The 67,272-nt window shown below is 48.5% G+C and overlaps 8 protein-coding genes across 19 annotated transcripts; 4 read left to right on the forward strand and 4 right to left on the reverse strand.

Annotated features, from left to right (window-relative positions):
• Positions 1-3,813: 3,813 nt before the first annotated feature.
• On the forward strand, positions 3,814-9,811 carry acta2 (actin alpha 2, smooth muscle). 3 transcript variants are annotated; one of them, XM_085417233.1, is made up of 9 exons: positions 3,814-3,933; positions 5,986-6,165; positions 6,412-6,540; positions 6,643-6,753; positions 7,693-7,777; positions 8,110-8,271; positions 8,355-8,546; positions 8,829-9,010; positions 9,085-9,811. In XM_085417233.1, the coding sequence occupies exons 2-9, from the start codon at positions 6,037-6,039 to the stop codon at positions 9,226-9,228; spliced, it is 1,134 nt and encodes a 377-aa protein (XP_085273359.1). In that variant the 5' UTR covers positions 3,814-3,933; positions 5,986-6,036; the 3' UTR covers positions 9,229-9,811. The 3 variants fall into 3 exon arrangements, with proteins under 3 accessions (XP_085273359.1, XP_085273360.1, XP_085273361.1); XM_085417234.1 differs by having other exon boundaries at positions 3,824-3,977; XM_085417235.1 differs by lacking the exon at positions 3,814-3,933 and adding an exon at positions 3,952-3,973.
• Positions 9,812-12,432: 2,621 nt separating this feature from the next.
• Positions 12,433-22,124, reverse strand: stambpl1 (STAM binding protein-like 1). Of its 7 annotated transcripts, none has more exons than XM_085417240.1 (12): positions 21,693-22,124; positions 20,179-20,324; positions 19,076-19,293; positions 18,920-18,998; positions 17,093-17,188; positions 16,643-16,861; positions 16,027-16,177; positions 15,779-15,903; positions 15,556-15,693; positions 14,017-14,129; positions 13,829-13,928; positions 12,433-13,727 (listed from the first exon to the last, which is right to left on the reverse strand). In XM_085417240.1, exons 2-12 carry the CDS (start codon positions 20,206-20,208, stop codon positions 13,668-13,670), a joined length of 1,329 nt encoding a protein of 442 aa, XP_085273366.1. In that variant the 5' UTR covers positions 20,209-20,324; positions 21,693-22,124; the 3' UTR covers positions 12,433-13,667. The 7 variants fall into 7 exon arrangements, with proteins under 7 accessions (XP_085273366.1, XP_085273370.1, XP_085273369.1 ...); XM_085417244.1 differs by lacking the exon at positions 21,693-22,124 and adding an exon at positions 20,497-21,264 and having other exon boundaries at positions 13,829-13,923; XM_085417243.1 differs by lacking the exon at positions 21,693-22,124 and adding an exon at positions 20,883-21,258.
• Positions 22,125-22,711: 587 nt separating this feature from the next.
• On the forward strand, positions 22,712-24,754 carry ankrd22 (ankyrin repeat domain 22). The gene is made up of 6 exons (XM_085417253.1): positions 22,712-22,813; positions 23,376-23,567; positions 23,640-23,747; positions 23,834-23,911; positions 23,993-24,091; positions 24,166-24,754. Exons 1-6 carry the CDS (start codon positions 22,793-22,795, stop codon positions 24,241-24,243), a joined length of 576 nt encoding a protein of 191 aa, XP_085273379.1. The 5' UTR covers positions 22,712-22,792; the 3' UTR covers positions 24,244-24,754.
• A 112-nt stretch (positions 24,755-24,866) lies between these two features.
• Positions 24,867-31,351, reverse strand: lipf (lipase F, gastric type). The gene is made up of 11 exons (XM_085417248.1): positions 31,219-31,351; positions 30,570-30,698; positions 28,055-28,166; positions 27,589-27,787; positions 27,399-27,508; positions 27,177-27,313; positions 26,917-27,063; positions 26,713-26,784; positions 25,912-25,980; positions 25,705-25,815; positions 24,867-25,577 (listed from the first exon to the last, which is right to left on the reverse strand). Exons 1-11 carry the CDS (start codon positions 31,309-31,311, stop codon positions 25,458-25,460), a joined length of 1,299 nt encoding a protein of 432 aa, XP_085273374.1. The 5' UTR covers positions 31,312-31,351; the 3' UTR covers positions 24,867-25,457.
• A 371-nt stretch (positions 31,352-31,722) lies between these two features.
• On the forward strand, positions 31,723-35,538 carry rnls (renalase, FAD-dependent amine oxidase). 2 transcript variants are annotated; one of them, XM_085417251.1, is made up of 7 exons: positions 31,723-31,953; positions 33,187-33,309; positions 33,395-33,537; positions 33,647-33,805; positions 34,767-34,940; positions 35,019-35,194; positions 35,276-35,538. In XM_085417251.1, the coding sequence occupies exons 1-7, from the start codon at positions 31,886-31,888 to the stop codon at positions 35,429-35,431; spliced, it is 999 nt and encodes a 332-aa protein (XP_085273377.1). In that variant the 5' UTR covers positions 31,723-31,885; the 3' UTR covers positions 35,432-35,538. The 2 variants fall into 2 exon arrangements, with proteins under 2 accessions (XP_085273377.1, XP_085273375.1); XM_085417249.1 differs by having other exon boundaries at positions 31,727-31,953; positions 33,204-33,309.
• Positions 35,539-39,166: 3,628 nt separating this feature from the next.
• Positions 39,167-48,068, reverse strand: ptenb (phosphatase and tensin homolog B). 2 transcript variants are annotated; one of them, XM_085417247.1, is made up of 9 exons: positions 47,369-48,065; positions 46,118-46,202; positions 45,110-45,154; positions 44,623-44,666; positions 44,290-44,528; positions 43,745-43,886; positions 43,500-43,666; positions 42,914-43,156; positions 39,167-42,636 (listed from the first exon to the last, which is right to left on the reverse strand). In XM_085417247.1, exons 1-9 carry the CDS (start codon positions 47,451-47,453, stop codon positions 42,451-42,453), a joined length of 1,236 nt encoding a protein of 411 aa, XP_085273373.1. In that variant the 5' UTR covers positions 47,454-48,065; the 3' UTR covers positions 39,167-42,450. The 2 variants fall into 2 exon arrangements, with proteins under 2 accessions (XP_085273373.1, XP_085273372.1); XM_085417246.1 differs by having other exon boundaries at positions 43,500-43,886; positions 47,369-48,068.
• Positions 48,069-49,868: 1,800 nt separating this feature from the next.
• Positions 49,869-55,806, forward strand: atad1b (ATPase family AAA domain containing 1b). Its single transcript, XM_085417252.1, has 10 exons — positions 49,869-49,994; positions 51,204-51,395; positions 51,477-51,575; positions 51,713-51,833; positions 51,958-52,158; positions 54,089-54,195; positions 54,322-54,411; positions 54,488-54,538; positions 54,953-55,083; positions 55,172-55,806. The coding sequence occupies exons 2-10, from the start codon at positions 51,222-51,224 to the stop codon at positions 55,290-55,292; spliced, it is 1,095 nt and encodes a 364-aa protein (XP_085273378.1). The 5' UTR covers positions 49,869-49,994; positions 51,204-51,221; the 3' UTR covers positions 55,293-55,806.
• A 1,127-nt stretch (positions 55,807-56,933) lies between these two features.
• On the reverse strand, positions 56,934-60,705 carry minpp1b (multiple inositol-polyphosphate phosphatase 1b). 2 transcript variants are annotated; one of them, XR_014913104.1, is made up of 8 exons: positions 59,978-60,705; positions 59,580-59,771; positions 59,302-59,502; positions 59,040-59,137; positions 58,604-58,734; positions 58,248-58,381; positions 57,321-57,883; positions 56,934-57,279 (listed from the first exon to the last, which is right to left on the reverse strand). XR_014913104.1 is itself a non-coding variant. In XM_085417245.1 (7 exons), exons 1-7 carry the CDS (start codon positions 60,519-60,521, stop codon positions 57,630-57,632), a joined length of 1,554 nt encoding a protein of 517 aa, XP_085273371.1. In that variant the 5' UTR covers positions 60,522-60,705; the 3' UTR covers positions 56,934-57,629. The 2 variants fall into 2 exon arrangements, 1 of the variants encoding a protein (XP_085273371.1); XM_085417245.1 differs by having other exon boundaries at positions 56,934-57,883.
• Between the last annotated feature and the right edge of the window lie 6,567 nt (positions 60,706-67,272).

Consider the following 67,272-nt stretch of genomic DNA (forward strand, 5'->3'; position numbering starts at 1 on the left):
CCTGTGTGAATCCTGAGCAGTTCATCATTCTTGGTAACGAGCCTCTTCTCCATGGAGACGGTTGCTGAGGCTGATGGGTATCGTAGTGTTTGGAGACGAGGCGCCGGGCAGAGGGAGGAATGTGTCCGGGTCTCTGCTTCTCCTTAAAAGGAAACTTTACTACGACCAAATCAAAACTTCCTACAACAGAGGCTCCGCCCTCCTTACAACTCCTCAGGAACAGAAAGGCCAGGGGAAAAAATGAGGAGAAATTCAACCTAAAACCACAGACACCAGGGGAAGTGTCTGTCTGTGGCTCCAAATAAGGAAGGAGGTCAGTAAATAAAGGAGACTTGGCCCCAGCCCTCCTCCTCCTCCTCCTCGTGTAAAGGGAGGAAGCACAGTGGGTGTGGCGGTGGCATCCCGCTGCTGTCCTTGTTTAGCTGTGCAGCGTTCATCCAACACATCCTTCACTGCTTCATGCATCACCACAGCATTTCCTCCTCTTTAGCTCCACCGAGCAGAGGTCAGAGGTCAGAGGTCACCTGCTAAATACCCCAGAAAGAGACTTAAAGCATGCACAGAGAGAGAGAGACAACTGCAAACAGAGGATCAAATACACAGACTGTATATAAACAAGGGCTGGCTTTTATTCTGTAGCGCAGCCTTCTGGGACGTGTTGGTACGAGAGCCTCACAGCAGGAGCTCAGTGTGTGGGTCTGTCAGCTGCTGCTGAGCTGGACGAGCAGCTGACAGCTCCTCAGCATGACTGCAGAGACAGTTTAAAGGCGGACAGTGACGTGAGGAGCTGATGACGTCTGAGTCAGAGCTGATATTGAACAGAAATCAGAGGGACGTTTACTTCTTATATTTCCACACGTTGATTATCATCTGCATGCACAGTTTCACACTCTCACACTGCAGTGGGGGAAATTTATGGTTCAGCATCCAGCCAAAGGAGCTTTAATGCTGGGAATGCTGGACTCAGGGTCCCACGTTGAAGACAAGTGGAGTGCGTGCTGCATTCAGGACGCGCTGTAGCGTAAACAGATGATGTCACCTCCTTGGCGTGCTGCTGAGGCGTGTACAGTCTGTGTATGAATGAACACGATACACAGCCATATGAGGAGCTGCGAGCGCCAGTGAAAGGGGGGGGGTTACATGGACAGTATGGCGGTGAGGAGAAAGTACCTGGAGATGAAGAGTGACGCGCATCAGAGAAAGGTTCAGCTCTTCAAAAAGGAGGCGCTCAGTATCCAGGGCCAACCGTGTCACTGTTTACAGTTTTAGAGTGACCTTTGGCCCCCAGCACTCGGCTCTGTTTTGAAGTCTGATGTACCTTTCCAGGTGTCGCCTCTGAGGCCCTCCCTGAGCCGTCGTGCATCAGTCACACCCTCAGAGTCGTTTGTGTTTGCGCTCAGCTCACCGAGAATGTAAATCTGTTGGCAGCAGCACAGCTGAGAATGGAAACAGGCCAGGGGAGGGGTCAAAGTTCATCTGAGAGTCAGCTGGAGTCCGAGCATGCCGAGAGATCCTGAATCCTTCAGACAGGAACCCCGAGGACCACGACCACAGTGCACAGAAACACACATCACTCTATAAAAGTAGAAACTAATAGAAATACACTTCAGACTGCTGTGTGTGTGTGTGTGTGTGTGTGTGTGTGTGTGTGTGTGTGTGTGTGTGTGTGTGTGTGTGTGTGTGTGTGTGTGTGTGTGTGTGTGTGTCAGCAGCTGAAAGGAGGTCATTCCCTCGGTCTCTTTAAAGACCAGCTGCTGACAGTAAACACAGCTGCACTTCAGCACCTGCTGAACCAGGACCAGGACCAGGACTGGGTCTCAACGGGGTCACATGTAGTTTGAGCTGAAGTCTGTTGCAGCGCTAACAGAAACGCGTGCCCACCGTGTCGAGTTTCCTTGGAGACGGAGGGTGAGGACAAGCAGGGTGTCGGGGAGGGCTGAGGTGTGAGACACTGTCAGCAAACAGCGTCTGACCTTTACAGCACGACCCTGGTCCATCCACTCAGAGGCCCAGGAACACCCTGGAGACATGTGGCTGAATAGCTGGAACAGCTGGAACAAACACGCAGTCACCAGTCCGCCACATCAAACATCAAGTACCATCAATATGTCTGCGTCGCTCAGCTCAATATTAAAAGGAGAGAAGAAACACTGAGGACAAGGCGGGTTGCACAGCGGCTTGCAGGTGCCGAGGCCCACCTGAACGCAGGACTCGCAGTAACAGAGCTCACTGTGAGTACGGCGTGCTGCCAATCAACTCCGGCGCATCACAATCCAGGTGACCGCTGCGCTCGGCCATCGCTCAAACACAGGTCTTGCCTCTTCTCTGCAGGTGTGCATGGACCTGCGTGGTCTAGCATCCACCCTTCAGTCGGACAGGCCACGCCCCTAATAATGCAAACTGAAGTCATGAAAAAGAAAATGCTTCAGCCTTATCTGGCAGAAATTATTTATTATTTAACCCTTTAAGACCTACCAGAGAACCAAGTCCGCCAGAGCTTATATTATATTTTTACATGCTGTGGAGCCATTTTTTGGAGCATTTCAAGTTGCTATACATCAATACAACCATTACAGCCCAGATTTTAATAATATGTCTGCATTAAGTGCATAGAAATTACATAAATTGCAAAAAAGTGCAATAAAGTACAAAAAAATTGAAAATCGTTTTTGTTTTTTAACATATATTTCTAGTTAGAGAAATTTAAGAGGCTTATCCCTCAAAACTGTAAATACAAAAAAGTTGCACAAAATAGTTTCCCACCACAGGAAATTTATTTTAAGTGTCTTCATAGTTTTATTTTTGAAATTCTATTCTATTTGAAATCCAATTTCTATACACTGCAGGAAAAACGAAAATAAATATTATAGTGCAAATTTGCAAAAAAGCAGCATATGCATCAAAATTAACTATTTCCAGCAGTGCAATATGAGTCCTCAGTATCCCAGAAACGACACAGGAAGTCATAAAGTCAAAGATAACTTTTAAAAACACCAGTATAGGCTCATGAGGCCCTGATGGTAAAAACTACATTTCCGCGAAAATGATGTCACTTCCGGTTTCGGACAGGTCATGGCGGATATGCGATAGTTCATGCTGATGGACGTAGGAAGTGTTACGAACAGCTGATCGGATCGGCAAAGCTGTTTCTGGAATATTATGTTTTTGTTGCTGCAAGTGCTTTTTATGCAGTTTTTGCAAAGCTTTATGTGGAAGGAAACCGTGACCGAGGACAAGCTGATGGCATCAGATGTAAATACAACTCCTCCGGTTTCATATGCAAAAAAAATTATTGCGCTAGCTTACGTGGTTGCAGAGCTACCGGGATTTAAAAATAGTTACGCAAAACGGAGCATGCCCGCTCTGACCGGCTTTAAAGGGTTAATTATTATTTTAATTTTGGTTTATATCCCAGCTGTTAACGTGGAGGGGGCAGGGCTTATGAGGCATACCGCCAGCAGCCTGCAGGGGGCGATGCACGTTTCATTCATTCATCATTGTAACTGCCAGAGGAGTTGCTCTTCAACCCCAATCACAGTGAAAGTAGGACTTTCACTGAGTAATCTGATTACTCTGGCTGTGTAATCTGATTACTCTGGCTGTGTAACCTGATTACTCTGGCCGTGTGATCTCCAGGAGCCCTCGGCGCTCCTCTCTCTCTGAGGAATGCAGTGAATGATGGGAGAAAGTCCGGGGGCACCACCAGCCGTGTGATTGGCTGCTTCCCTCGAGGCCTGCCCTATAAGGACTGAAGCAGGGGAGAGTGGGGGAGGAGCGGGGGGAGAGAGGAGACGGGAGGGGGCTCAGAGCCTTGTTTGGGATGGAGGGATGGATGGAGGAGGTGGAGGCTTGATAAACTCAGTCGCAGCTCTGCAGACTCTCACTTCTGTCCTGCCCCCGCCCCCACATCCCAGCAGGCCCTGCACCACCACGGTAAGACCTCCACCACCTCTTCTTCCTCACCTGGCTGCCTGTGCGTAAGTGTGATGAAGCTGCCGTTCCTCCTCTCTGCTCCTCTGCTCTGACACTTTAAAAATGTTGCAGCTCCTTCTCTGTCTTTACTTCGCCTCGTCTACCTCTTTTATTTTCTCTACAGTTCCATGATTTCACCTCCTCCATCACCTCCCAGTTTCTTCTCACAGCTCACCTCCTCCAGCACCTCCTCGCTCTCCTCCTTTCTGCTCTTTCTCATGTAAAACTGTGTAAAAGCTATGGAACCTTTTTCACCTCCTCTCCGTTCATTAAGCCTCTCCTCCACCTCCTCTGTGTCCTTCTCTGCTGTGCTCCTCATGGTTGTAGTGAACAGTGAGAAAGTGGCACCTTTCACCTCCTCTCTCCTCCTCCTGTTGCTCCTCGCGTGTTTTTCCATGTTTCAGGTCGTTGAAACTTTGGTGTTTCTCGTGTGTTTAAAATTGGACTTTTTCTGACTGAAGTTTGGTTCAAACTGAAACTTTAATTGAACATTGATCAGATTAAATCCTCATTGAGCTCTGCAAAGCTCTCCGATCAGCTTTAAATGAATAAGAGAAACCTGTGGACCATTCCAGCCAGCAGGGGGCAGTGACTCCCCCCACAGAGTGAAATTGGTGAAAACTAAAAATACATGAAACATTTCTCATGCTTCTGAAGCATCTGATGTCCCAGAGAAATTTGAAGAACATAAAGAAAAAAAATCAAATGTAGGCTGAAAAATATATATTTAAAAACTGAAATATTGATTAAATACAAAAAGAAAATCAAATATTAACTTGTACTTGAACACAGGTATGGGGAGTGTGTCTGTGTTTTCCATATCATTTCTGAATTTAGTTTTTTGGCACAAACAGGCCTCCGTAGCCTCGTGTGAGGACGAGTGATGTCTTTACTTTTGCCTCTCAGCCGTGTGTGTTTAAAGTTTGAACACACACGGCCTCGTGTGTCTACAGCACACCTGCGGCAGCACAGAGACGTGAAAACAGTTTTTATGATTTTAGCTAAAGATCAAAGCAGATTTTTTTTCCTTAAAACTTTTTCTACAAATTGAAGAAAGGGAAAGACGTGAAACACACACATGTAGTTGTAGCTGTAAAAACCTGTCAGGGCGGTGCAGCAGCGCCCCCTGCTGCTCACAGCCAGTTTGAAATCTGCAGAAAAAATGTTTCATGGTTTAAAAGGTAAATTTGAAAGGTTTGTGTTTCATGCAGCTGTGCTCGCCTCTGCATTAAACATCTGGATGACAGTTAGATGAAATCAGCTGATGCTGCAGGTTTAGTTTGGAGTTTATGCCACAGATGTCGAGCGAAGCTGGCAGGCAGGACTGAGGGCAAACTGAGCCCATGAGCTCTGCTGGAGGGAAAATCAGAAATATTCGATTCCCAGATTCATGACTAAATATGGACAGATGTGAGGTGAGGAGGCGAGGAGACGATGAGGGACACATGGGGAGGGGAGGGAGGCAGAGAGAGCACAGGGAGGGAGAGAGGGCGAGCGAGCATACCAAACACAGGCAGGACTCTGCTTCATGTCCTAATTAGGAAGTTTTCCCAGAGTGCCTCATGTTTGGGGGGGTGCTGCAGCTGGATGATGTGAGGTCCTCGGGCAGGTTTCCCTCTGTGCGGACGATCCATTTTAACCTCACTGCTTCAACAGGAGCGTCTTCTTACCTGCTGAAGGTCATGTCAGCTCACTGCGCCATCTTGTGGTGGAGTGCGGTACTGCAGGGACCTTCAGCCCGGCTCGGTGTGACCTTCAATGCGATGTGTCGAAGTTGCCTTTCCCTGCTCACTTCCTGCTGAAGCTTTAAACTGTCTCCAAAAGCACAAATGAACAAAAATGTCGAGTGGTTGGATCTCCGTCAGAGCCGTGAGCCCTCACAGGCCGCCGCGGCGCTGAGGGCTCAAACAGAATAATGTTGGGATGTGACACATGTGGATGGTTTGAGTGGCGAGCGCTCACACACGCCTGTCGATGATAAGTAATTGAACCTGCGTCTTCTTCTGCCTGCAGTGTGACTCGGTGTCGTAGTGTCGTTGCTCGTCTACAGCGCCCCCTGCAGTCATGTGTGATGACGAGGAGAGCACCGCTCTGGTCTGCGATAACGGATCCGGTCTCTGCAAAGCCGGATTTGCCGGAGACGACGCTCCCAGAGCCGTCTTTCCCTCCATCGTGGGCCGGCCTCGGCACCAGGTACAAACACACACACACACACAGGGACATATGCATACAAATGCACAGAAACAAACACACACACACAGAAACAGACACACACACATGCATATACAGATACACAGGGACACACACATACACACGCACATCCAGTTACAAATGTCGGGATTATGACAGTAATATATTATTGAAGAATCAGGGGACAGCGAGGTTAGTGGGCACAGGTGAGTACCAGACAGTAAACTGAGCGTGCTCTGTGTGGTGCAGGGAGTGATGGTGGGCATGGGGCAGAAGGACAGCTACGTGGGTGACGAGGCTCAGAGTAAGAGAGGAATCCTGACCCTGAAGTACCCCATCGAACACGGCATCATCACTAACTGGGACGACATGGAGAAGGTGTGTCTCACACACGCACACACACACACACACATGGACGCGCGCAAACACACACACACACACACACCTGTGTGACTGCTGCTCTGCTCTCTGATTGGTCAGATCTGGCACCACTCGTTCTACAACGAGCTGCGAGTGGCTCCAGAGGAACATCCCACCCTGCTGACTGAGGCGCCACTCAACCCCAAAGCTAACAGGGAGAAGATGACACAGGTACTACATGTACCACAGTAATGCAGTACTATAGTATAGTGCTCTACATGTACTGATAATATATATATATATATATATATATATATATATATATATATATATATATATATATATATATATATATATATATATAATGTATTGCAGTATGAAAGTACACTACAGTACAACAAACAACAAGATGAAGCAGGTATCCCACAGACTGTAGATAAAAAATGGACATTATGACATCACCCATTAATTTTTTCAAAGTCAGATTTTAAATCTTAAGTTTATGGGTACTGCCGTAGTGGGTTTTTGCTTCAGGAAGTGAACATATTTGGTCAGCGGGTGGAATGCTGAAAGTTATAAGCTAATGCTAGTTTTCTTGGCTATCAGTCTGTATCCACACACTGTACAGGTTTATCACGCAGACGCAGATACCTGCTAATCAGTAACATACACTCAGCAAACTGGATCTAAGCCTCCTGGGATTATCTGTTAGCACAGTGACCTTACAGCAGCCATGTTACTGGTCACATTACATCATTTAAAATGCTCCAAAAAGCTCCACCAGCACAACACTGGGTCCAGAGGCCCAGTTCATGGACTCCAATTAGCTGAGGCAAAGCCTAGCAGGCAGCTAGCAGCTACAGCCACCTGTGTCACTATCCACCTGTCAGCCAAAGTAACCACGCCCCTAATAATGCAAACTTAATATGATTTAAAAACAGATGTTAAGAAGGGCAAATTATCTACAGAGACCAAACAGTTTGTGCATCAGGCTTTAAAAATGTTTATTTTTGGTGTAAAGTTTCAACGTGGAAGTCTGTGGGGGGCTGACGCACTGCTGCCTCTGCTGGATGCTAAAGGAACTGCAGGTTTTGGATTCTTCTGTCTGTTCCTGGAGGAACACAGATTGATGGTTAACACTAAATATTTCCACGATTTTTTTGTTTTCAGATCATGTTCGAGACCTTCAACGTTCCTGCCATGTATGTGGCCATCCAGGCCGTCCTATCACTGTACGCCTCAGGACGTACCACAGGTTGGACCACACCTCCTACTTTCTCCTTAATCACAATCTCATCTTAGTTTTGGTGCTTTACTCCTGGTCAAAAATGACTCCAAGGTTCCTCACAGTGTTACTGGAGGCCAACTTAATGCCATCCAGAGTAAGAATCTGGTTAGAGACCATATTTCTATGATTTTCAGGGCCAAGTACAATAACCTCAGTTTGATCTGAATCTGCATAGCAGCGAGAATGGCTGCACTGTTTCTAATTATATTTGTTGTCACGGTGACGGATTGAAAACTGTGGGTTTAAAGGTTAAAGTTAAAGGTTATTAATCAAAGTTGTCCTGTTTCTCTACCCTCAAGGTATCGTCCTGGACTCAGGTGATGGCGTCACCCACAATGTGCCGATCTATGAGGGCTACGCCCTACCTCATGCCATCATGAGGTTGGACCTGGCGGGCCGCGACCTCACCGACTACCTCATGAAGATCCTGACCGAGCGAGGCTACAGCTTTGTCACCACCGGTAGGTCACGCCCACTTCCAGGTAATGTCAGAGTCACCTGTGATGATGTTTCTGACCCGGTCTGTCTGTCTGTGTGCCTGCAGCGGAGAGAGAGATCGTGCGGGACATCAAGGAAAAGCTGTGCTACGTGGCTCTGGACTTTGAGAATGAGATGGGGACAGCCGCCACCTCGTCCTCGCTGGAGAAGAGCTACGAGCTTCCTGACGGGCAGGTCATCACCATTGGCAATGAGAGGTTCCGCTGCCCTGAGACGCTATTCCAGCCCTCCTTCATCGGTCGGTGCCTCCTGCCTGTCTGTCCCTGTACCTGGTTAGAGTAGAACTCTGCTACTTAATAAAACACTTTTTTTGTTTTATTAATCTGTTGAGTTTGCACTCCTGAATACTTGATCTGATGTGTCCGAACATCTTCAGACCCAAAAAACAAAGACAATCAGCAGATTCTCCAATGCTGATGATCGAGAAAAGCTCAGATTCGACTGTTCGCTCCGTCTTTTGTAACACTGATGGCTGATTGAACCTCTCTAACCCAGCATCTGGTCCTCGGTCCTCCTGCAGGTATGGAGTCGGCCGGTATCCACGAGACCACCTACAACAGCATCATGAAGTGTGACATCGACATCCGTAAAGACCTGTACGCCAACAACGTGCTGTCTGGGGGAACCACCATGTACCCGGGAATCGCAGACCGCATGCAGAAGGAGATCACCGCTCTGGCCCCCAGCACCATGAAGATCAAGGTGAGGCTTGACGACCTCACTGAGGCTCACTCACATTCAGCAGAAAATTTGTTAACTTTTGACCCCTCTCTCAGATCATCGCTCCCCCGGAGAGGAAGTACTCGGTGTGGATCGGCGGTTCCATCCTGGCCTCGCTCTCCACCTTCCAGCAGATGTGGATCAGCAAGCAGGAGTACGACGAGGCCGGACCCTCCATTGTCCACCGCAAGTGCTTCTAAAGGCTGCGCCCGGGCCTTCAAGCCCCGCCCCCTTCGCCTTTAGCACAACGTTATTTTAGCCTGCACTGAGCACCCGCTAACAGACCCCAGATCAGACACAGAAATCAGGCCCGCAGGGACGACAGGAAGTCAGAGCGCTCAACAGCGTTAACTTCAGAGGACAGAAAGTGATGTCATGTTTGTTTTTGAAGAACTTCCAGAAAGTCAAACATCCTCCCTCTCTGCTCACCTTCAAACTGTGAATGTGCCGCTTGCCCTCTGCAACCCCACCACCCCACATTCCACCTGTGGCCCCGCCCCCTCTGAGCTCCATGTTGGTGCTGTTTCCTGTCAGAAAGTGCGTTTTTATTTTTGATGAATAAAGCTTGAATGTTGCCCGCTGGTGTCGTCTTCTATCGATCACATTCACGCGGCGCTCTGATGATGTCACACGGTGTATGATGATGTCACTGCTGTTGACCTGTGGGTAGGTGTGACCTCGTGGTGCTATCTGTATTAGTAACATTTGACAAGGTGGTGATGTGAACGTGGAAGTGGCGGTTGAATGAACCCAGGAAGACAATAAAGCGCTCTCATACCTGAACGGCGTCGCTCTTTTATTTCACCTGAGCTGAACTTTGTTGTCATAGCAACCAAAGCTGATTAAGAGTGAAGCAGATAAACAGTAAAACTGAAAATAAGTGAACTTTACTGAACTCAGCAGTGGGAACAAGTCCTGGGGGATGTACTGCCACCTGGTGGTCCGTGCTGGAACTGCAGCTGCTGACAGTAAAGACTTAAACATTTCAATACAGCTTTATTAAATAATAAAGATAAATCAAGTGGACCAGTGTGGCAAAGCCGTAATGATCCGTTTGGCAAAATAAAATCAGTTGGGCATTTTTATCGGCCTTCAGACAATAATTGTGATTTCTACAGTTCCGGACGCGACAGGCATGAACAAAAAAGCTTTATTAGTGTAAACATTAACGACCAGCAGACTGCATAACCCCTTCCTGCAGACCCACCCGAGACAGGTGTTCATCCTAGAGTGCAACCAGGGTGGGCGGAGCCTGAGACCCACTGAAGAGACGAGACCTCATTCAGCTCCGACATTATAATCTTCGGTAAGCAAGACTCTATTAGTCTCAAAAGAAACAATTTGGGCCCATTATCAGCTCATGTACATCCCCGTGTAAAAAATCTTGGTTTCATTTTTGATTCCACTCTCAAGCTGGACAAGCAAATAAATCCAGTCGTTCGTGGCAGTTTTTTCCAACTCAGGAGCGTTTCTAAACTAAAAAATATCCTGTCATCTAAAGACCTGGAAACTGTTATCCATGCTTTCATATCGTCACGTCTTGACTATTGTAACTCTCTCTATTTAGGCATCTGTCACTCGAGCCTGTCACGCCTGCAACTTGTTCAAAATGCAGCCGCAAGGCTCCTGACGGGCACTAGAAAGAGAGAGAATGTTACCCCGGTACTCGCATCTCTACATTGGCTACCACTTAAACATAGAATCGATTTTAAGGTTTTACTATTTCTTTTTAAAGCTCTCCATGGTTTGGCTCCAGGTTACATTTCAGATCTTAGCCTGCACCGACCCACTCGATCTCTGCGCTCCTCCAGTCAGATGGTTTTATCCGTTCCACGCTCCCAGCTCAAATCTAGAGGTGACAGGGCTTTCTCCATTGCCACCCCGAGACTCTGGAATAGTCTTCCCCCTTCATAAAATCCTCTTCATCCTTGGAAGTCTTTAAATCGAATCTCAAGACCTACTTATTTTCCAAGGCTTTCGGATCTCTTTGATATCTTTTTTATTCTGTCTATTTGGTCTCTCATTTTATTGGATGATGTTGCATGTGTATATACGTTATGTTCACATATGTGTGCTTGTGTGTGAATGTGTACAGTTTTGTATATGTATGTGCATATTTGCATGTACATTATATGCTATATACTCTTACGTGTCTTACAATTCCTTTTTAAAATGTTTTCTTTCTACTTTAATTCTTTTATTATATCATCTCTGATATAATGTGTGTGAATGTGTGCGTGAATGGGTGGATGACTGGATATGTAAAGCGCTTTGGGGTCCTTAGGGACTAGAAAAGCGCTATATAAATACAGGCCATTTACCATTTACCATTTATCCCTCAGTTCAGCACTTTGGCCGACACTTGATGTCTTTTAAATGTGCTGTATAAATAAAGATGACTTGACTCCTAACAAGACCAGGTTTCCTCCAGAAGGTTTGCCAGTTATCTATGAAGCCCACATCGTTTCTGGGACGCCACTCAGACAGCCAGCAGTTTAAGGAGAACATGCGGCTAAACATGTCACTGCTGGTCTGATTGGGGAGGGGACCAGAGAAAACTACAGAGTCCCACATTGTTTTAGCTCTGGCCCCTGGAAGACAGTTGACCATGGTTGCCGGTGTCTCTAGCTTCACATGTCGGGGCGGCTGTGGCTCAGATGGTAGAGCAGATCGGAAGGTCGGTGGTTCGATCCTTGGCTTCCCCAGTCTGCATGCCAAGTAGCCTTGCCCTCCAGGTTCATTGGAGTGTGAATGCGTGCGAATACAGGTTAGGTTGCACTCGTGTATATGAGTGGGTGTGAATGAGGCATGTTGTATAGAGCGCTTTGAGTACTCCGGGAGAGTAGAAAAGCGCTATATAAGAATCAGTCCATTAACCATGTCTGAGAACAGAATCACCAAATGATGATGATCCTAACACAGACGCTCTCGTACAAACTCATCTCCCTCTGCAGGACTTCCACAGGTCCTGCAGAGGGAGATGAGTTTGTACGAGAGCGTCTGTACTCGCTGCTGCAGCGCTAAGAACAGTGTTTTTAAACAAGTGCAACCGACGCTGCTCACAAACGGGCTTGTGTCTTTGAGTATTAGTGTCAGGTTGCTGCCATCACACCCCTCAGTCACACACCAAATGCTCGAATACTTCGTAGCAGGAGGGCTCCAACCATCGCCACCGTTTAGTTTCTGTCCCACAGAGCCGCAGTTAGAGTGCAGAAATCCTCCAAACAAAGTGAAGCGTCAGCCTGAAGATGGTACTGCGTCTTTCTTTTTCCTCTCAAAGCAAGTTTGTGTGAGAAGTTAAAGATCTGAGCAGTCTGGGTTTGAGTGGGTGGAGCGATCAGAGTGGGTGGGTGGAGCGATCAGTTTCAGACACTTTTAATCAAAAAACAGACACATACAGGTGCTAGAGCAGCAGAGTGTTTTATTACCAAAAAGTTAAAAACAGCAGTCAGGTCACAGTTTGTCAAAACGTCATCAGCAAAAAACAGTCACACAACAGCTCAACAAGAAAACATCTGCTGGCGCACACACTGAGAAGTCCTCCAGCTGCGGGGCGCTTTGAACGCACCACGAGAGAAACATCAGAAAATAATTTCATCTGCAAGAAGTTTAAAAGGGCCCGCTGTGAGCGCCACGCCAGCCAGCGTTACACGACACACACCGGTGAGCCTGCAGCGCCCCCTGCTGTCTGCCACCCCTTACATGGCACCCCACTCGAGGTCAAAGGTCAGAGTAGCTTATGGCGTGAACGGTCTCGCCTAAAATGACAGAGTGTTAAGAGTCTCCTCACAGTTTCACATCTGCAGCAGCGAAGAGCTCAAAGAATGACTTTCACCTCTGACCAAACCTCACAAGACTGAACCGCCACAGCCAATCAGAGTGTCAGGGAAGCTGCCTAACAGGAAGTAAGGTCACAGCCAAGCTTGGTGGATATCAGGTGACTACCGAGGGCGCCTTAGCGCTGCGATCAGCGGCCCAGCAGGACGGGTGCGGCCTGACAGGCAGGACTCGGGGCAAACACTGCACAGGTGACAGCGCAGCTTCAGGTTTTATTCTGAAATCCACATCAGGATTTCCTGTCTTTAAGCTCAGAGGTGGACGCGCGAGGCATTCAGGGTCAGAGATGGCAGCAGGATTTCAGCACTGAAACTAAGCTGTGGCGGTTAAAGGTCATTTTTAGTCTGAGTGAAGCGTGGAGAGACTTCGTCCTTGAGAGCGCCAACGCTTCAACGTTCACGTTTTCCAGGCGAGGCACTCGCTCACGTCTGCTCCCAGTCCATCTTTCATTTAAAAACATCAAACTGTGTCTCAAACGGCTCGCTGGCAGTCGCCTCGACGGGAGCTTGGCCCACGCTGGAACTTGGCACAATCTGGGTCTCTGCAGACGCCATTTTCACAGCGCTGCTGTGACGGCAGCATCAGCTGAGGTTAGGTCTCAGTAAGCTTTTTATTAACTGCCCAATCAGAGCAGCTCACTGGCCTGAGATCACCCCCCCATCTGCAGTGGCTCAGCAGCAAAAAAACAAACAACAACAAAAACACCAAAAATTAAAAGTGTTAAAAGTTTCCTGTAAATTTGACATCACAACGTGCGTTCACAGTTTCCTCTTCAGAATAAAAGCCTGCCAGTGCTTCCTGTCTAAACCCTTAAGTCCAGCAGGTTAAGCCGCAAGTCCCTGAACACGACGTGTCTGCACACCTGAGGGGACAAAAGAGGACGGGTTACAGGTGATTCAGAGTCGGGGCTGAACACAGGACGCGGTATCCTGACAATGAGGTCGACCTCGGCAAGGGTCTCACCGTGAAGAGCGGCGGCTCCTTGGAGTGAGGATGGAAACCTTTCAGCTTGCAGGCAGAAACTTCGGACATCCCCAGGTTGGTCAGCCTGAACACACCTGTGCTGGGGGGGAGACAGGCGGAGCGACATTAGCGGGCTGAAAGGCCTCGTGGGAAATCGGCATACATGCGTGCTCCAGTGACAGACTTACTCGTTGTGTTTTGGCGCGCAGACGATGGCGACGGCTTCCGGCAGCATCAGTTGATATGAGCAGTGAGTGTGGAGGTCGACGCTGGACAGGAAGGCCGTCTGAGTGGGATGAGTCTGAACACAGAGGTCAGAGGTCACAAACACTGAACTACAACCCTGACTGAAGTAGGGCTGCCACAAACGATTATTTTGATAGTCGACTAGTCACCGATTATTTATGCGATTAGTCGACTAATCAGATCATCATCCACTGGACGTAAAACTACAGCTTATTGCACCAGCAGCATCTGCTCTTATATAACTATCATTAGCTTACAGCTTTAAGCTTTTAAGGTGCTAACTAACAATAAAGACAAGATGATAGTTTATTAAATTTTAATGAAATTTGCAGATTGTTTCGGTGAAGTTTAATAAACTCCTTGCTATCTAAAATATAACAGGACACCGGAGTATATTCTGAGCATCTCTCACTTCTGATAATCAGCTGTCTGCTTGACGTTTATTCAGCTGTGTAAAAACTTTAATCTCAGCCAAACAGATTTACTCAGGAACAAATAAAATACTAAAAAAAAAAGCCAAACAACAACATTTTTAAGTTATCTAAGTGACTCATATATCATGTTTAACCTGAGTAGCGAAAGACAGCGGTGGGTTTGAAAACAATTTGCCGGGAGTCCGGTGTTCTCACGGCGCTAGTGACCTTGCCCCCGGCTAGCTAACGAGCTAGTGGGTAACAGACGTCTCCGAAAACGTCGGAGCGCTTTTGAAAATATGTGGTGTCTTGATAAACTGAGCAGATATTTGAGGTTTGCACAGCTACATTCTCCATGAAAATATGTTAAACGTTTATTTTGTGACCCAGAAAGAATAATAAGAGTAATATTCAAACTAACTAGCTGCCGCCATTGTTGGAAACTGAGCTGGGCCGCGCTATGAATTCTGGGACACAGCTGCTTCTTCTTCTTCGGGGTTTAATGGCAGCTGGCATCCTTGTACATGCAGTGCTGCCATCTTCTGTTTCAGTCCGTTATTACACTCTTAAATCCTGCTACTTATTCCTGCGTCTTTTGGATCTTACAAAGCTTCAAACGACGCGTCGACTATTAAATCAGTCGTCGACGATTTTGATAGTCGACGTAATCGTGACAGCCCTAGACTGAAGTGACGCGTGGAGGGTGAGAGAGTGCAGAGTGAGACCTCTCCCTCGCTCTGCTCATCTGTTGCTCGACCGCAGGCACCGTTTCCATGGTGATATATGATCATGTAAATGAAGGAGAAACGCTGGTTTTCTCAGGAACGTGTGCTCGCTTACAGCACTTGTGGGGACTTGATACCAAACCACTCACCAAAAGAGGCCCCGAGTGAGGCATTTGTGAGGACATTAACCAGACGGGTAACCTTACAGTTTATTTTAGTGTCGCACTGTTTCTGTTCTCACAAACTGCTGTTGCTACGAAGAAGGTTAACTGCATCTCTACAAGAGCCAATCATGGAGCTCCAGGACCTCCTCCAAGCCCCTCCCCCCAGCTTGCATGCTTACGTGGATCCAGCCCAGCGTCAGCAGGTGATGCTCATCCTGGAAGCTGAACAGCTCCTCCACGTTCTCCATGTCGCAGAAATCCGGGCCGGCGGTCTGTTTGGGGACTACGACGTGAGTCAGCGTGAACTCGTTGTGCGTCTGAGAATGAGAGAGAGGCGGGGCTTGGCTGGTGGTATATGACTGAAAATGGGTGAGGGCGGGACAGGACGTGCGTTTCGCTCACCAGCTGTCCGCAGAGGACGCCGCAGGTCTCGATTCCTCTGGCCGTGTTTGACCGGGCCAGCGAGAGGAAACTCTGAGTCAGCCCTTTGGGAATCAGGACTCGCCTCAGGCCCTCCACCCTCTCACCTGTACACAAACACACCTGGTTTAAGAGGGCGTAACGTCTGTGTGGAGGTCTGATTGAACCTTTTGCACCGCATACGACAGGTACGCAGTAAACGCAGGTAAACGGAGTGACTGTGTACTGACTCTGTACTCCAGCCAGCGTGGCGGCGGGTTGGCTCACAGGGGCAGGCAGTCTGTTTCTGTTAGGGTCTGCCCCCAGGGATCGTATGCTGTTTTTGATTGGCTGCTGGGACAGACGGGAGCCGTCTGTCACCTCAGGCACTTTGGTCTGAACCTGCAACACAAACATGAAAGACACAGTCAAACTACACAGTACTCACAGTACTCGGTAGTCTGAGCCAGTATTACAGTACACCAGTACTTCACAAGCTAATCTGTTAGTAGGCAGGCTAACGTTAGCTCAGAGTCAGGTTAGAGTTTAATCCTGAGTGTAAAGCTGGTCGACCTTAGCTTCCCTGCTAACACCAGCTAGCTGGTTAGCTTTAGCTAGTTCTAACGTCAAAATGAGACACGAGTGTTAGTTTGTGTTGAGCCGGTCATTTACTGGACTCTCTTTGTAAGCTAATGCTGGCTAACGTTAGCTAGTGTTGCTCCCTGTGGACGAGGCAGGTCCGTACATGAAGGTTGTCCTGCTGCCAAAGGCACTGCAGTATGAAACAAAACATCGACGCAGCTTCCGCGTCGAGAAGATTAAGCCAGCGAGAAATTCCTTAAGCCTGTACTATGAAGAATACGCTACCTTTTGCTCCGCCTCCACTCCTCTCTTATTGGCCAGCTCCTGGCGTCTCAGCTGGTCCTCGAAGTAGCGAAACTGTTCCGATTCAATCTGCATGCGTCGCAGAGCGGCGACGCGCTGCCTCTCCTCCTCCAGCAGCAGGAACCTTCTCCTGTCCTCGTCCAATAGGGACAGCTGCTGCAGCTGCTGGCCACACCCGTGCACCACGACCGCCGCCTGGCTCTGAGGAAACAAAGATGAGCTCGTACAGGTGGCTGCGGCGAGTTCACCTAAAATAAACGACTACTAGTCTGAACATCACTGTAGGAGGTCACCTCTGACAGGCGTGTCACACCCTAACCTTCACCTGAAAGACAGGTGGGATGGACTCACCGCGCAGAGGCCGTTCCCCTGGATCGTTCCCATACCGAGCGCTCCTCTGATCAATTATCAATACTGTGAAAACTCACTCACCTGGGCTCTGAGGTATTCGCTGTGTTCCCTGCTGTATTTCTCCTCCAGGCGCTTCTTCAGCTCGTCTTTACGGGGAAACGCCACCTCCTGAAGTTTCTGCATAGACAGAACAGGTCACAGCAAAGACACCAGGACCAGAACCAGGTGTGGTTCTGCAGCAGGAACACCTGAGGAACCGCAGCTGGAGCACCAAAAACAGCATAAATGTACGAGTGTGACTTTACAGAGGTCACTCTGGGTCCACCTGGACTCAGGAGGATTCATGATGTAGGGCTGGCGTGATGAGGGGGAGGGGCCAGATGGAGGCAGTCCTTCACAGCCACAACAACAAGACAAAGATTTGAAGTCTGGTTTAAGGACTGGACACGTTTCCAGCGACGTCCAGCGACCACTTATAAAAACGTCTTCCACCAGCCGAGCCAACTTTACACCGATGAACGAGTTTAACTACGTCAGCCACCATTGTGTCGCCTACTTAGAAACATCACATTTAAGAATAAACCAAGGAAACGCTGACACACGCGCTCAAAACAAAAACAGGAAGGAACAAATACGACGAGACGGGCGGAAATGGTCGCCCTCGCCCGCCATCTCACAGACCGATACCCAGAAATTCAACTTTTAAAGTTCAGAGAAATCCAGCTGTTATGTTTCTGCTCTTTAAGCTCCAGCTGTGGCAACTGCACGAGTTCCAGATGTTTCCTGATGTTTCTGCTGCACGATCAGTTTTCTAGAATCTTCCAGGGATGAAAACTTTCGTGTTTCTACCATGATAAAAACGGTCGTGACTTTTCTGACGCAGCCGTGAAAGCGTGAGCTCAGCATCAGGACAGATGTTTCTACACGACGGCGGCGAGCCTGCTCGCAGCGACTAACACGGCACTTTTAAGCCAGCTGATTAATGAACAAGTATCTGTCTCAGCTCCAACCCACCAGACACTCTCACCTGAACACTAACACCCCGCCCACCAGCTTCAGCCAACAGGATCTCAGTCGAAACATCCCCGAGCACAAATCGAGCAGGAGATCTGGAAACTTGTTCATGTGTTAAACATGTGGAGTGACATCTCCATCATCCTGCTAACAAACCACAGACTCGATGTATGAGCCAGATCTGTGTCAGCAGTGCACAGCGTTTAATCCTGGTTCAACTCTGAGCCTGACTTTTTAAAACTCCACCACATCCCAAGATTAAAAAAATAAACAGTGCATGGTTAGTCTGGCCTGAAGCCTCAGCTGAAGCCTCTTCATGGGCAGAATCGATGCACCAAAGGTTGTTAAGTACCAACAAGAAACAGGCCCACAGATCTGGAGATTTGCTAGCGTGGAAAACAACTCAGACAAGAGCGACAGACTGAAGGCTGCTCTGAGAAAGACGAGCATCATAGCGCTAACAGAAGCTAACTGCCACTGTGTTGTCCACAAACTGCTAACAACAAGCAGCCTGGAGAATATCTACCGACATCTGAGGACAAACCACCACATCTCAAATGATGAGTTACAACCATCGAGCCAGATTTTAAACCAGCATGGCAGCAGGAGCTAGCTGGATGTAGCTGGAGCTACCTGGAGCCATCAGAGGCCAAAGGAAGCTAACAGCTGCTAGCTGGAGCGACCTAAAACACTTACAGGAGGAGGTGAGGGGAAAGCTGCAGCACAGCGAGCAACAACCTGAGCAACAGGAAGCTGGGAGTGATAACACACAGGCTGATTGGGTGATTGTCTGCAGCTGGTGGGGAAACAAACAAAGACAGGAAGTAGAAGTGGCTCAAGAGCAGGCAGGTGAGCGTCTTCAAAATAAAACAGGAAGTTCATAACGATTGTTACCTTCATGATGAAGTGTTTCTCGGGGATGGCAGTGCACTGCTGGTAGTCTCTGTGAGCGGGCAGCTTCTCTACAAATAGACTGAAAGACAGCGGCCGTCACATCACATGCTGTGCGAAACACCAAGCAGCCCTGCCCCCAACGCCACTGAGCCTCACGTGATAAACTTGGTGTAGAGGACGTAGGCGTTCTCCAGGCTGCCCTCCTCCAGGTAAACCGCCGCCATGCGCTCCATCTCCACGCCCGAGCGGAAGTAGCGTCTGGGCGCGATGTCCTCGTTGATCTCCACGCAGCATCCCATCTTCCCCAGCGCTCGGACGCGTTCCGCCGCCGTCAGCGACACGTCTGTGTAGTCGGGCTCTGCTGCCAGCTTCTTCTGTGGAAGAAAGTGTTTGTCAGAGAAGAGCAAAGATGGCAGCAGCCTCTAAAAACATCAACATGAGCACCAATGATTTCAGTTTGGAACGGTCATCGATGCTCAGAACGACCCTTCAGAGACCCGTGTCCCTCAGAGACCCGGGTTTGAGGAGGCTTTCTCTACGGCTTGACCACTAAGTAAAATAAAATATCTCAGTGAAAGATTTTAAAAGTGTGTTCTGTTTAATAGCAGGTGACGAGCTTAAGGACACGAAACTCATTAAAGGAGCCGACATTAAAAACTCTGAATGGCGTCACAGCTGAGCTGATGTGTTTTTCAGGCAGGAAACTGAGATTTCCCGTCCCCGCTGGGAGCCTGAATGCAGCGTTTGTTGCTCAGCTCATTAAGATGACGGCGCCAGTCGGAGCGCCGAGAATAAGAAGACCTCTGTGCACCGAGCCGACACAGAAACAACCCCACTCTGTCTCACCTTTGATCTGATGTTTTATATAAAACTTTGTTCTTACTGATCAGGAAGCATTTTGTCTTTTACTTCTAATTTTATTCTAATCTGATTCTGATTTTATATGTAATTTTATTTTATTACAACTCTTTTTTTTCTTTCACTTTTTTAATCACACTCGTTTCATTTTATTTCATTTTTAGTTAAATAATTAAATGACAAAAATAAAGTAAGAGACGTGATTTTCAGCATCCAGGTAAAATGATGCAGTCGTTGTAGACCTCAGCGCGTGCTGGCAGTCGTGTCACTGTTGTGTTGTAAAGCTGTTATGATGCGTGTTTTTCTGTCCCCACATTGTGAGTAACAAGAACACGTGTGGGTCCCCACAGCATCAGTAAAACACACACACACACACACACACACACACACTCAGTACTTACCAATGTGTTTAAGCTGAAGCCTTGTTCCATTGTGTGTGTGTGTGTGTGTGTGTGTGTGTGTGTGTGTGTGTGTGTGTCTCAGCGTGTGCGTGTCACTGGTCGGCCCACGGCCGGCTCGTCCATCTGCCACCTCCCATGATGCTTCACTGCGGGGGAGACAGAAAAACAAGATGAGCAGCTTTGAAACGCCACATATGGGGGGAATGTTCCTTTAAAGCTGTTTTATTTCCCATCAGCCCCTCATCACCATCATCATCATCATCATGCCTGCCTGTCCTTCAGCTTGGTCCACAGTTACCGTGGCAACCAGCGACTAACCATGAGGTGACTCAGCCGCTCTTAAACCGATGAAGACAAGGCGAGCTCCCACTCCTCACAAGCTTCTGTGTCCAAACAAACAGCTCTGATCACGCCACTGTCACCGTGGCAACAGTTGCACCTGGCTGGAAGTGCTTCAAAAGAACAAACTCGCCCCGATTTTCATTTATAACCATTCACAGGTGAGACTCCAGCCCCACCAACTGTCCATCCTACCATTACGCTCAGCAGAAGCTCAAAGTCCTCCATATTGGTCTGACGGCAGTCCTGGATCAGTTCTGGAGGCTCACCTGCAGCAGGTGAACACCTGGAGGAGAGGAGGCCCTGATCCAGGGGATCCTCATGGGCAGGTATAGAGAGCCTGTCGCAGGTTACGAGGGACTCACCTCCACCTGGGCCAGTTAAACTCGTCTCTGTGTCTGAGGATCAAACTGAACTGCTCCTGACTCCGCTCACATCAGCTGATACACATCAGACCTGTCGGCGTCGTTTCCGTCAGCCAATCAGAACTCAGTGCTTGTAACGCAGGTGTGACGAGTTGAACCAGCTCGGCCTCATTCAGATCGTTCAGGTGCTGACGAGCCAGCGGCGACACATCGACACCTGCAGACGACCTGAGGTAACCTGACAGCAACGACGATGATGATGATGCCATGCAGGTGTTTAAAGGTGAACACCTGCATGGAGTCCCCTGAAACATGTGATTTAAGGTGGACATGTCTGTGAGCGCCTTAAATCTAGATGTAAACCTAAACACAGGTTTGCTTTCAGGCTGCTGTGATGTCACAGCTGGACACACCTCAATTAGCAGATCAATTAATTGATTTATTTTTCAAAATAAAAGCTTGTTTTAAAAAAGCTCAGTGACTGAAATTAAAAATTAAACTTTTATTTCTTTGTTTTGGGTTCATTGAGTCTCTATTTTCAAAATAAAAGTTGACAGTCTTTATCTGCTACGTCACAGACTTTCAAACTAAAGTTTGAAGGCTTCAACATGTCATTACAAGATTTATCGATAAACCAAAGGCTGATCAGCAGGTTCACTAATTAGTGATTGGTTTAAAAATGAGCTGCTGGGGAACCAATAGACAGCCCTGTTTTAACTTTAGCATGAAAACATCTGGAAACAGCTGCTTTCACCTGATGATGACGTCTACAGGTCCTGATCAGCTCGATAAAGAAAATGATTGATTTACCGGCTCGGTGTCGGCGTTCAGCCCGCAGTCCGGCTGCATCCCGCGATCACACATGGAGCCCGGCGGCGGAGGATGAACCGGATCCAGGGCGGTGCGGACCGGTCCAGCTGCGGGACAGATGTGAGAAACGGATGAAAGCTCCGGAGGATGCCGCCGCTCCACACCAACTACCCGCGGAGATGGTAGCCGCAGAGATCGTCTCTGAGATCGAGATGACTCACTCGCACTTTACGGTGTCACCGCGGCGGGTGTGACCTCTGTGCACATGCGCAGAAAGCCCCCACAGAGAGCAGGAGAACAGCGAGAGGTCTCACTCAGACAGAGACCCGGCAAACATAATCAAATGATGTCATCAATAATAATGACGCGAACAGATTGGTTGTGACAGACATCCATCACAGAACATCCGGGGCCTCAGCAACAGAAACCATCCGAAACACCTTCAGCACAGCAGGTGAGACTCTTTCAGAATAAAGGACACCGTTTCAAATGTTTCTGAGCAGAGCTGCTTTAAAGCTCGACATGTTGCCTTTATCACAGCGGGTCTCACCGGAAGTGGAGCGGTGCAGAGCGAGGGTCCGAGAGCACCTGTGATCAGGTGTGTGCGGATGTTTATCGCCCTCTTCTGGACTCTGATAATCACTGCTGATGTTTTCAAGTTTGATTTCATATGAAAACATTCAAACCGCTTGGTGATGCTCTGAGTTTACCTGCCTGTCTGTTCTTCCGGCTCCTCCTCCTGCTCCTTCGGCTCCTCCTCCTGCTCCTCCTCCTTTGTGCCTCGGGCTCTTTCTGATGTCTCAACATCAGCAGGTAAAGTACACAAAGTTCTCTTTGCAGCCTACAAAATAAAAGCACCGGGTCTGACAATGAAGCAAAAGTTCTTCTGTTGGGAAGAAAAGACCACATGAGATCACGTGCGCGCCCTCCGAGTGTCACGTGGAAACGGGAAGCCGTCCAGACTCAGCTACGTTTTCTGGTGTGTTTAGTAATAAACTGAATGAAGTGAAACAGCAAGAGACTCTTATTCTGAAAATGGATCCGGATGTGTTATTGCTGACGTGTCGGACCATGACGTGCTCAGGTGTGTTCGTGCCGTCATGGGGATGGTTTACTCGGAGGTAAGAGCGCGCTTTGTTTCCCTCTTTTCTCTGCTAAACAAACACGTTTAATCCTGGTTTTAACTCTTTACTCCGAAAGGCTCATGCGCGCTCTTCCGGTTCGGGCTGATTTCTCGTGCACACACACTTGAGTTTCAGGTAAAGCTTCACTTGAAACAAACAGACAGGTAGAAGTTTAATGACCTGGCGTCACTCCGACAACAAATATGAAGACAGACACGAAAATGACTGCAGTACTGCAAGGATATCACAGCAACACAAGTACTGCAACACACTGCGAGAAAATGACTGCAAATATTCAGAAAACTACCAAAAACAGGAAAATGAGAAGAAATCAAGATAGCAAATGTTACACAATCGTTTTATTGAAATAATAATAACAATAATAATAATGAGAAACTGGTGGGATCTAATTTTTTACATGTTGAGAATCAGCCAATCAGAAGAAAGCGGTCTTAAAAGGGGAGGAGCTTGAGTGAGTGAGATAGGAGCGGAAAACTGGACGGACCGGGCTGTTCCTGATCAGCTGATAAGGAGCTTAACTCATGTAATTCCTCCTCAGCCGGCCTGCCAGGCAGCGTACGAGGGCGACGTCCGTAAGTTGTACTTCCTCCTGAAAAATGACCCCGCCCACCTGAATGTTCAGGAGGTGCACACCGGGGACACACCCCTCATTGCTGCCTGCCGCCACGGTCACCTGAATGCGGTCACATACCTGCTGGACAACAAGGCCAACAGCCAGCTGACCAATAAGGTGCCTTTCCCTGATGATGTCATCATGTTGGTTAGCGAGCTGTGTTACTGATCTGTGTGTGTCACACATCAGAAACAGAGGACGTGTCTCCACTACGCCTCCAAGAGGACGTTCTCACTGCTGGATTATCTGATGATCACCATCCTGATGCCCATCCTGCTGCTCGGATACTTCATCATGGTACGGCCAATCAGCAGTCTCTCTCAGTGTGACATCATACAGGTAAAGCACAGTCTGATCTGCTCACCGGTGTTTCTGTGTTGCAGCTGCAGAAACAGAGGAAGAACGTGGCTCTGATGGAGGCCGTGCTGAGCACTGACGTCAGCGTCGACGCTGTCGACTACGTGCGTGAACAGGAGCTTAACGCGGTTTAATTTGAAAATCTCAGGCCACTTCCTGACAGTAAAAAGGTGTTTTGTGTGCAGAAGGGGAACACGGCTCTTCATTACGTCTGTGAGAGAAAAAGTCATCGCCTGGTTCCTCTGCTGCTGCAACGAAACGCCAAACCCAACATCAAGAATAACGTGCGTACAGACGCGCAGCACGCCGTGACAAGACGCTTTCCGTGACCCGATAACACGTGTGTCTGCTTTTACAGAACGGAGAAACCCCGCTGGACATTGCCACCAGACTCAAGTTCCAAAAGATCATCAACATGCTGAGGAAGACGGAATGAAGTTTTCATTCATGCGGACAGCAGGGGGCGCCAACACCCGATTCCTCCGCCTTCTATGCTGACGATGCTAGCATCTCAGAGAGACCTCCTAGCATGCAGCGTTTTCTTTGCTAACCACTCACCTGTCGGGCTACAAGCTAGTTTCCACTTCCAGGTTTTGTACCGAGCTAGGCTAACAGTCATTTTTCTTGTTTTGTAAGACATAAAATTAACTGAATGTTGCAATTTATCAACTAAAAAGAAAAAACAAACTTTAGAAATTCTCGCGCCATCTTTACGTTACATTTTGCTAATAGCTTTGCCTCATTTTTTAATCTTTGTGCTAAGCTAGGCAACAGTATTTGAGAGCTCGCCGTTTATCTGTAGTTCTTATACTGTCAGCAGAGGTGTGCTTTGGGACTGTTACACGAACAGGTATAATAATAAAAGTGTCAACATGAAATGAAGCGGGTGATGAAACATTTCAAAGTAACATTTTTATTTCTGAATAAACTTGTAAACTACATTGAAACTCTCCAGCTGTTTGTTTTACTTTACCTTTCAGATTTCCATGGTAAAGGTCACGACTACTAAAACTTTCAAATTAAGAGCTGTCAGACAAAAAAGGAGGAATGAAAACAAGCTGTGGTCGTAAAATGGTTTTATTTAGGAAACACCATCATAATGAGTAAAAATGGTTACACAGCAAGTTAAAAAACGCACACAGGTGACTGAAACTGCAGATTCACTTCTTATTCTCACATCCACATTTTCACAGTTTGTCCTCAGGACGAGTGTCTCCATGCTAAAAACAGGAAGTAGCAAAAAGAAGCTGCACTGACCAACACACAGCTCTGGTCCTACACATTCAACCCGACGTGCTGCTTCTGAGCAGAGCACCCCGGGGCTGGCCGTGCGACCTGTTCACACGCTGAATGTTAGATTGTGACACAAATAGTTACCTGAAGCGTGACAACGCTGCTCTCTCATTGGTTCCCGGCAGAAGTGAGTCAAACTGCAGGAGAACGCGGTCCATGAAAACGCTTCAGAGTGACTGTTCATTTAAACATGCAGCAGCGTGCTTCGATCGCCTTTAAAGCTGCAGGTGATATGACAGGTCCAGGCAGGGAGGGCGGGACAGAAACATCCTGCTGCAGGAAGAAGTGTCAAAACTCAGTCTCCATAAAACCATAAACCACGCTGCAGCAGGCGGCGTCCGCTGCTCTCGCCCTCTATCAGTACTCCTGCAGCAGCTTCAGCACAGCAGGAAACATCTGCTCCGGAGCATCCAGCCCCCAGATGAAATCCAGATGTTCCCAGTGCTCAATGTGCTGATGGTACACCAGGTTAGGGACCTGCAGACACACAGCTGTTAACCGGGCTGGCCCCTCCACCTGTTTCATTAATGATCAGATTCGAGGACACGCCCCCGCCGTACTCCATCATCGCCTAATGTGAATAAATCTCGTAGGTAATGCTCACCTGAGTGAGGAGGACTGCCACATCTTTTGGGTCCGCCAGCGTATCCTGTCCCCCTGAAAACAGAGCGGTGGGAACCTTCATGTCCTGGACACGGTACTCGGGGGGAGTGGACTGCAGAGGGGACACAAGGAGGACACGGAGACCGTAAGCGAGGGACCAGGTGACATTTCAGAGTCTGTAGGAGTCCCTGCTGTGCTGTGGACTCACCTGGTTGTAGTGTTTCATGTTTCCTGCTGCTCCGAAGTCAAACGCCACCAGTCTTCCTGTGTGGACGGCCTGAATACAGGAAACTTTATTAACACCTGCCCCATGTACAGGCACACCAGAGCAGAATGAAAGCTACAAAAATTAGTACCAATAATCCATCCATTCGCTTCCACTTATCCTTTTCAGGGTCGCTGGAGCCTATCCCAGCTGTCATAGGGCGAGAGGCGGGGTCCACCCTGGACAGGTCGCCAGTCTGTCGCAGGGCCAACACACAATCGCTCTCACATTCACTCCTATGGGCAATTTGGATTCATCAGTTAACCTATCCCCACTAACTGCGTGTCTTTGGACTGTGGGAGGAAGCCAGAGTACACGGGGAGAACACGCAAACACGGGGAGAACACGCAAACTCCACACAGAAAGACCCCGGCCTGAAGGTGGAATTGAACTCAGGACGTTCTTGCTGTGCGGCAACAGTGTTAACCACTGTGCTGCAGAAGTACCAATAATAGTGTACTAAATATAAAACAGGGTCATGTGACCCAGGTTCAGCCAATCAATATTAAAAGCAATGAATAATAATCCGTGTGAGCATTTCTCAAAGAACAAAATGAAATATTCAAATGAGCTCTCGTTTACTGAACCAAAAACATTAAACACAAACCAAGAGGTGGCATGTGGACACACACTGTGGACACACACTGTGGACACACACTGTGGACACACACTGTGGGCTGTATTTGCAGAGCAACATCAAGGTCCCCACATGTACTCACAGGCAGGTATGAGTGTGTGTGTTACCTGGGACCAGTGGATCATGTTCTGGACTGAGGTCCCAGCCGGGCAGTGAGTGGTGTAGACCGGAGTCCGAGTCTGAAACACAGCCATGTGGCCTTCATCACAAACAGCTCTGACTCTAATTATCTTCAGAAAACTTCAGATGTTTCTGATTAACGTCCAGGTGTGCCCGTTCGGTCACCACCTGCTTCCCAGCGAGACACAAACCATGTTGAGGTTTTTCTCATCGAAGCCGCAGAGGACGAAGAAGATGTTCCCGCACAGTTCGCTGAGAAGATGCTTCGCACACACGTGTTCGGCCAACCATTTAATCATCGCGCTCTGGGGCAGGAAGTCCCGCCTCCCAAACAGGTCCTGTGGAGCCAACAAGAAACAACAAGACAAAGCTTATTGACTCTGTAAATGTGACGGCGATCAGACAAACGACGAGAACACGACTAGCTGGTGGTCACGTGACTGGTTCGTACCCAGATGACAGCGTCGGGCAGGAAGGACAGTTTGGCCATGGGGCTGCCCGTGAAGGCGACAGTGGCCACAGGAGCCAATCCGAAGAACAGCCTGATCTTGCTGGCGAGCTTTGGCAGCGTGGAGAACGCCATGAATGCTGGAAACGAAGAGAAGATTAATTCCATGTACGGAAGCCTGTTGGGGACAGAAATCAGGACCTCCGCAGTTCAAAGTAAAAGCACCTATGGTGGTTCCCTGAGAGTGTCCAATGTAGAAGATCTGCTCCTGGCCAGTCACCTTCAGGATGTGGTCGACCACAGCTGGAAGATCCTTCAGAGCCAGCTCATCGTGGCTGCACAGACAAACACCAGAGCTCTGTCATGTTAATGCTCGCTGACACCTGCGCAGGTGAAAGGACAGCGGGGCGGGTACCTGAACCTCCAGAACTCGTCCTCGTACGGGCTCAGCGTGCGGTGTTTCCTGGACCACGTGTTTCCGCGGCTGTTTCCTATCCACACGTCGTAGCCCGCGTCCGCCAGCACGTAGCCCAGGCTGGAGGTCGGTGGGTTGGTGATCCAGTTACTGCCTGCAGCCAGGAGACCGTGCTGGAGGAAGACCGCCGGCCTCACACCTGCAGGACACCACAAACCGTCAAATCAAACCTGCCAGGAACAGACGCCAGGTTTCTACAGAGCCACATCTGGATTCAGACCCAGCGTGACGTTAAAGGGAGAAGAGGAAGGTCAAGTGAATGTAGGCGAAAGATCACGTGAATCACTTCAGGACAAAGTTCATCAGGACTGCTGTAAAAAGGAAGTGAAGCTCGATGACATGGCAAAACTTCCTGTTTGCACCGTAACCAAATGTGCTCACAGAGAAGGAAGAGCCTCCGCCTGACCTTTGGAGGGTTTCAGTCCCCGCGGGATCCTGTTCACGCCCAGGATGTACCCGTCCTCCGTCAGCACCTGGTGCTCCTCTGCTGGGTAACCCCACCTCCGGATGATCTCTGTCTGAACACACACACACACACGCACACGTTAATGTGGACGTTTCAAACAGTGAGGTCAGTGTGTAAAACTACAGAGCAGAGACAAGAAAAATCGAAATAAACACGACATATCACATGACCTGACGCTGTGCCTGCAAGACCATGATGTGGGAATCAAAGACCCGCAACTGGGACCTGGGTCCAAGTGCGGTCTCTGAAAAACTTCTCCTCCCTGTGTGGGGAGGCGGGGCTTAGTAACGTGAGCCGAGATGTTCACTGGATATCAGCCGTCTCCTTGGATACCAGCCGTCGCCTGTCTCTCAGATCACTGGCGCTCGCCTCGTTTCTCAGGTTATTTGACCGTTAACACACTGGAAGTTCTACACAACGCCCACTGTTTTAAAAAGGCCCAAAACATCATAAAAGACACCTCACATCCTGGCCACTCCCTGTTCGAACTGTTGCCCTCAGGCAGACGGTACAGGGCAATCAGAGCAAGGACTAATAGACTCAAACACAGCTGTTATCCAACTGCAATAACACATCTGAATACTACAAAAAAATGTCCATCACGCCACTCTTGTGTTAAACTATGCACGGTCTGAAGCATGTGTGTGGGAATGTATGTGAATGTTTTACTGTTATATCTTATTAGTATTTTAAGTATTCTATCTATTTTATTTATTGAATTTTATTGTTTTATTTATATTTTGATATTGCTAGGGATGATGCAATGATCGGGGACCATTCTTAATTTCGTTGTTCTCATGACAATGACAATAAAGTTTCTGATTCTGATTCTGACAAGTGCACCGCAGGACGCTGCTTCTTTTAAACGATGTGATGACGCTGCAGTGTATCCGCTGAATGTGAAATTAAAGTCAGAAACAGCTGAGAGCCCTGTGAAATTTCAAAATAAAAGACCCTGTGCAATCTCAATGCCCGTGACCGGCAAAGTTTACTTTGTCTAAAATGCAAGAGCTGCAGTCATGTGACTGACCAATCAATGCACAGTCGCAGTGATTATCAGTGATTGGTTGGTTACGTTCCACTTACTGCAGACCAGCGTGGCGGTTTGCAGGTGCAAAGTTACAGGTTACCTGATGAAGGCGTGTTTCTGTTGCAGCACAGAGACCAGCTCATTCACCTTTAACCAATCAAAGGTCAGGGAGTTTTCGTCAGGTCCTCCACGCTGCTCTCAGCTCCATCAGCTGCATCTCTCTGATTCTTTCCAGAGTTACAGGTGTGTCTGACAGCTCAGGTGAAGGCAGGCTTCAGTACAAACAGCTCACCTGTATGACAACGTGATGACGCCAGGTCCCGAGTGTCCAAGCTACACAGAAATGCTGCGAGCGTTTATCAAAGTCAGCATTACAAACTGACTCTGACATGAATCTGAGACGGCGCTCACACCGACTCATTTCTGTCAGGACATCACGAGGAGATTTTCATATCCATATCGCTATGGTAACCTAGGGTCACGGGTCAACAGTTACAGCTGATGTCTTCCTACAGCCTGATGAGTCAGACGGTCAGAGTTCAGCGACTGCAGTGAACAAACAGTCTGAGCTCATCGTTCAGAGTCCATCAACTGAGGCCACTGTGCGAAGAGTCAGGGCTCTTATTGTGAAAGGACAGAGAGATGACAGTGACATCCTGGAAACACCCGCAGACCCTTTCCTCACTTCCTGCCATGAAGCTCCCGTTCCTGTTGTTGGCGTTCATATTAAACATGGTTTGTAACGACAAGGTCAGAGTGAGGTCAGAGTGCACGCTGCTCTAACAATTACACTGTTTCAATGAAGTTTCTGAGACAAACAGCAGCGAGCAGGAGCAGAGAACCCGAACACATCGCAGCATGGCGACTGAAATGCTTCCGCCCAGCACGGACGTCACAGACAGGAAGTAAAGTTTTAACATGGGAGTCTATGAGACTGACTACTGGAGCCTCGGTGCACGCTGGAGGAACTGCAGGTTTAGAGCTTCCTGTGTCAGAGGTTCACTCAAAAGACATGTCCAAATTTATAGGCGGCATCCTCCTGAGGACCCGGCCTTCGCGGTCTACGTGGGCCGGGTCCTCAGAAGGTCGGGTAGGCCGGAAGTGAGCAGCTGTGAAATAGGACGGTCTAGCCTTCTGCTTAGCGTCACCGCTGTCTCGGTGGAGTTTAATAAACTCGGCCGTCTGCTCCTTGCTATCTAAAATATAACAGGACACTGGCGTAAATCTTCGACCGTCTCACCTTCTGTTTAAATAGTTTTCTGTTTGATGTTTATTCAGCTGTGTCAAAACTGTGACTTTATTCTCAGCCAAACCGATTTACACAGCGCGTCGCTGTGACGTAATCAGCCTACAGACGCGGCCTCAGGAGGATGCAGCCCATGAATTTGGACACGACCAAATGTTCCAAAGGTGATGGAAACTCACAATGTTCATGTCCACTTCAGGGTCCAGCTCCTGCTGCAGGTCATCGGAGCGCCACGCTCTGCTGACGGCTGGCCCGCTGTGGACGAGAGCAGAGAGAAACAACACACACACCAACACACACAGCATGGTCTGACACACACACACACACACACACACACACACACACACACACAGTGTCAGGATGGTGCGTTCGTGGGTCACTGAAAAGAAAGAATTTTTCCTTCTTCTTTGGTTCAAATAAAACTGAGTCCTGTTTGATTTGAAAAGGAAGAAGAAGAAGACTCTGCTGTGAGGATCACGTGGTCAGATTCAGTCTGATGACTGTGTGCTGATCTGTGATAATCAATAATCACAGAAGCATGTGATCAGAGAGTCTGAGCTGCTGCCTGCATAAACGGCATTTTCTGACTGGACCGCTGGCTCAGAATGACGTCATACGACTGCTTCTTATACAGCGCTTTTCTACTAGGTCGTTACGCAGGTGCAGAATGGAGCAGCTGCAGCCAAAATCATGACGTAATGTTAGCGATCAGTTTGGCATTTACAGCAGTTTAAACACCGGAACTCACTTTCTGGTCCCCATAAACCTCTCGGTCCTGACGGTTGTTCTAATAATCAGGTAACGACGCTAAGAAGCGGTTACACTCACCTGTCCTCGCGCCGATCTCTCTCTGAGGCGTCCGATCATCAGCGGACTGCGCCTTCTTCTGCTTTTCCCTTTTATCTGCCCCCGTGACGTCATGAGAGAGGCTCTCTGTGATTTGCTGGCCAGAAACAGGACTCAGGTGTTAACCGTTTGGGCTCCGACGATCAGACCGGAAATAGTAACCTGTGTTGTTTGAAGCTGGGCTGTTTAAAATTCCATATATTAATTCATTTATATTTTACTCTACATTTTAAATCACAATAATGATAATGTTGTTTTCAGTCATATTAAAATACATTTTTCTTCAGCGTTAAAGAGTTTTAATATGTGGTAACTATGTATTACATGTATTATTTTAATTAAACCATGAACAGTGTTATGGACTGTAAGGATTTTATTTCATGTGAACCTTTAATACACCGTTTGTCGTATTTTATGTCACGTAGATGCAGAAACGCTTTAAACGTTTTCTGTGATTATTTTGAAATTCTATCCGGATGTGCAGCAGTTGTTTCCGTTTGACCCCGGGAAAGTTTTTGTTCGTCCTTCTGTGTGTCGGTTTCGTAACTCGTTCGGACCCGGTCTCTGCAGGTTTAGCCTGGCTCGGTTCCCGCGCTAACATGTCCCGGGTTCTGATCGTGGGTGCGGGCCTGACGGGCAGCTTGTGCGCATGTCTGCTGAGGAGAGAGCTGCAGAGCACGGTTCGGATTGTGGTGTGGGACAAAGCGAGGGGCGCAGGTGAGACAGACAGAAGTCCGTTCATAAAACTGCACAGTTTCCGTTTCCGGTGCCGTGATGGGAACACGGACACGCCGCAGAACACTAGTGACGCGTTTGTGTACCAGAGGAGCCTCCTCTGTAACTCGGCTCGGCTGTGATCACCTGCTGAGGGCGAATGACGTCAGTGTATATAGCAGAATCAGAAAGGTTTTATTGCCAAATGTTGAGCAGGTTTACAACATTAGGAAATTGCTGCGGTACTTAGTGCAAACATACCGTCATATAACGCTTAAATAGACATAAAAATAAGAATTAAAAGTGCTAAGTAGATAAATATATACATGAGTGCAGGTGGTGATCAGTGCAAACATGTGAACACAGCGTAGGGTCATGTGTTAGTGGTGGGAACAGTCATATGGTTATGTTCATGAGTCCAACAGCAGAGGGGAAGAAACTGTTCTTATGGCGAGAGGTTCTGGTGAACAGGTAGCTGTCATTCCCACAGACACCCTCACCTGTAACAGAGACAGGAGCTTCCACCAGCATCTGTTTACACTCACCTGACATTTCATTAGGTACACTGGTGCCAGGTCAGACCCCCTGTGATTCTTCCTGTACATCATCTTCATCATCCTGAGGCTCAGTTTGAACAGATGATGAAATTCCAGCTGCCAGATTAAAAAGAGGGCTGTCCCCCATAATCAGGTTTTGTGTAATTTGATTGTGTTGAACATCATAAACCCACCTGCGACTGACTTTGGTTTGGAGACGTTTCCTGATGCTCAGCTTCAGTCGTGAACTGTCTGCCATCATATTCGCCTACAGACGGGATTCATGTCACGGGGTATCCCTGAATAATAAACACACTGGCTGATGACCCCGCTTTACTTTAAAAAACACTAAATTCCAACTGCTTTACAAACCGTAAACACTTTCTCAGAGCTCCAGAGTCACAGGTGAGTAAAGCTGTCTGCAGCCACTATAGAACACAGGTGTGACGGGATAATGTTCAGAATGGATCAGCCTATGAATTCATTTCCTTTTCTTTCTCCTTCTGTTTTGCGTATTTTTGTTCTTTATATATTCATCTTTAATATTGCAGATAGTTACACCTACACTTTTTTATGTTCAATAAAAGCTTTGTCTGCGTGCACTGAGCTGCTACCACGTGATTGGCTGATTAGTCATTTGTGTTAACGAGCAGTTAATAAAGTGGTTGGTTGGTTTGAGAGAGTAAAATGTGTGGAACAGTGGGAGTCTGTGTGCAGGCGGCAGGATGTCCACCAGCCACGCTCCCGACGCCTCGTCTCAATCGGCTGATCTGGGAGCGCAGTACATCTCAGCCACGCCCGCCTACGCTCGCACCCACCACAGGTAACGCACACCTGTTGCCTTAAAGGGCCAGTACGCCTCTGTAGCTGGGGCTTCAGGCAGGCTGACCGTGCGTGTGCGTGTGCAGGTTTTACTCGGAGCTCCTCTCTGTGGGCCTCCTGCAGCCCCTCGACTGTCCCATCGAAGGTCTGAAGGACCACGAGGGCACCGAGAACTACGTGACGCCACTGGGCACGAGCAGCATCGTCAAGCACTTCCTGTCACAGTCAGGTAAACGTCCACCTGTTGGTCAACTGTCCAATCAGATTCACCTGAAACGCACAGGCTGACTCTGATTCAGTTGGAATTAAACTTTATTGAGTCTTCGTCTGTGTGTCAGGAGCCGATTTGTTCCTTGAGCATCACGTGACCGGCCTGTATCGCCGTGGTGCATCGTGGGAGGTCGAGAGGAAGGCAGGAGCCAGTGAGACGTTTGACGCCGTCGTCCTGACGATGCCGGTCCCTCAGATCCTGCAGCTGCAGGGAGACCTGGGACAATGTAAGACGGCCAGAACACACAAGGAAACACACACACTCGGTGTATGTTTTATGAGGTAAAAAAATGACGTCTTGTGAAACACGGGTCTCAGACTTCATCGACACTGACACGAATGTGAGATCTGAGGTGTGGCGTCTCAGTCAGTAACACCATTCCGCCACACGGGGGCAGCAACAGCTGCAGGGAGAAGATCCAGCTGTTAGACACGACCCATGTTCATCGCTGTGATCAATAACTCTGAGGTTCTGATCACAAAGGTCGACCTGGGCAGACGGGACGATCCTTCCAGTCCAGCCGCTGACCTCAGAGCAGCGCAAACACTGGACTCTTATTTTGAAGAGGTGCTGACTGCTTCCTGCTCCCACAGTTTACACACACACACATACACGATCAGCACACTCTGATGTTAAGTAATTTTCCAGAGCTCTGATTGGCTGATAGATTCTTCACAACACTACACCGCTGTGTGTGGGTGTGTGTGTGTGTGGTCCTTGGTAGTGACTACTGTCCTCACAAAGACAGAAATACAAGCATGTGTGTGCGCGCACTTGCTGCAGAACAGCAGCAGCTCCACATGTGGCTTTCTAGATGGTGATGTCACCTTCAGCTTCTCTGATTGGCTGAGAGCAGACAGCGCCCATTTCCTCTGCGCTGACACACACATACATCTAATAATAACCTGTGTGTGTGTGTGTGTGTGTGTGTGTGTGTGTGTGTGTGTGTGTGTGAGTGAGAGAGAGAGGCAGGCGCCTGTTTCTGTCTCTGAGCTCTAAGCCAAGAATGAAACAGCAGCAGACTTTTCATGTTTGTCTGGAGTGACGCACACACACACGCACACACACACACACACACACACGCACGCACGCACGCACACACACACACACACACACAGGTGAGTTCTTCTGTGGTGATTCGGGGGTGGGGCTTCCTGCTGATTGGCCCATGTCTCCTTGTCTGTCAGTGCTGTCTGTCCAGCAGAGGCAGCAGCTGGAGGGCGTTGTCTACTCGTCCCGCTTCGCCCTCGCACTCTTCTTCTCCCCCGACGCCGTCGTGAAAGTTCCCTGGGGCGCGAAGTACGTCACGAACAGCAGCTGCATCCGCTACGTCGCTGTGGACTCCAAGAAGCGCGGCGCAGGTGTGTCCGTCGTCTGTCTGCTCCCCTGTATGTTCCTCTCACCTGTATCTCGCTCACTGCTTTTGTCCACCTGCTCAGACGCTCTGGGCCGCGGCCCCTCCCTCGTCGTACATACCGGCGTCCCGTTTGGCCTGGAACACCTGGAGCGAGACAAGGAGGATGTCCAGCCAGTCATCTTGCGGGAGCTGCACAGGCTGCTTCCTGGCCTGCCTCAACCAATCAGCATCAAGTGTCAGAAGTGGCGGTACTCACAGGTGAGTCATCTGTTTGTTGTAACCTGAACTCCTCCCCCAATGCGGCGATTGACTCATGGCCCCTCCCCCTCTCTCTTGCAGGTCCAGACCTCAGTGCCTGACTGTCCGGGTCACATGACCATCCTGGACGAGCCGCTGCTTGTCTGCGGCGGCGACGCATTCACCCACTCCAACTTTGATGGCTGCGTGGAGTCCGCACTGAGCATGCTCAGAGTGCTGAAGGCCAAATTTGCCTGATCAATCATTAAACTGATCAATCACAATGTTTCTTTTGTCGATCAATGAACTGCAGATGTGAGCTTGTGCTGCGTTCACTAACGTTAGTAAAAAGTTTGTTAAAACCATTTTCAGCTTCAAATTCTTTTTTCTTACATTACACTCGTTAATCACTGACCTCCACTGGGAAATAACAGGTGCCCCCGGATGGAGCCTTGGAGAACTCCCAGTTACCCCTGTCCTGTAACTGGGATTGGACCAGTTTATCAGTGGCAGGTGTTTAAAAGCAGCACTGAGATACGCTCATGGAAACGCTGTTGATATTTAGTCTCCTGTTGGGTCAGAACGAGTCGAGGAGGGCGGGTGTGTTTGGGCCCACCTCCGGTTTGTGCAGGTCTTTGAACGCCTCAGACCTTCTGTGGGTTTTGGCCGTGTGGTGTGGAGGTGACTGACAGCTGAAGCTGTTTTATGAGCTGAGCTGTTTGGGTCAAAACAAAGCGAGTGTGGGTGGAGCTGAGCGTGGGTGGAAGCTTGCACCCTCCGTGGAATGAGGGTTGAAGTGTCTGATGTGAAATCTGCCACACCTTAAGGCGTCAGGTGACCGGCCGGTTGTCTGAGGTGGAGGCGTGGTGGGTGCAGTCCAGCTGGTGGAGCTGCTGCCTGAGCGTCTCCGCTGCTCTGCGCCTCCTTTGATCTTTTTATAGCAGCAGATGAGACAGAATCAGTGATGGCTCGCTGCCCACGAGGCACACTGAGCGCGTGTGACCTCATTTCTCCTCCCCGCTCCCTGCTGCACTGCACGGTGGGGCAAGCGAGCCATTATCATTTCTGCCAAGTCACCGGTCGATCGTGCACGTGCGCGCACACGCAGGATTGAGCTGAGGCGCTCCTGTGTGCGCGAGTCTGTGCAGCAGCGGAGCATAAACGAGTTTGTCAGAGAAGAAGACGATGATGGTTGTTCACGGCTGGCACAGCGCGTCGTCTACTAAGGTGGGAGTTGGTGGTTCGATTCCCGTCTGCAGTGTCCTCCATCCATCAGTGTGAACCGTGGGCGTTTCTATGAATGAGGCGTGTTGAAACACTGTATCAGAATCAGCCCATTAATTATTTACTGGACAAAAAGTGAATTCTTATTTTTAACTCTGAGCCGAGTCAGAGTTAATCAGAACATCCAGCTGAATGTCTGTAAGTAATCACATTACATTGTCAAACTCAGGAACAATAAAGAGCACTACCACAGCTGTGGGTGTGGCAGCTGTGGCTGGTGACGAGTTAAACAGTGCGGTCAGTCACGTCTGCCTCAGCCTCCTGAAACACCCAACGCAGCTTTAGAACTGATCGATCGTGGCTCAAGAGTTGGCAGTTCGAGCCCCGGCTCCGACAGTCTCGGTCGTTGTGTCCTTGGGCAAGACACTTCACCTGTTACCTACCGGTGGTGGTCAGAGGGCCCGGCAGCCTCGCCTCTGTCAGGTCGCCCCAGGGCGGCCGTGGCTACAACGTAGCTGCCATCACCAGTGTGTGAATGTGTGGGTGTAGTATAAAGTGCTTTGGGACTAAGTAAAGCGCTATACAAATACAGGCCATTTAAAACATGAGTTCACCAAGAGTTTATTCAACAAAATGCCCCAAAGCCATTTTCTTCCCTTAAAGCAGCGCACTGAGCACTTGATAACAGAGCAAATGGACCTTAAGAGAAATTCTTTTTCGTACTGACAGACACCTGAAGCATTATGGGAGTCGTAGTTCTAAAACCAAGCAAACAAAAATCAAACAATGAGCAGCTGTTTATAAATAGTTTATTCACCTTTACAGTGTTTTTATTTCTTTATAAAACAAAGAGAGGAGGAATAAAAGAGGGGGGGGTCAGATTAACATGTTGCCATGGTGATATAGTTTGTAGTCAGGTGGCATTTTTTGTTTGTTGATTGGAAACTAAAATGAACACCTGTGTGCAGCTGACGTGTGACACGAGGCTCGGAGTCGGGTACAAAACCACATCTGATCGAGACCACAAACCCCGCCCCAAAAAGGGGCCGTCCTTAAACAGCAAAGCAGAAGGAAAGTTATTGTTAGCATTGTGCTAGCGACCTCGTTTAAGCTAACGTTAATGGCTGTTTTTGTCGCCGTGAAAACAAGCTGAGCAGCTGCGTAGCGTCCCGCGTTCCTTTTAGTTTTCACTGGTCAAATGCGCCAAGACACGTCGTCAGCTTTAACGGATTTAAGGTGCTCGTGTTTATTTTGTTACCGAGTTACTCAACAGCAGGAGGTGGGGCTTAGTGATGACACCACACATCTGTGAAATATAGATTTAAAGGCAAAGAGGGAGCTGCCCGTTAATGACAGCAAATAATTCTGGATGTGTTGAAACAGCCATCAAGTGTTAACAGGAGGCCAGGAAGACATGGGCCCACATTTATTTATTTATTAAACCTCAGTTAAAACGTATTTCACCACACCCGGTGGACTGACCAGTCAAAGCTTGGTCCACTAAAGCCTGGCCTGAAATCACGCTCGCCGTCTTCTGGAAGCCTGCTGAGGGGCAGCACCCGGGGCTCTAGTTTCTGTAGTTGGCCTGCAGGTTAACGTTTGAAGCTTTGGCCATGTTTAGACTGAACAGGAGCGAGAGGAGATACACTCTACGCCAATGATGTGTTGTTTTATGTTCAGGACTCAGATCTGGGGAACAGCTGACATCAGCTCATCAGGAAAGCAGAGTAATAAGACAAAAGCAGAACAGATGGCTAAACAGCCTGATCTGGACGAGTTTCTGTTGTTCTTTCTCTGACTGGACCAACAGACATGGTTTGGGTACACAACTCAGAGGAAACGTCTGAAACTACTGAAGGTGTGGTCATATGACATCCATCCGATTTACTTGAATGAAAGGAGGCTGAAACACTGACGCTGGTTTGTGAAATGCAGAATCCGTTATTCTAACGAGGTTCTCCGTGAGGATAACACGAGCAGACTATGCCACATGTCTTGATGGGTCCCAGTTCCCTTGTGGGATCAATAGAGCATCTATCTACAGACTGTTGCACAGAGAAACGGTGACACCTTAACCTTACGGCGAAAAACAAACAGAGTGTGAACACAGACTGTAATTACAAACGGACCCAAACTCAACAATTAGGAACACAAAGGCGTCCGAGCTTCATCGTGGCAGGTTTGGTGAAGAGACGCAAACAGCAGAGCTGAAGCACTGTGTGGTCGGGGACAGAAACAGGACGTCTGAGGAAGCAGGAAGTACCGGAGCTTGTCACAATGACCGCTTTTCCACTGGTGCCAGACCCAGCACACAGATCTGAGAATCGTTAGCAGATGTTGGGCTAATGTCTGCGCGAAAAGCACCCCACCCAGAGTCTGCCAATCACTGGATGAATTTCTTGCGGTAGGCCCTCCCGTAGCGTTTGACGGCACGGGTCCTAACTTCAGGAGCAGCAGGCTCTCTGGTGGGGCCGCTGTTTCAGCACCACAGCAGTGGGAAAGAGGCAGGCGCGGTGCATTAAAAGGCAAAATTCGAGGTTCCTTCACACAGAGTTGCCGCAGAATCCCTGATGATGTCAGAATCGGGGAGGAGTTTGACCCCAGCTCTGTTAACAGGTGACCACTTTCTATGAAACTCCAGGTGAGGAGAAGAGCTGAACGGAGGTTTGTATACAACCAACAATGAAAAGACACTGAGCACCTTGAACAGTCAGAGACGTGGACAGCACCTGCCTGGCCTCAAACACCTGAACCTGCTCAGCAGTGGAGAATATTACCAACATGAAATACTACAGCACTCAGTCTTCCACGTTCGGACCCATCTCTGGATCTCTGCAAGCTTCCCTTTGGGTAAAGCGGTGAGGTCTGCTGGAAAATCATTTGGAGAACCACAAAGAGTCAAAACGCAGCTTCTACCCATCGTTCTGGACTCGACCACGACCTGCCCCAAACCTCATCGAGTGACTGCGCTTCAGTAAAACTGTGGGTGTTAAGAACAAATCCACCTGAATGGAGTCAAACCTTGGACTCTGGTACAGGTCTACACTACACCCTGGTCACTGCTGAACGGGTCAGTGACAGGACGTGAGGCCAGGTCTGATAGCACCTAACAGGACTCGAGACAGGAAATGCTGCTGTAAAAATCCCAGTGGCTGTATGGCCACGCTGACGACACAGCTGCTGGGCATTAGAGATCAGGAGTGGACGAATACGCACGCTGCTGGTAGAGAGCACCACAGATGGACGACCAGTCCTGGGCTCGCTCAACAAGCTGCATGCACTGGCTGTCAGTAGCACCAGGCCACGGCGTTAGACGTGCTCACACAGGATGCCGTTTGTTTGGCTAAATGTCAATCTAACCTAAAAACCCTTGGCACTGATGAGGAGGCATTAGATCGGTCATAAGAGAGAGCACAAAGGAACAGTTGGCAGTTGCTTCAGCATCATCATCACCATCACCAAGAGCTCTGCAAACATGTTCAACCTTGGATGGCAAGAACGGGCGAGCTCCCAAAGATCTGAGGGTCAAACACACCTTCAGATCTTCTCCTTTTGGGGTCAAGCTCAAGGTTCAGCATCTTATTTATCCTGATTGCAACTGAACATGAGTGAAATCATCATTACTGATGCCTCTGCCTTCATTACAGGTCACCAGCTCTTTGACGTTAAACACATCTGGAGATCAAGATGGGAGGTTTTTTTACTGAAGGCATCGGCACTACAACTTTGGAGTTTGTGTTTTAGATCCTCATGGTGCATCCTGTGTGACCAGACCTGCCAAGACCCACAGGTTCAACAACAGAGACCCAGATACCACACCCACGATGAACTATCAGTCATAGCAGGGTCCACGATAGCTTTTAGCACCAAATGTGAGGACGGAAATCAGGCATCAGGACTAAAACTTCTACCTGTGCCCGACCAGGACGCAGATGACCCTGTAGATGCTCCGGACCATCGGACAGACTTTTATACGGTGTGACTGGCTGAAGTCAGACGGTGTTTATGGTCACTGCATTAGGCCTTATTATACTGTACATGTAATATCTTTATGCAGAACGGTGGATGTGCAAGAAGAAGCTTAATGGTCAAAACAGTCGTCCAAGAGCCCGCTTTAACTTTACATATGTTGCATGGCAAAGCCAAACCTCCAGTAGCTGAAACATCTCTAATACTCATTCTGTCAGTTTGAAACAAGTCTCAAACCTGCTGTGATGCCAACGTGACTCTCCAGCCATCGTCCCTGGTGTTAAAGGTACAATTTGCAAGAATATAAGTGCTTAAACATCTCCAAGAAGTAGTAGTGAGTAAAAACGATTAATAGTCTATGGACAGAGTAATAATTCTAGAGCGTTACCATTCTGAAAGATCAGAAACCAGAGACACACAGAGGCTGACCATCGTGATGGCGCCGCTCGGTCAGCACAGCGTTCCACCTGTTTTTTGGGCAGTGATCCCAAAATCCTCATGACCCCGACGAGGTCCCAGTGTCCATTCAAAAGATGCTCCAAATGGACCTGGCAGACCTTTAGCTTAGAGTAGTTTTACTAAAAAGAAATCCACGACGTTGTAATGATGGCACTGCCACGCTGCGGACTCCGGCTGCAGAAAGCCAAAGCTCACAAACGGCAGCTTCATGAGGACTACAGCGCAACACGAGCCGAATCAGATCTCCTGCACAGACGGAGCGCGCCTGGAAATATTTACAAGGCCGTCAAGATTCACTCGAGTGTCCTTCATAAAGTGCATGCCAGACACAGCGAAAGCCAGCGCTCTGGAGTCAAAGATTTCTGCTTCAGTCTGTGCTGGGGGCTAGCCTATATAGGTGTGTAGCTTAAAGCAGATCGCTGCAGGAATGGTTATACTGTGCAGTAGCTCATTTGTCGTTTAGCTTAATGATTGATATATTTCAGAGTACAACAAAAACAAGGTTCTTTGAAGTGTAGGAGCTGATTGAAAGACTGAACAGTCCTTCTGTGCAAAACTGAGGACAGACAGAGAAGCAGTGAAGCAGGTGTTCACGCACTCAGAGCATCCTTCAGCAGATGATTGACGGAGCTGCAGAGGATTGTGAATAATAACGTTTCTCATCTTCACTGTGACATTCAACAGCAGGTTGTCGCTTCTCTTTGTGCTTGGTCCCAAACTGGGTCCAGATCAGCGACGGGACCCGTCCGGCCGGTCCAAACAAGGCTCGGGGAGAAAAGTTCAGACCTACAGCCCAACCCAATTTAGACTGGATTAAACAGGCTGCTGCAAACTGGATCAGGAGTTTCCAGTTGAAGGTGTTTGAAGTATTTGGGAGAATAAATAAATGCGGTCACGGTGACCCGGGGGTTCGACCTTTTTAAATCAGCATCTCTTTTTACAAGAACAGATTCGCCTCACCCAATGCTGATATTTTGCCAGGTTCATCACATGACCGTCTGCCATCATCAGCATCGTGGTTTCACATTTTGAGTCAGGTAAATTAGTTTGGTTGTCCCGCAGTGATCCACGTCTCAGATTCAGGTGAAGCACAGGAACTGGCCTTCAAAGCTCCACGTGGGTCCACGCTCGACCTGAATTTGAGTTTTCAGCACACAGAGAGAAGCGTCAACACTGAGAAAGCCTGAAGAGAGCAGAGATGAAGACAGAGTCCAGACCGCTCAGCACGAAACAAAGCTGGTCGGGAGGGGCTTCGTCCCACAGACGCCGCGGCGTGGTCACTAAAGAAGTCTACTCGTCTTTCCGTTTGTCTAGATTCAAGTTTTACTCCTTTAAACTGTGATTTCCTGCGTCACACTGTCCACTCGCCTGGCCCCGCCCACATGCTTACAAATCCATGTCATGTGATTGTCCAGCTGTGTAGAAGTTTGGGGGGTGGGGATGGCGAAAGTTTTCTGATCAGAGTCCCACTGATCAGCTGCGGTCCGCCAGCGATACTCCCCGTTAGCTAACCGCCCGCTAGTCTTCGTCTGGGTTCACGAGTGTATACATACATACATACATACTGGAGATATATATACACGTATATAGCTGTATGTTTGCGTATTAGAGAGAGTGCGTGTGTGTCAGACTTTTGTGATCTGATTGTGGTCTTCGTCTTCAAACCCCTCGTTCTCAGGGTCCGAGTCCGTCGTGTCCGAGTAGCGGTAGTGATCCGGTTCGTTGTCGCTGGCGTCTGGCGTCATCGAGGACGTGCTGCTCGCGTCACAGTTGGCTCCTTCTTCTACCGTCTTGGTGAAGAACAGTTTCACCTGAAGCAGAAGAAGAAGCAGACCGTCAGTCTGGAGGTCACCTGCCTGCTGCTAACGCTTTTAAACTACAGATGGCGGGCAGCGGCGCTCTGCCGCTCATCGCTCTCTGTGCTTCTAACGAGTTTACACGCTAGCACAGCAGAAATCATCTTCCTGGTCATTACAGCTGGGTTTGTGCGGCTCGTCAACTTAACGAGTCTTTTTCTTAAAGAACAAAACAAGCAGGATATTTACTCAGCGCCATCGCCGTCAGCGGCGTCGCTGCTCAGCAGCTTACCTTGAAGTTCGGGGAGAAGTTCCTGTTGGCCTTGTCCTTGTTGGCCTTGTCCAGGTCGTTCTTGGTCAGCGTGAGGACCAGGTAGTCTCTGTCGTTGGTTTCGCTTCCCGGCGTCATCGGGGTCTGCGGCGTCCTGTCAAACAGCTCTCTGGGTGTCCCCGCGCTGCCGTTCTCCATCCTCTCTGGGACTTCCTCCGGACCTGGGATGAAGAAGGTGTTGATCCAGAAATGGAACATCTTCTCCTACAATGAGAAAAAGCAGTGAGGAAACCAGGCCGGCCGTGCGCTCTGCCATCGTGGACACGTGTCCGTGTTCCACCTCCTCTGGTCCCCGGAGAAAAACCTGTGCTCCTAAAACTGATGCTGAACATCTACAGTAAAGACTAGTTTGAGTTTGGCACTGAATAACCAAGGCTGACCTTTGACCTTTGACTGTGAGGAAATATTCAGTCCTGCTCAGACACAGGGTCTGCACAAGACTCAGCACTGACCACAGACGGCCCTTCGAGGTGAGCCCAGACAAACTACACCAGGCCACATGTGAACCCCACTCAGGACAACAAAGAGGACTCCATCACCTCCTCACCTTCTTCAGCACCTTGTTCTGCTTGTGGAAGAACTCCACCTTGATGTCTCCACAGACAGGAAGTGGCTGCGGGAACTCAAACAGCATCAGTTTGTCTTCCCTGCGGGTGTGGCCGGGGTTAGAGGTGTGGATCTTCACCTTCAGCTGGTACACGACAAACTGGGGGTCTGCGGGGAGCACAGGGACACCCGTTAATTCAACTGAAGTCGCTCGAAGCGACAGCAGACTTACTGCTCGAGACTCACTGCAGGTGCCTCCGGTGAACATGGGGATGGTTTCAAACAGCATCTTGTGGAAGAGCAGAGCCACCGGTTTGTACTGCAGCTGGTTCTTCAGCAGGAAGTTGTAGTAGACAACGTAGCGCCGCTGGCTCGGGATGGTCACACCCTGAACATCAACAGATCAATCGTGAGGTCAGGTTATATCAGAGTCTTTCAGCATCCTCATCAGCCGCCTCTGCAGAGTTAGAATTCATCCATTCATTCTGTCACGCTGTCAGGGTTGCAGGGGCACCCTGGGAACACCCGGACGGGCCGCCAGGCTGTGGCAGGGCTAACAGAGACAGACAATCACTCACACTCACACCTGTGGACCGTTTAGAATCGCCAGGTAACCTAACCCCACTAGCTGCATGTGTTTGGACTGTGGGAGTACCCGGAGAGAACCCCTGCAGACACGGGGAGAACATGCTCAGGGTTTACCGCCCAGTTACAACCTTATTCATCACAACAGCTGCTCAAGGCGCCTCGTATCACGAGGCAAAGGCTCCACATGAACACAAAAAGGTTACCTTCTTGTCGTGGGTGCGGACCTCCCCGTAGAAGTCGAGGGCCTCCTGAGCTTCCTGGAACTTGCCCCGGTGCAGCAGGTAGGCGCAGATCATCACGCCGGTGCGGCCCTTTCCCGCCTTGCAGTGGATGGCGGCGACGTGCTGCTCGTCCTCGCTCAGCCACTTGTCCAGGTCCTCGCAGAACGGCTTTATCAGCTCCAGCTGGGGCGGGTTGTGGTCCTCGAACGGGTACTGAGCGACTGGGAGAGGAGGAGCAGAGCGACGGCTCGTTACCCAACACCAGACAAACACACTGCCTCTCAAAGGTCAGAGGTCACAAGAGGACAGGCTCACCTTGGCAGTTGAACTTTGATGAGTCGTAATGTCGCTCCGCACATCTGTGGAAAGGCACACAGATGTTAGGACTGGCCGCCTCGCCGGCAGCTGTCGGCACCTCTGAAGGAATGTTTAGCTCGCTGACGTAAGGAGCTGCGGTGAGAGGCGGAGTCCACCTGACAGACGCTCACCTGAGTACGTTAAAATGAACCCCTCACCCACTTCTCTGTGCTTGACGTCACAGTATTATCCTGTTTGTTAAACCTGCGCTGCTGTCAGTACACCTGGACCTGCTGAGCTGAGTCGGCACGCCTGTGGGCGGGGCTCCTCACATGAACATTTCCCACATCAGTGAGCGAATGAAAACTTTAGAACTGAAGGCCCGTCAGGCTCGACTCCTGAGGGCCCCGGTCCTAACAGTCTGGTCTAAACTCAGCTTTATGACCTGAACAGGAAGTTTTCATTTCAAGACATCATCACAGAGGAAAGCAGACTGAGTACTCACAGGTTGTAGATCTTATAGTGATTCTTGTGCTTCGAGTCTAAAAACCTGAGAGGAGAGGCGGGGCAAACCGTTAGAGAAGCTTTAAAACAGACCGACTTTACTCACACGGCAGCTCCACGATGACATGTGGAGTGTTATTACAGCGTTATCACACTACAGTGTTATTGCAGAGTTTGCTGTGAGGCTGAGGTGAAAGTCTTTCATCCAGAAATCCTACGCCGAGCAAACCAGCTTTAAAAACCAACACGTGGTCTCCGCAGCGCCCCCTGCTGGTGTCTGAACACGACGCGGCTTTAACGAGGCTGACGTCACATTTCGAGCACGTCTGTAATCAATAAAATAATCTTCTATTATTGCTCAGCTGATTGAAGCTCGCTCACTTGTACACTTCACATTTTTGTGGCCCACCTTAAAGCAAACTTCCTTCTGATTTGCCAGGTTCAGGAAGCCTACTGAGGAGCTCCTGCTCTGGACTCACTGGAGATCAGTTTTCAGTGGAGCAATATCCCATATGGAAAAGATATATATAAATCTTATAAAGTTTGTATCTGTCTTGTGTGAAACTTGTATGAAAAGCATACAAGAGTGAAAACAAATATAAGATCCCTTGAAAAATTATATAATGAAACTTGTATGTTTTGGATACTTCCTAAAACGATATATGAAAGTAACGAGAAAGTGGCCACGTTCATGAGTAAATCATATAAGTTTTTACTATTTCTTTTCCATATGGGAATCACTGAGTCTGTGTTCTTTCTGAGCGTGGATCAAAGAAAATCTCCAGTTTCAAACTTTCGGTGGTTTTCGTTTGTGTGTCCATCCAATTTTTAAGATTTCCACCTTCGCTAGCAGCAGCGATCATTAATCCGTTAACAGGAAGTGACCCAATAACCTTAAAAACTGGGTTGTGCATTTTTTCAGTACGGGATCAGATTTCACAGCGATGTTTACAGGAGGCGCTGCTGAGCACTAAAAACATGGGTCAGAGAAGGTCAAAGGTCATCTTACCGAACCACGTCGTCGATGTTGTTCCTGTAAACGCCCTCCAGCCGCTCGGCGGGGAAACCCATCGCGATGATGTTTGGATAAATGTCTGATGGAGCGCCGCTCAGGACCAAACGTCTGAACACAGCTGGACCCCAAAAACTAGCACTCAAACATCCAATCACAGAGCTTCATACCATCACATGATTAGTCAGATCTCTCTCCTGGACTCCTCCCCCTTTAAGACAACCTTTGGGTTGGGTTTGGCTGCCCCTCATAAACAGAAGGTCTAACAGCAGGTGGCCGGCGCATACGACCGAAAACACAACAGTTCCTCTTTAAAAATGAATAAACCATCACATCATCGGAAACGAGTCGAGTTTCCCTAATCGATCAGTTTACCTCAGAAGGTGGTAACAGGTCAGGTATCAGAGTCAGCTGACAGGAAGTTTGCCAAAGCGATGAATCAACTGTCAGAAACCTGAAGAGGTCAACGACATAAAAACAGCTAAGAGAATAAAATGTAACGTCAGGCGTCTGTAAAGGCACAAAGCACCCCTACTCTGATCAATAATCAAACTGATCGGGACTTTCACTGTGCTGATCATCCTCAGTCCCTCCACCATAAGTGGCTATTTGCTTTCTGATCAATCAGTCCTGTTCAATCAGCTGCATGTGGATTGGTGCCTTCAGCCCTGCAGGAGGTCCACTGAATCAAACTTTATTAACACAGGAGAGAAGCGAACACCACTAAATATGACCAAACAGAATAATCAATCATCAGTAGTGATCGATAGATTTCATTAATTCAGTGCTGGGTTTGTTATTTTACCAATAACACACAGGTTGGTCGATAATCGATATTCTGACCTACAGCAGATGCATCAGAGCAGCCTGGAGATGCTCCAACAGACCTCACGCCGAACTGCATTGAAAAATCTGCTAAATTAAGACTAATTAGCAGACGTGTCAGTGTAAGGGGACAGCATGAAGACGGTCGCTGCAGAAAAAACCAGCGGAACATCTGGACCATGAAGACCGACCGAGAACAGCCTTCAGGCACGAGCCAGCAGACACGAGCCCGCCTCTAAATGTGCGATTTTTTGAGTCCGGCTGCTCATCAGCAATACGCCCCACACCGAGCCGCCTCCTTAAATCACAGCTTTTCTGAACAGGCTTCTGCACGGCGCTATCACACACACACACACACACACACACACACACACACACACACACACACACACACACACACACACACAAAAAGGTAAAGGATACAGGTCAGGTCCAGGTCGAAGCCGTCCTCCTGGTACCGCCTTTTGTTCCTGCTCACAATCTCCCGGATTCTGATTAAGGCAGCCATCGCTGCGCCCCGGCCTCCGGTGAGGTCTGTCAGCGGGTCAGAGATCACCGGGAGACGGTCTGTTTTACTGCGGAGCCTCAGCTGTCTGGTTACCCTGGTAATCCTGGGCAGCTAGCTCGCAGCTAGCCGGCCTCCAGTCCCGCGATTTCCAGATTTAAAGAATAACCCGCAGAAAAATAAAGCCCAAATAAAATCCAGTAGAAACCTCGACCCGAAGCAGCACGAATCGGTCCCTTTATCCGGCCTGCTCGCTGCCTCCCGAGCCCCGCTCTGGATGGATGCTAGCCGACCTGCTAGTAGAGATGCATCCGGGCTGTCGCTGCTCTTTTATGGATCAGAACAGGGGAGCTCCGAGGCCTCCTCCCCGCTCCCGCAGCGGGCCCGGGTTTCCAGATCCCCTGCCTGCAGACAAAGACCATCTGCGGAAGGACGGCCGGTGCGGAGCCGGTCCTCCGGACGTATCCAGCAGAGCTGTTCCCGGCCTATGAGCGCAGGAGAGCCGCCGTGCCTGAATGCAGGTGAGGGGAGAGAAACCCTCTCCGCCTCGGTGCCTTTGAGCAGAGCGACTAGACGACAGTTACGCATGCGTCAAGTCTACAGCAGGAGAGACGTCCACATCCGCCCGCCTTCAAAATAAATGACCTACCTCAAAGGACTTGTTTTTTTTTCTTAAGCGTTTCCGCAAATGAATTTAAACACTATCATGGAAAAAACACATTTTACGTCCACAGTACAACCTAAAGACTTTAAGGACTTGTGTGTTCCATTTATTCAAGTTATTTAAGTATGTTTTTTTAATGAATCGATCCCAGTGGTGGGTTAATAGTTAAAACACTTTTGAATCTTTCAAAAAAATATTAAATTTTTCACCAAACAGCAGCAGAACAGCAGATTTACTGATGTATTTATCATCAGAGGGACAGAGATGCTGCCAAATTTACCTATGGTGATAATAATCATAATAATAATAATATAAATTCCTGAAACATACTCATACATATTTAACGTTGTTAGTATTATTGCTATTGTACAGAATTTATCAACAGCTATTTCAGTTTGTTTTATGTTATCAATACATGCATTTTTTTAATTCTATCCTTAATTAGATTACTGTTTTTTCTTTAATTTTCATTTTATGTAGTTTGAATTAATTATTTCATTTATACGTATATAATTTAGTCATGTTTACCTTAATGTATGTATTAAAAAAAGAAAATTGATAAAAGACGTCATTAAATGACGTGTGCGGGTTACATAATTCACTGTAGATCGCGAACTTTGCTTTTATTTTGTAAAGCTGCTCACTTTATTTCGGTGGGTCACTTTTCCTGACTCGATGATGCTAACTTGTTAGCGGCTAGCTGCGCTGCAATGGTTGGTTGCCATGTTGTGACGCCGCCATCCTCCCATTCAGAAAAACTCTAGGAATACGTAATGACCGGGAAACCTGGCAACCACCAGAAGTTACATAATGCAGCATGCCGTCCCAGCAGAGGATGGAGTCCGGTTCCAGCAGAGTTTCAGTCCGTTTCAGCAGTTTTTAAGGAGCTGAAACGACGTGAACATGCTGCTGAAACTGAAAAGTTGCGTTTTTCCACAGAAGCGTCTCGTGGAGGCAGCAGAGCTTCGGCGGAGCCACAGCGGCCCCTGGTGGACAGACGTCGGCGCGGAGATGCGTTCTCACATTCACATTTTTTCTGTAAACTCTTGTCTATGTTTGTTGTTTGCGAATTAATCACGTTTGCGTAACTTTTATTAATCAAAATGTGAAAAATTCATATTCATTATTTACAATACAATTATTACAATCAAAACTGCGCACGACAAACATAGATGTTTACATCAGCGCTGTAATTTGCACTAATCAACCGAACACTACTGTTATAACTTGCACATTACTTTTCTCAGTTTATTATATACTAACTTACATGTTACATGTCTACTTGTCAATGAATAGGTACAATACATAATCTGTACTTTTCTAATTATTCTAAATATTCTTAACTATTTAAGCATCTTTCGGTATCCTGCTCATTTTGCACACTCCAGCCTTGGTTTGCCACTTATCTGTACTCTAACTTTAATAACTGTACAGTACTCTGTTTCGGTAACTATTTCCTATTTTACTGCAGGGCAACCTGCACGTGGCGAATAAAGCTTTGATTGATTGATTGATTGATTGGGATCAAGGGATCAAGGGACCCAGGGATCAATAAAGTATTCTGATTCTGATTCTGATTGATTGATTGATAACTCTTGTCCATGATGGAAATATGTAAAAAGTTTGTGTTTCTGTTCTATATCCTGTTCTGTTTGTATATGTGTTTTCTTGCTGCTTTTACAACCACATTTCCCCCTGTGGGACAATTAAAGGATTATTCTATTCTATTTTATTCTATTCTAGGTCACTACGTGTTTCGATTTTGCCTGCAGGGGGCGCAGCAGAGTCGTGAGTTAAATAAAACGTAGAAGACGACGAGAATCCACATCCGGCTGTCACTGCCGTGCCGCAAAGGAAGAGCCAAAGGAATATCTGGACAGGTGAGCGTGATTCTACCTGACAGATGAGCCAGTTCCGCCCGGCTCCTCTGCTACAGGTGCCGGTGCTGCCGGTGCTCTTCGACGGAGACTCGCGTGTCTTTATCCGCTCGGAACCGCTCCGTGAGGCCCTGCAGCTTCGAAGGTCAAGCTAATGCTAAAGCTAGTCCTTTCGGTTTTACCGTGTGAGCACCGCGGGGTCCAGACTGTGTCCGGTTTTTAAAGATAAGTTGGAAGTTCCGGACCGTCAGGTGTTTGTTTTCCAGAGCAGCAGGTCTGACTCTGAGCTCAGGTGTAGACGATTATAACTCACGTATGAATATGTATGACCTGAGGTCAGCTTTCAGCCTCGCGCTGAGAGAAGGATGAACTGTGTTCAACCTCAGCTAAACCGCATCACCTGTACGTCAGCGATGCTGTTAGTTATAGCTTATTTTCCCATAAAGTCCACTACAGAATAGCTGTTGTCATGCGCAGTTATGCCTCCGTTTGCAACCACGTGATTGAAACCATACGAAGGATAAAAGAGCTTTGTTGTCCCACAGGGACGTTTGTCCTGGACAAACAGTCCAGCAACATGAGCAAAAATACAGTGCTGTCATACAACTCTGGCAAACATTTATGTGCACCGCCATCTTTAAACCGTTTTGCAGCTGCTTGCTCTGTAACCTCTGCGTAAAAACCAGACAGACCTCATAAACCATTGTAGCTGCCAGAAACCAAGACGTGACCTGATGTAACAACGTTCACATTTCATCATTGATTAAGAGAATTGTATTTCTGAGCCGCCAGACTCTGAAAAATGGCTGATTTCCAGGACCTTTAATCAGGGTCGATCACCAGGCTGAAAATCCAGCGGTTTTCAGTTTAACTACTCACAGAGTCAGCGGGAGAAGATGATCCAGCCGGCAGTGACGGTCCCTGCACCGAAACCTCAGCCCTGAGCATTTATTCCACCTGAGTGATGGGAGGCCACATCCACCAGACTCCATTTCAAATTTGGGCTGTTTAGCATTTCTGTAACATTCTTTCCTCAAACATCACATCATGACTGAAGGCCAGCAGCTGTTTGGACCAAACCCCCTTTAAAAACCTGCCACTTTAAGCTCCTCCTGCTCCTCCTCAGAGAAACTCCGTTAGTTCAGGAGGTCTTTGTGTTCACCTGGCGCTCAGGTGTCATACCTGCTGATGACTTCTTCGTTTGTGTGGCAGGAGCTGCTGAGCGCGACGATGGTGCTGAGGGAGGTCCCGGCCGAGAACATCGCCCGTCCTCTGGGCAGGAACGAGGTCATCGGCCTCCTTTTCCGCCTCACCATATTCGGCGCTGTCACCTACTTCACCATCAAGTGGATGGTGGACGCCATTGACCCCACTAGGAAGCAGAAGGTGGAGGCTCAGAAACAGGTAAGAGCAAGCGAGCAGCTGCATGTTTGATCTTCACAGGTGGCTCGGTCTCTGATTGGTTCCTGGTTTGGTGTCTTTCAGGCCGAGAAGCTGATGCGTCAGATTGGCGTTAAAAACGTGAAGCTGTCGGAGTACGAGATGAGCATCGCCGCTCACCTGGTGGACCCGCTGAGCATGCAGGTAACGCCTCGTGTTGTTAAACTGAAGCTGTTAGAAACTCCTAAAAGCTTGCCCGCCTACGGCGGCGCCACGAGGAAACGGGAAGCGCGTGTGGTTTCTGTACCTGCATGTCACATACACCTTCTCCCTGCATGCAGATCACCTGGAGGGACATCGCAGGTCTGGACGAGGTCATCACCGAGTTAAAGGAGACGGTCATCCTACCTGTTCAGAAGAGACACCTGTTCCTGGGATCCAGGCTGCTGCAGCCCCCCAAAGGTCAGAGGTCATTCACCTGCGTCCTGTTTTAGAGTCGTCAATAAAGCTTTATACAGAAGGGAGCAAGGAAGGAAAGGAAATAAGGAAACGTGAAGGTAAAATCTGAACATGGTCTTTGTAACAGGCGTACTGCTGTACGGACCTCCGGGATGTGGGAAAACACTGATCGCTAAGGCAACGGCAAAAGAGGCGGGGTTTCGTTTCATCAACCTGCAGCCGAGCACACTGACGGACAAATGGTACGGAGAGTCCCAGAAACTCGCTGCCGCTGTGTTCTCATTGGCTGTCAAACTGCAGCCAGCGATCATCTTCATCGACGAGATAGGTGACGAACACACACACACACACGCGCACACACACACACGCGCACGCACACACACGCGCGCACGCACACACACACACACACGCACACACACACACGCACACGCGCGCACACACACGCGCACACACACACGCGCACACACACACACACGCGCACACACACACACGCGCACACGAACGCACGCACACACGCACACACACACACGCACACGCGCGCACACACACGCGCACACACACACGCGCACACACACACACGCGCACACACGCACACATGCACACACGCACGCACACGCACACACATACACACACACACGCGCACACGAACGCGCACACACACACACGAACACGCACACGAGCGCGCACGCGCGCGCACACACACACGAACGCACACGCACGCACGAACGCACACGCACGCACGCACGCACGCGCGCACACACACACACGAGAGCGCACACACACACACACGAACGCGCGCGCACACACACACACGAACGCGCGCACACACACACACGAACGCACGCACACACGAACGCGCGCACACACACGCACACACACGAACGCGCACGCACGCACGCACGAACGCACACGTACGCACGCACGAACGCACATACACACACACACGCGCACACGCGCGCGCACACGCACACACATACACACACACACGCGCACACGAACGCGCACACACACACACGAACACGCACACGAGCGCGCACGCGCGCGCACACACACACGAACGCACACGCACGCACGAACGCACACGCACGCACGCACGCGCACACACACACACGAGAGCGCGCACACACACACACGAGAGCGCGCACACACACACACGAACGCGCGCACACACACACACGAACGCACGCACACACACGCGCACGCACACACACGAACGCGCACGCACACACACGAACGCGCACGCACACACACGAACGCGCACGCACGCACGCACGAACGCACACGTACGCACGCACGAACGCGCACACACATACACACACGCACACGCGCGCGCACACGCACACACATACACACACACGCGCACACACACGCGCACACGAACGCACGCACACACGCACACACACACGCGCACACACACACACACACGCGCACGCACGCACGAACGCACACGCGCACGCACGCACGAACGCACACACACGCGCACACGCACACGCGCACACACATACACACACGCACACGCGCGCGCACACGCACACACATACACACACACACGCGCACACGAACGCACGCACACACGCACACACACGCGCACACGAACGCACACACGCACACACACATACATACGCACACACACACACACATACATACGCACACACACACACACATACATACGCACGCACACACACACACACATACATACGCACGCACACACACACACATACATACGCACGCACACACACACACACATACATACGCACGCACACACACACACACATACATACGCACGCACACACATACATACGCACGCACACACGCACACACACACACACATACATACGCACGCACACACACACACACATACATACGCACGCACACACACACACACATACATACGCACGCACACACACACACATACATACGCACGCACACACACACACACATACATACGCACGCACACACGCACACACACACACACATACATACACACACACGAACGCGCACACGAGCGCGCGCGCGCACACACACACACGAGCACGCACGCACGAACGCACACGCACGCACGCACACACGAACGCACACACGCGCACACACACACACGAACGCGCGCACACACACGAACGCGCACACACACACACACGAACGCACGCACGCACACACGAACGCACGCACGCACGCACGCACACAAAGAGTGAAAGCTGAGCCGGAGAATAGAAAAAGTAGAAACGAGAGTAAAGACCTCGCCGCCCGCGTGTTTGCAGACTCGTTCCTGCGGAGCCGCTCCAGCTCGGATCATGAAGCCACCGCCATGATGAAGGCCCAGTTCATGAGTCTGTGGGACGGACTGGACACGGACCACCACTGCCAGGTATGCACACCTGTCTGTCACATGACCTCAGCGGTGACGGGGTGTTTCCTTTTAGTAAAGATGTTTCCACATGTTTGTGTCACAATGACCTGAGGAGGGCGGGGCCACTGTGCGTGTCTGTGTCAGGTGGTCATTATGGGCGCCACCAATCGCCCCCAGGACCTGGACTCTGCCATCCTGCGGAGGATGCCCACCAGGTTCCACATCAACCAGCCTGTACGTGACTTTCAAAATAAAAGCCTCAGAAGTCTTAAAAGCAGGGGGCGTGCTGATGGTGTGTTTGTCCCCGCAGAGCGTGAGGCAGCGCGAGCAGATCCTCGGGCTGATCCTGGAGAACGAGAGGGTGAGCGCACGAGTCACGTGACCTTGTCATCATTCTGCAGCGCTTTACGACAGTCCTTCTTCTTTTACTCGTTTAATGGACGTCAGCACAGGAAATGAGAGAAAAGGAAAAGAACAAACACACAAAACAAGTTTGGCAAAGGGAAGACATGTAGGGGAAAGGAAGCAAGGAAATGATGGAAGGAAGGAGGATGGGGTTGTAGGAAATGGACTGGAAATGGGGAAGGACACAAAAGGATGGAATAAGGAAGGTAGGAACAAAGGAAAGGAGGAAAGGGAAAAACGGATAAAGATTGAAGGAAGGTTGGCAAGGAGGGGGAGAAGGAAGGAAACAAGGAAGGAAAAGAAGCCGATGGGAAGGAGGGCGGGTCGACGGACTCGAGCTCGCAGCGACCGATCTGTTTTCTCTTCACAGGTAGACTCATCGATTAGCCTCAGCGACATCGCCAAGGAAACAGAGGGTTTCTCAGGAAGTGACCTCAGAGAGATGTGTCGTGATGCGGCGCTGCTGTGTGTCCGCGACTTCGTCCACGCTGAGAACGACAGGTGGGCGTCCAGGTGTTTCTGTTGAGGTGATCAATAACAGTGACGGTTCGCTCAGGTGAGGTTTCAGTGTCGGGTTTCTCTCTCGCAGCCTTCCAGATGACATCATCCGCCCGATCCATCAGGACGACCTGCGGCGCGCCATTGTCAAAATGAGGAAGTCCAAGACCGCGGGTGGAGCCGGCGCCCTGCTGCACGCCGCTCTGGACTGAACACGCCTGGATCACACGATGACCTCAGCTCAGCCTGCAGCCGCCGCCCCTCACGCTGACATGCCACTGCTTCCTGCTTGTCCTTCAGTCAGCTGATTGGCTGACGGTGGCGGGCTTTTCTTTTTTTCTTCTTTTTTTTTAAGAATCCCGAAATCCAAAATAAAAGCTGTTTGTCAGAGCTCGCTGTCACGCGTCCGCGCCGCCGGCTCCCAAGCTTCCCCCTTTACAAAACGCTCTCATCCCGGCGCCTGAAGCTGCTGACATCACGGACACACGCGGCGGCCATCAGGCCTCGTCGTGACAAAATGTCTGACGCCAGATGGCAGGAATAGCGTCTGACTATGGGGGGAGGGATGAGATGGCGGTGAGGCACGTTAAGTTTTTCAGGCATATGACAGCGTTCTGCGTCTCCTCGCCGTTTGTTGGGTGTGAAATTGTGAGGAAAGATGGCGGTTGGGTTCAAACAAGCCGTTGCAGCGAGGCGTTTAAACTCGACGCCTGTCACACAGAGGGCTTCTACAGCAGGCTTTTATTGTGAAAATCCTCCCAAATAGAGTATAAGAAACCCACCAATAATCAATCTGATGAACAATAAGTTTACAGGTGTGAAGCACAAACGGCGAGCTTCAGCCGCTTAAACACGATTCAAGCTGCTTTGATGAAATGACGTCGTTATTGAAACTTTGACTCCGAAACACGACGCGGACGCTTTGATCCGTTTACAGTGTAAATAAACAAACGTGGCGCTGATGGCGTTTCAGGGGAACGCTTCTTTTCATCAAGTGTACTTTATTTGTAGTTTGTTTTTTTATTTGTAGTTTTTAAGCTGAGCTGGTTTCTGTTAATCCTCAGAGCTCGCAGTCGTAACAGAAACAGGAAGGCGTCAGATTTTCACATTAAAAGACCGATGAACTTCCTGATAACACTGAATCATCGTTTCATCAGACGCAGGATTTTTTACTCAGTGTGTTGTTGCCTGTTTAAGTTATCATGTAATAAAGTGGCCAAAACAACAACATGTGACTTTTTCATTCATGCGGTTCTGAGGAAAAATGTTATGAAGTCTATTTCTTTATTTTATCAAAAATAAATTTGTCAAACATTAAAGTGTAGTTACGATGGAGGAGTTTCTTTAAACGTTAAATAATAAAGCTTTTTATTGAAAAAATAAATGACCCACGTTATAACTGCAGAAGCCACGCTTCGAAAAGAGGAAAACTTTATGGACGACAACAGATCCGCTGAATTTTGTACGTTTGCAATAAAACCATTAAAGCCGCTGTTACCAAGAGACGACGTTTGACCAGCTCGGACATCAGGACACGATTCTCACGTCAACAGTTCAAAGCTCTCCTTTGTAATCTGAACAGTTTGTTTTCATTAATATTTCACATAAAATTACACAAAGTGAATTTTTAGAGGAACATTTGAAAATAAAGAATTTGTTTTGAGTAATAAAGAAGTAAAACAGTTTTCTACAGCTTCTTTGGTTCGAGCTGCTGTTTGGAAGTGTAACAGTGAACTTTGACTTTAAATAAGACACTTTGTTCTGTTTTGATGGTGAACTTTTTTTTTTATTAAAGCTTTAAATGAAAAACCTTTGGATGAAGATTCAGAAAATAAAAAAAAAAAAAAAAAAAAAAAAAAAATACCCAAAAAGTTTTTGGCACAAAGTTGAAACATTTTTCACCCTGAACAAATCAAAGATTAAAATAAATAAAGTCAAAATGATTCAGATCTCAGCCCGACACCCTGACCTGGACTCACAATTTGTAAAAGACTTTTATTGTGAAAATCCTGGTAGAAAGAAAATCAACCACCGAAAAAATAAAGCTGAAGCTTCTCTGGCATAACTGAGACTAAAGGTGGAGGCAGGGGAAGGAGGGCACCCGCCCTCCGTCACATTTACCTGCAGTTTAACCTTCACACTTCCTGCTGACCCGAGAACATCAAAGCACATTTCACGTTTAACTTTTACCCAGAAACACTCAGACCTCAGGCCCCTGAAAACCTCAGGCTCGTTTACACTTCTGTACAAACAGAGGAGCCGCCCCCTGCTGGTCATTGGAAGGACTGCAGGCTGACGGAACCGTGTCCATCGTTTATCTACAGTCTGTGTCAGACTCCCTAAGTCAGACTTTGAGCGAACGAAAGGAAGAAGCTGGCCAATCAGAGCTCAGGTCCAGACATCTTCATGAGTTACATGACGTCTTTCTCCTGCTTCAAACGTCTGAACTGGGAAAAATTCTAGTGCGTGACTGGACGCTTGTTGTCAGGGGGTGGGGCTCCATGCCCCCAGGTTAGCAGGTGTGTTAGGCTTACAGTCCTCTGTCCCTCTCAGAGCTCCGTGTTGGGCGCTCGGCCCACCGCCCTCCCCTCGCACTCTCTATGGAAGTCGCAGCCGTCCAGCAGGTGGCGGTACGTTGCCCGGACGTCACGGTACAGCGGCGCATCCTCCGCCTCCAGCCCGGGGAATCGAACTGGCGACTCATTGACAAGTAGCTGCAGCCGTGGGCCTCGCTGGCAGTCGTACAGCACGAACAGCAGGTTGGCGGCGTATGGCACGATGAGACTGGTCCGGAAACGGCGACCTGCAAGACGCCATAGGGAGACTTCCTGTTAGAGCGAGACTCATGAAACAGCAGATTGTGGCTGTGACAATGATGTCATGATGATGTCATGATGATGTCACGCCACTCTCCAGAATGTTCTGTAGTCTGAACATCTTGTTTTAAATTTAAGGACTTTACGAGTGAACGTTTGGGAACATTTGGGACTTTAATGTGACATGAATACATTCATATTTCTGGAGAATCACGTCTCAGGACATACAAGTGCAGTTCCTGGAGGACTGAGGATGACAACGACGGCGTTTTTGTGTGTTGTGTCAATAAAAACAAGAAAAACTTGTTCTGCTCTCTGATTGGATGCTATGTTAGAGGTGGCGCTTCTTACCATGCTGTGAGTCGTAGTTGGTGGCAGTGGGTGGAGTCTGGTCCTTGTAGAGTCCCAGCAGAGAGAGGAGGGGGAGGAGCGTCTCAGCATGACCCACCAAGATGGAGGCGGGCTCTGGGGACGCGTCAGTGGACCTGACGGAGACACGATCGGTTCAATCAGTGATCGATCAAACCAAACGATTGGTGACGGCAATCGGAGCTCAGAAACGAGCACAGCCGCTCGGGAGCCATGTTGAAGCGGCTTTGGGTGGTTTTTACGAAGCATCACCTAAATGAGCTTCGCTAGTTGAAAACCACCTTCAGAGCTGAAAAACACGCCAACAAACAAACAACGATCGCAGGGGCCCCACCCACCTGCGAGGACGACCGGCTCTGTCCAGCGTCCTGAAGACGTGATGGAAGAGCGGGCAGCTGGACAGGCTGTTGATCTCGTGGCCGTGCGAACGCTTCCAGTACTGCTTCAAGTCCGACTTGTACTCCAACACCTGCAGACGGCGAGTGGGGAGAGGAAACCCACGGACCAATCAGAGAGCCGTAAACACTTATGAGCCATTTGATCGCTTTACCATCGACAACCTGACCTGAGAGCCATCTGCAGCATCACTAATCAATAATGGATAATGGATTGCATTTATATGCGCTTTACAGTGCCACTATTCACTCCCTCTCACATTCACACACTGGTGGAGGCAGCTACAGTGCAGTACAATGCACGCAGATCAGTGCAGATCAGGTCCTCTCAGCTGTCTTACTGATCCCGGATCAGCCCCGGAATAACGCGGAACGTTACCTTTGCGTCGCTCTCGTCAAACAGGAAGCACCACGGCGAGTGCACGTTTTTGATGGAGAGCTCGTACGAGCACAAGAAGAACGCCGCCTCCAGCAGATCTACAGGAGGCACAGAGGGACAATCTTCATCACACAAAAAACACCGCCCCCTGTGGGACAGGAAGTCCACAGAGCGGCATATGGAGAAATTTTAAAAAGCTTAACTGCATCATGGGAGATGTAGTGTGTGTGTGTGTGTGTGTGTGTGTGTGGGCATAAGAGACCTGGTGTGAGTCGGTAGTGAGGAAGGCCCAGCCTGTCGGCCATCCTCCTCCTCACTCCCTCCATCTCCTCGCCATGTTTGAACTTCTCCACCTCCAGCAGCGCCGTGCGGTTGTTCTCCACGCCCTCCACATAACCACGGCAACGGTCAAAGAAACGCATCAACTCATCGTCCACCTCGTGGCTGTACTCCGGCTCGCCATCTGCCCAAACACAAAGGTCAGAGGTCAGGCTCAAGGACTCACGTTATCGAGAAAGTCTCTGGGGTGGTGAGACTCACCGTGGCATCCCCAGCGGCGCTGCAGCCCCTCCTGAAACGCCTCCACGCTGCTCACGCAGCGATGCTTCGAGCTGGTCAGGAAGCGCACCCTCCTCTTCCTCACGCTCTCCTCGGACAGCAGAGATGGGAACACAGACGCCAGGCGGCTTGCCAGCTGACGCAGGTCATCCCGGCCCTTCATCACCAGCTGACCTGAGGAGCATCATCATCATCATCATCATTATCAGGGTCGGTCATACGCTCTGAGGTCACATGGTCCCCCTCACGCATTACGTTACTAACAGTACACGATTAGGATGATGTATTCAAGTATTTATTTAGGCATTTAAGTATTCGAGTACTTATTCATGTTAATATATTCATGTATACATGTTCTGTACTGACGGTCGCGGGCTCACCGTCCATGTCCTCGGTGTACCACGCCTCCCAGCGGTTCCGGATCTCCTGCAGCCAGCTCTCAGATCCGCCGGAGGCCCTGGAAGCTTCGGTCCGGACCATCTCGCTCAGTTTCCGGATCCTGCGGATGTTCTTAAGGGTCGGGTAGCGGCTGCCGTGTCGGATGACGGCGGTGAGGTGGACCGGGGAGCATTGCTCGGCCGGGGGCGGTCTCAGGACCGAAGGGTCCGCGGACAGAGGGTCCCGCAGCAGGTGCGGGTTCACCTCCTCGTACCGGGTCTTGGTGCCGAAGTACCCGGCGATGTGCGGGATGTCCGGGACCGACAGGGAGGCGAAGGACAGGCGGGGCACGAGCAGACCCAGACTGGCCAGCAGCACACCTCCAGCGGGGTGAAACACGGAGAACATGTCGGCGGGGACCGGAGAACTGAGCCGGGGAGACAGACGGGGTCCACCTGCTTCCGCCTTTCTTGCTTTGTTGATGTTCCGGGTTTGTGTGACCTTTAACCTCCTGTTTTTCCGGTGTGCGGGCCGACCAAAAAGCATCCGCGAGGTTTAAAATTCAACATTTTTCGTTAAACTTCAACTTCGATGAAAAGTTGAGTTATGTAAAAAAAAAACTGCCGGAACTAATTTAGTGGTTAAAAAAAGAAGAAGAAAAAGGTTTTACCCTCTGAAGCTTCAAATTCAACACATCAATATAGAGAGGCACAATACAGCTTCCGCTTAACGGAAGCCAAAATAAAAGCCCTAACCGGTTTGTCTCTTTCAAAGTAAAAGCTTAAATGACAACAGGAAATGCATTTTACTCAAAATCGACATGAACTTTTTTTTTTAACTAATAAAATAATAATAAAACAATTTAAAGAATCAGAATTTGTAGCTGATGAAGTTATGGAAATAGTTATTTTTCTGTATGGACACACTGATGTCATGTCTCCTTGTTCCTAAATCAGGGGTCATTTTAAATGGTGGGCCACAGACAGCCCGCTTTGACCTAAAGTGGGCCGGACCAGTAAAACTTCCTGTCACTGTAAATTAGTTAAATATTTAACTGTTTTTCTGCATGTTGAAGAAAAAGCTGCTGTGACACAGAACGAAATCTGACAGCCGGTGTCCTGCAGGTTTTAGAGCTCACCCTGGGTCAGCACACCTGAATCACATGATTAGTTCATTACAAGGCCTCTGGAGAACTTCAGGACAAGAACTTTATTTAAACAATTTTGAGTCAGAGTTTTGATAAAAGTCTTATTTTGATGGATTTATTACTTTAGTAGTGAGAACACACATGAAGTTTAAGGACAAGTTTGAAGCCTTTTGTCCTCCACGATGGAAAATCAATGAAAACAAAAAACTTTATCCAGCTGCTAAGTTCATAAACTCTGCTCTCAGCTTAGCTCAGTGTCCTGTGTCACTGAAATGAAGAGAGATGTTGCTTGTTTTACGTTTTCACTCGTGTGAACACTGCTCAGATACACACCTGTCCTGTGAGGAGAACACAGGTGGGGTTTAAAGCTTTAACAGACTCCTACACCTGTTTTCCTCCACAACAGTGACAGGAATCCTCAGTGACCACACCGACTGAGGCCTCATCCACATCGCTCCTCTCCCCTGATGATAACAAATGTGGTTTTCAGTTACAGACATCACTAAGTAGAAACACAATATAATTTCATACGTAGAAAACAGGAAATACTTTGTATCAATAGGTAACTTCACATCTGAGCAGACAAGTATCACATGTGGAGTTCCCCAAGGTTCCATCTTGGGACCCCCTCTGTTTAACATTTACATGCTCCCACTGGCACAGATTATAAAGAACAACAAAATAAACTATCACAGCTATGCAGATGACACACAAATATATATCACAATGTCACCAGGAGACCGAGGCCCTGTACAGGCTCTTGGTAAATGCATTGAGGAAATTAATGACTGGTTGTGCCACAATTTTCTCCAACTAAACAAAAACAAAACTGAGGTAATAGTCTTTGGCGCCAAAGAAAAACGATTACAGGTCACCAGAGAACTTCAATCTATACATCTAAAAACCACAAACCAGGCGAGAAATTTGGGTGTAGTGATGGATGCAGACCTAAACTTAGAAAAACACATTAAGACAATAACAAAATCAGCTTACTATCACCTCAAGAATATATCAAGGATAAAAGATCTGATGTCTCAACAGGACCTGGAAAAACTAGTCCATGCATTCATCTTTAGTAGGCTTGATTACTGTAACAGCATCTTTACAGGTCTACCTAAAAAATCAGTCAGACAACTACAGCTCATTCAGAACTCTGCTGCTCGAGTCCTCACTAAGACCAAAAAAGTGGACCACATCAGTCCAGCTCTGAGGTCTTTACACTGGCTGCCTGTCCGTCAGAGGATAGACTTTAAAGTTCTGATGCTGGCCTATAAAGCTCTGAATGGTTTAGGACCAAAATACATCAGTGACCTCCTGACCCAGTATGAACCATCCAGATCCCTCAGGTCATCTGGATCCGGTCTTTTATCAGTTCCCAGAGTCAGAACCAGACACGGAGAAGCTGCATTCAGCTTTTATGCTCCTTATATCTGGAACAAACTCCCAGAAAGCCTCAGATCAGCTGAAACACTCAGTTTATTTAAATCCAGGTTGAAGACTCACCTGTTCTCAGCTGCATTTGAATAAAGCACCAAATCCACACTTTTAAGCTTAAATTTCAAAACTTACACTAACTACTGATCTTATCTACTGTTCTGATTTTATCTGTTTTGATTTTATATACTGTTTTGTTTGTTTGTTTGTTTGTTTGTTTGTTAAGTGGGTTTAGAGCTCTGGGTAGCTCCCTAGCTGGGTCTAGAGAGTATTTTAAATTCAGGGAATTTAAAATAGAAAGTAGCTCGTCCACAGAAGGACTGGTAGCTCCCCTTACGATAAGGGTTCAGGTCGCGCGAACAGGTGTGAAATGTGTGTGTTTAGTTAGTTTGTTTGTTTGCTTGTTTTAATCAATTTTAAATCATGCTTTTTATTTGTTTTTGTTTCTAATGTCTCTCTAAAGCACTTTGAATCACCTTGTTGTTGAATTGTGCTATACAAATAAATTTGCCTTGCCTTGCCTTGCCTTGTGTAAATGAAATGTACCATGTGGCTGTACGCTTGTGTGCTCTGATCATCGCATCGACTTACCTGAGCTCCGTGTTTCCATTCAGGGCTCTGCAACGCTCAGCACAGAGGAGCTGTTGTTGTTGAACCTTATTTGAGTCATAACATCGAAACGTTGCCAGGCAGGGAAAATGGTGACGGGGGACCAGCAGTGTTCTGCTGCCCTTCATATTTCCAATCACACAGCGAACTGTTTCCAGAATCATCACATGACACGGTCGGTAACCGAGCCTTCAAACATCACCACACGCGTCGTCAACAAAGCCTCGATTCCCGGATTATTTGAAACGCTTCGAAGCCTCGGCACAGAAGGACATTGCTAATAACTATGTGGTGGGCCGTAAATTTGACAACGCCTAAAGATCATCAACATCAGAACGTGTTTGTTGTGAGTATTCAGGCCATCACCGTTGAACCATTCCAGCATTACCAGTAATCCCAGTCAGACTGGTCAGCAGGTATACTGGGAGTGTTCTGAGTGCACGGCGGCACAGACCGGACTCATGCTGTGGAGAAAGAAGCAGCAGGTTCAGCTTCCTGCTGAATCCTGCAGCTCTGCACACCACCTGGTCTGATGGACACAAAGCAGCACAAACTCCACCTGGATGAACAGGAAGCAGGAAGTTTAATGTTCCTGCTGTTTGAACAGTATGATGGGATGTCTATCTCAGATGGCCCCGCCCCTCCCTGAGCCTGGTTCTGCTGGAGGTTCTTCCTGTAAAAAGGGAGTTTTTCCTTCCCACTGTTGCCAAAGTGCTGCTCATAGGGGGTCATATGGTTGATGGGGTTTTCTCTGTTTTTGTGATTTGGTGCTACATTAATAAAAATGAATTGAAGTGAAGGGTAGCTATCACTGGGTCCCCGTGTGTAACCGACAGTGATGGAATAACAGCGTTACTAACGGCCTTCCCATGTTTATATTAACATATTAACATTAACACCGCAAGGTCAAAGTTCTGTTTTATGTTACATGAATACATCTTTGTTTGAGTTTTCTTTGCTTCACAGAGCTTGTTCTGCTGAAACTGCCCCTCACAGAGTGTGTGAGTGATACTGATAACTGTCTGTGAAGGTTCTCAGTCATCCAGGTCATCGTAGCAAGCTCCTTTGATACTGATAACTACCACCGTTTGAGCAGATGACATTCAACTAAACCCCAAGTTGTTTCTCAGCTGCAGATCCCAAACAGGTGCTTAAACTCAATAAAAAGTTGGATGGTTGACAACTTTCTCCAACCTAACGACATCAGGAACCTGACGTCCTGTAATCGTGGACGGACACTAAGAGACAAAACATTTACCACAGACTCTGGAACTCTGTCCCGCTGAGCCTGAGATCTGTGAACTCTCTTTCAAGAAACAAACAAAGAAACAACGTTTGATTAACCTTTTTTAACGCTTTGGTATTTTGTTGTGAAGCACTTTGTGATTATCTTGAAAGGTGCTACATAAATGTAGCCACACAGTACACAATTACTGGGGTTCTGTCAGGATCCCGGGGCAGTCATGGACTGGTGATATTATATGTATTTTTGGTGTTGCTGCTGCTCTTCTCCATGCTTGTAGATGTGAGTGTGTGTGTATGGGTGCAGGTGTGTATGAACACTGGTTTACAGGCGCCTTCAGGCCTGGTGGGTGTGGCCCTGCTAGGGGACTGGCCACACCCAAAGCTACACACCTGCCGCTGATCAGGGCTACATAGGAGAGTCTTGGAGCTCCCGGGATCATTTCGTGAGACTTCCTGTCAGTTCTCCAGCTGGTCTGTTTGTGTGAGCCTACCTGTGTCGTTGAGGGTACTAACGGCTGCCTCTGTTTTTCCCAGGAGGATTGCTGGAACTAGAGGGCAGCAGACACTGGGAGAAGACACGGAGTGGAAGTCGGGAACACACGGGGATGTATTATTGTGTGTACAGTTTTCACTGTAAATAAAGAGCACTGTTTGCATCGCAGAGTACCGCGACTGGGTCCTCCTTTCCCCACATCCCCACGGTCTAACATGCCAAACCGTGACAGGTTCTTAATGTGCAGTTTTTATTGTCAATGACGACAGCAGCCACATGGACTTGTACTGAATGCAGACAATGGCCGCCCTGCGCTGCACATGCAGGTCCTTTGCATCAACCATTTCAGAAATACATCATCTTGTTAAAATACTGACTTGTTACCACTGCATTACAATTATACCAATATGTTTCAACAACTTATGTGCATATTTAACAATTCCTTACCAACAATTTAACTTCTTCACAATGATCCCGTTCCACATCCACACATCAACGTAAACAGGAAGTCCCAAGATGCGTTTCTTGCTAGGTTTTAAGTGTGGTCAAAAAAGGCACTGAAAAATCATGAAGAGGGAGGGCTCACCAACATTTGGTCCATTTATACTGAATGGATACGTAAATATTATAAATCTTCCTTCTGGCTCTATTATAGTGTTGCTAATGGTGACGTTTCTGTTGCTCAGTATGCTACACCTCTTTGTTTTGAACTGTAGCTGCTTGAGTACATGTGAGGGAAATGAGTGTGTGTTCAGATGGTTTGGACATTTGAATCATCTAAATAGAAAAAAGTAGTTAAACCTTTACTCAAAAAGCATCTCTAGACCCAGCAGTCTTAGCTAATTATAGGCCAATCTCCAACCTTCCTTTATATCAAACATCCTTGAAAGAGTAGTTGTCAAACAGCTAACAGATCATCTGCAGAGGCTTATTTGAAGAGTTTCAGTCAGGTTTCAGAGCTCATCACAGCACAGAAACAGCTTTAGTGAAGGTTACAAATGATCTTCTTATGGCCTCTGACAGTGGACTCATCTCTGTGCTTGTCCTGCTAGACCTCAGTGCAGCGTTCGATACTGTCGACCATAATATCCTATTAGAGCGATTAGAACATGCTGTAGGTATTACAGGTACTGCACTGCAGTGGTTTGTATCATATCTATCTAATAGACTCCAGTTTGTGCATGTAAATGGAGAGTCCTCTTCACACACTGAGGTTAATTATGGAGTTCCACAGGGTTCAGTGCTAGGACCAATTCTGTTTACATTATACATGCTTCCCTTAGGCAGCATCATTAGAAGACATAGCATACATTTTCACTGCTAATCAGCTATGTACCACCACCTAAGCAGATTCTTACTCTGGATGGCATTACCTTGGCCTCCAGTAACACTGTGAGGAACCTTGGAGTCATGTTTGACCAGGACATGTCCTTCAACACACATATTAAACAAATATGTAAGACTGCGTTCTTCCATTTGTGCAACATCTCTAAAGTTAGAAATATCCTGTCTCAGAGTGACGCTGAAAAACTAGTTCATGCATTTATTACTTCCAGGCTGGACGACTGTAATTCATTATTATCAGGATGTCCTAAAAACTCCCTGAAAAGCCTTCAGCTGATCCAAAATGCTGCAGCAAGAGTCCTGACAGGGACTAGAAAGAGAGAGCATATTTCTCCTGTTTTGGCTTCCTGTTTAATCCAGGATTCAAAATCCTGCTCCTCACATACAAGGTCTTAAATAATCAGGCCCCATCTTATCTTAATGACCTTGTAGTACCATATCACCCTATTAGAGCACTTCGCTCTCGCTCTGCAGGCCTACTTGTTGTTCCTAGAGTATTTAAAAGTAGAATGGGAGGCAGAGCCTTCAGTTTTCAGGCCCCTCTTCTGTGGAACCAGCTTCCAGTTTGGATTCAGGAGACAGACACTATCTCTACTTTCAAGATTAGGCTTCAAACTTTCCTTTTTGCTAAAGCATATAGTTAGGGCTGGACCAGGTGACCCTGAATCCTCCCTTAGTTATGCTGCAATAGACGTAGGCTGCCGGGGATTCCCATGATGCACTGAGTTTTTCCTTTCCAGTCACCTTTCTCACTCACTATGTGTTAACAGACCTCTCTGCACTGAATCATATCTGTTATTAACCTCTGTCTCTCTTCCACAGCATGTCTTTATCCTGTCTTCCTTCTCTCACCCCAACCAATCACAGCTGATGGCCCCGCCCCTCCCTGAGCCTGGTTCTGCCGGAGGTTTCTTCCTGTTAAAAGTGAGTTTTTCCTTCCCACTGTTGCCAAAGTGCTGCTCATAGGGGGTCATATGATTGTTGGGTTTTTCTCTGTATCTATTATTGTAGGGTCTACTGTACAA

Source organism: Rhamphochromis longiceps, linkage group LG8, assembly GCF_057381845.1.
Source record: "Rhamphochromis longiceps isolate RC_006_pf linkage group LG8, R_longiceps_female_GT1.1, whole genome shotgun sequence".
NCBI classification, from domain to species: domain Eukaryota; kingdom Metazoa; phylum Chordata; class Actinopteri; order Cichliformes; family Cichlidae; genus Rhamphochromis; species Rhamphochromis longiceps.

Coding starts and splice junctions, on each gene's coding strand:
- acta2 (XM_085417233.1), top strand. CDS start 6,037: ATGTGTGATGACGAGGAGAGCACCGCTCTGGTCTGCGATAACGGATCC. Junction 6,541..6,642: donor ACTGGGACGACATGGAGAAG/GTGTGTCTCACA, acceptor CTGATTGGTCAG/ATCTGGCACCACTCGTTCTA. Junction 8,272..8,354: donor CTACAGCTTTGTCACCACCG/GTAGGTCACGCC, acceptor GTGTGCCTGCAG/CGGAGAGAGAGATCGTGCGG.
- stambpl1 (XM_085417240.1), bottom strand. CDS start 20,208: ATGGAACAAGGCTTCAGCTTAAACACATTG. Junction 18,999..19,075: donor CTCTACACCAAGTTTATCAC/GTGAGGCTCAGT, acceptor GCTGTCTTTCAG/TCTATTTGTAGAGAAGCTGC. Junction 13,929..14,016: donor TGCGCGCCAAAACACAACGA/GTAAGTCTGTCA, acceptor TCTCCCCCCCAG/CACAGGTGTGTTCAGGCTGA.
- ankrd22 (XM_085417253.1), top strand. CDS start 22,793: ATGGGGATGGTTTACTCGGAG. Junction 22,814..23,375: donor TGGGGATGGTTTACTCGGAG/GTAAGAGCGCGC, acceptor ATTCCTCCTCAG/CCGGCCTGCCAGGCAGCGTA. Junction 23,748..23,833: donor TGCTCGGATACTTCATCATG/GTACGGCCAATC, acceptor TCTGTGTTGCAG/CTGCAGAAACAGAGGAAGAA.
- lipf (XM_085417248.1), bottom strand. CDS start 31,311: ATGACGTCACGGGGGCAGATAAAAGGGAAAAGCAGAAGAAGGCGCAGT. Junction 27,788..28,054: donor GGGACTGAAACCCTCCAAAG/GTCAGGCGGAGG, acceptor GGTGTCCTGCAG/GTGTGAGGCCGGCGGTCTTC. Junction 27,064..27,176: donor TGCCCGACGCTGTCATCTGG/GTACGAACCAGT, acceptor TTGGCTCCACAG/GACCTGTTTGGGAGGCGGGA.
- rnls (XM_085417249.1), top strand. CDS start 31,836: ATGTCCCGGGTTCTGATCGTGGGTGCGGGCCTGACGGGCAGCTTGTGC. Junction 33,310..33,394: donor TACGCTCGCACCCACCACAG/GTAACGCACACC, acceptor GTGCGTGTGCAG/GTTTTACTCGGAGCTCCTCT. Junction 33,806..34,766: donor GCAGGGAGACCTGGGACAAT/GTAAGACGGCCA, acceptor CTTGTCTGTCAG/TGCTGTCTGTCCAGCAGAGG.
- ptenb (XM_085417246.1), bottom strand. CDS start 47,453: ATGGCTGCCTTAATCAGAATCCGGGAGATTGTGAGCAGGAACAAAAGG. Junction 45,155..46,117: donor AACATCGACGACGTGGTTCG/GTAAGATGACCT, acceptor CTCTCCTCTCAG/GTTTTTAGACTCGAAGCACA. Junction 44,529..44,622: donor ATCAAAGTTCAACTGCCAAG/GTGAGCCTGTCC, acceptor CTCCTCTCCCAG/TCGCTCAGTACCCGTTCGAG.
- atad1b (XM_085417252.1), top strand. CDS start 51,222: ATGGTGCTGAGGGAGGTCCCGGCCGAGAACATCGCCCGTCCTCTGGGC. Junction 51,834..51,957: donor GCTGCTGCAGCCCCCCAAAG/GTCAGAGGTCAT, acceptor TCTTTGTAACAG/GCGTACTGCTGTACGGACCT. Junction 54,196..54,321: donor ACACGGACCACCACTGCCAG/GTATGCACACCT, acceptor TGTCTGTGTCAG/GTGGTCATTATGGGCGCCAC.
- minpp1b (XM_085417245.1), bottom strand. CDS start 60,521: ATGCTTTTTGGTCGGCCCGCACACCGGAAAAACAGGAGGTTAAAGGTC. Junction 59,772..59,977: donor GTACACCGAGGACATGGACG/GTGAGCCCGCGA, acceptor GATGCTCCTCAG/GTCAGCTGGTGATGAAGGGC. Junction 58,382..58,603: donor AGAGCCGGTCGTCCTCGCAG/GTGGGTGGGGCC, acceptor TGTCTCCGTCAG/GTCCACTGACGCGTCCCCAG.